Source organism: Coregonus clupeaformis, unplaced genomic scaffold (genome assembly GCF_020615455.1).
Source record: "Coregonus clupeaformis isolate EN_2021a unplaced genomic scaffold, ASM2061545v1 scaf0716, whole genome shotgun sequence".
Classification (NCBI taxonomy): Eukaryota; Metazoa; Chordata; class Actinopteri; order Salmoniformes; family Salmonidae; genus Coregonus; species Coregonus clupeaformis.
Window position 1 is genome coordinate 175818 of NW_025534171.1, and position 72089 is coordinate 247906.

Sequence of the window (72089 nt, forward strand, 5' to 3'; positions counted from 1 at the left end):
TTTCAGTTTTTTAGGACTACAAGCTGGCGAGCTCTATAGGATAGAATATAATATCTAAAGAGCTGATGGTCTCATCATGTCCTGTAGGGGGACCTCTATCTTTAATAATGTGAACGTCTCTACAGTCTGAACCAGTCATTTGCATGATGTATTCAGATCATCAGTGTCCCTCCCCACTTCACTGACATGTTCAATATGGTGAAACCTGCCGTGGTCTACTGATTGTCATCTATTCATCTATGACACTCCTCTTTTATTCTGTACATTGATACCAGACTCTTTCCAGCACTCTCACATATAACGTGATCAAACATGTTCACATTTCTCTTCACTGTTACTGTCTTAGTGCTTTGTGCTGCAGGTACAGTTTCATAATGTTTCATTTATTTAACCAGGAAAGTTGAGAACAAAATTCTTATTTACAATGACGGCCTTCTATAGTTATAGATATTGATGTTTCCAAGCATACGTTCACTTCACCTGAGTCTTGATGTATTCAGGTCTAACTGTATCTAACTCTATTGATTTTGTTCTCACTGTATCCTTACAGGTCTTGTTGAGGGGAGTGAAGTCACTCAGACACCCACCATACTCTGGGGACTGAAAGACAGTGATGCTCAGATGAACTGCAGTCACACTAAGGGAGCTGGCTACTACCAGATGTACTGGTACAGACAGCGTCCAGGAGAGGGAATTAAGCAGGTAGCCTTCACTTCTCCCAATTCCAAATCTGAGTATTCAGGGGATTTCGGTGAAGACAAATATCCAACTGTTAAGACTACAGCTGAGAGTGGATATTTCACAGTGAAGAAGGTGGAGGCAGGAGACAGCGGCATGTACTTCTGTGCTGTGAGTGAACACAGTGATACAGACGACAAGTACAGCTGCACAAAAACCCCAGAGTTGATATAATATAACAAGTACAGCTGCACTAAACCCCCAGTGTTGATATAATATAACAAGTACAGCTGCACTAAACCCCCAGTGTTGATATAATATAACAAGTACAGCTGCACCTAAACCCCCAGTGTTGATATAATATAACAAGTACAGCTGCACTAAACCCCCAGTGTTGATATAATATAACAAGTACAGCTGCACCTAAACCCCCAGTGTTGATATAATATAACAAGTACAGCTGCACTAAACCCCCAGTGTTGATATAATATAACAAGTACAGCTGCACTAAACCCCCAGTGTTGATATAATATAACAAGTACAGCTGCACTAAACCCCCAGTGTTGATATAATATAACAAGTACAGCTGCACTAAAACCCTTGTGTTGATATAATATAACAAGTACAGCTGCACTAATCCCCCAGTGTTGATATAATATAACAAGTATAGCTGCACTAAACCCCCAGTGTTGATATAATATAACAAGTACAGCTGCACTAAACCCCCAGTGTTGATATAATATAACAAGTACAGCTGCACTAAACCCCCAGTGTTGATATAATATAACAAGTACAGCTGCACTAAACCCACAGTGTTGATATAATATAACAAGTACAGCTGCACTAAACCCCCACAGTTGATATAATATAACAAGTACAGCTGCACTAACCCCCCAGTGTTGATATAATATAACAAGTACAGCTGCACTAAACCCTTGTGTTGATATAATATAACAAGTACAGCTGCACTAAACCCTTGTGTTGATATAATATAACAAGTAGAGCTGCACTAAACCCCCAGTGTTGATATAATATAACAGGTACAGCTGCACTAAACCCCCAGTGTTGATATAACAAGTACAGCTGCACTAAACCCCCAGTGTTGATATAACAAGTACAGCTGCACTAAACCCCCAGTGTTGATACAATATAACAAGTACAGCTGTACTAAACCCCAGTGTTGATATAATATAACAAGTACAGCTGCACTAAACCATTGTGTTGATATAATATAACAAGTACAGCTGCACTAAACCCCCAGTGTTGATATAATATAACAAGAACAGCTGCACTAAACCCCCAGTGTTGATATAATATAACAAGTACAGCTGCACTAAACCCCCAGTGTTGATATAATATAACAAGTACAGCTGTACTAAACCTTTGTGTTATTATAATATAACAAGTACAGCTGCACTAAACCCCCAGTGTTGATATAATATAACAAGTACAGCAGCACTAAACCCTTGTGTTGATATAATATAACAAGCAAAGCTGCACTAAACCCCCAGTGTTGATATAATATAACATTTACAGCTGCACTAAACCCCCAGTGTTGATATAACATAACAAGTTCAGCTGCACTAAACCCACAGTGTTGATATAATATAACAAGTACAGCTGCACTAAACCCTCGTGTTGATATAATATAACAAGTACAGCTGCACTAAACCCCCAGTGTTGATATAATATAACAAGTACAGCTGCACTAAACCCCCAGTGTTGATATAATATAACAAGTACAGCTGTACTAAACCCCCAGATTTGATATGACAATTACAGCTGCACTAAACCCCCAGTGTTGATATAATATAACAAGTACAGCTGCACTAAACCCCCACTGTTGATATAATATAACAAGTACAGCTGCACTAAACCCCCAGTGTTGATATAATATAACAAGTACAGCTGCACTAAACCCTTGTGTTGATATAATATAACAAGTACAGCTGCACTAAACCCCCAGTGTTGATATAATATAACAAGTACAGCTGCACTAAACCCCAGTGTTGATATAATACAACAAGTACAGCTGCACTAAACCCCCAGTGTTGATATAATATAACAAAACCCCAGTTTTATCGTTCGGAACCAATAAAACGAGCACATTCCCTCTGAAGAGAAATGGTTGCTACCTGGAGCAAAACAATACATCAACCTTGCGTTTTCATTTGAGCTGGTAAGCAAAAAGCTAACTAAGGTAACTAGCTTTTTGGTGGACTGTAGAAGACTAGTTATCGTGGTCAGCGGGGTGACGTCAAGATATTGTGACTAATGTGGTAGTTCCATTTCTCTGACAGTTAGCGATTCGTTAGCAACAGACTTATTTTGAGCACATTGTCACGAATTCAGCCGAGGCTGCCCCTCCTCCTTGCTCGGGTAGGTTTCGGCGTTCGTCGTCACCGGCTTACTGGCCACTACCGCTCCATTTATCATCACTCCATTTGTCTTGTCTTGTCTTGTCAATCACACACACCTGGTACTCATTCCCTCATTAGTCTAGTGTTCTCTTTGTCCTTTGAGAGTGATTGTTCATTGTGAGAGTGAGTAGCTCGGTTGAGCTACTCTTTCCTTGTATGTAGCCAAGGTGGATTTTTCCCTTGTGCTAGTTTCGTTTTGTCGCTTGCTGCGCTTTATTCGTGTACACTGAATAAACTCTGGATTTCTGTGTTTTACCTCCTGCGCCATTCAAACCTCATCACACACATAAAGGCTTCATAATTCATAAAGGTCATGTTTAACTGACTGATATTATCTCACAGAACAAAACCTATAAGTTCTCCAAAGCCTGTGTTAACCTATCCCAAAACCCCATTATTTCCCCCCTTCATTTCTCCCATAGCAACGGCCAACGAACCAGAGGTAGAAAATGCTTCCTCCTTTCAGTTTTTTAGGACTACAAGCTGGCGAGCTCTATAGGACAGAATATAATATCTAAAGAGCTGATGGTCTCATCATGTCCTGTAGGGGGACCTCTATCTTTAATAATGTGAACGTCTCTACAGTCTGAACCAGTCATTTGCATGATGTATTCAGATCATCAGTGTCCCTCCCACTTCACTGACATGTTCAATATGGTGAAACCTGCCGTGGTCTACTGATTGTCATCTATTCATCTATGTGACACTCCTCTTTTATTCTGTACATTGATACCAGACTCTTTCCAGCACTCTCACATATAACGTGATCAAACATGTTCACATTTCTTTTCACTGTTACTGTCTTAGTGCTTTGTGCTGCAGGTACAGTTTCATAATGTTTCATTTATTTAACCAGGAAAGTTAAGAACTAAATTCTTATTTACAATGACGGCCTTCTATAGTTATAGATATTGATGTTTCCCAAGCATACGTTCACTTCACCTGAGTCTTGATGTATTCAGGTCTAACTGTATCTAACTCTATTGATGTCATTCTCACTGTATCCTTACAGGTCTTGTTGAGGGGGAGTGAAGTCACTCAGACACCCACCATACTCTGGGGACTGAAAGACAGTGATGCTCAGATGAACTGCAGTCACACTAAGGGAGCTACCTACAACCAGATGTACTGGTACAGACAGCGTCCAGGAGAGGGAATGAAGCAGGTAGTCTTCACAAGTAGTTATAGCAAACCAGACTATGGAGCCTTCGGTGAAGACAAATATCCAACTGTTAAGACTGCAGCTGAGAGTGGATCTTTCACAGTGAAGAAGGTGGAGGCAGGAGACAGCGGCATGTACTTCTGTGCTGTGAGTGAACACAGTGATACAGACGACAAGCACAGCTGCACAAAAACCCCAGAGTGTCAATAGGATGGAATATAATATGTAAAGAGATGGTCTCATCACGTACTGTAGGGGGACCTCTAACACTAGTTCTTCTAATGTCTGATGGTTTCATTGTCATGATCATGTAATCAGTCTATGTTCACAGTGAGGTCCTATGAGCAAGCTTTACAGTACAGGCTTCCTGACACTCCCTCTAACACTCTCACTATCCACCACCCTAAAGGAAACAGGATACTACAACATCAGCCCCTCTCCTTTCACCTCAGAGCTTCATCCAGGAGACACTCATATCACTCCTCCACTGAGGCTTCCTCATCATCATCGTCTTCCTCAGCATCCTGATCATCATCATCTTCTCCTTCATCATCATGTTCAGAGTTCTGATTCACCTGGCAGCTCTACCACTCTTGGTGACAGGTATTAAATCACTTACGATGAGAAGCCTAACAAATCTACGAATGTCATCAAACTGAATGAAATATCCTCTCTCTCTCTCCTTTCTTTCTCTCTCTCTCTCTCTCTCTCTCTCTCTCTCTCTCTCTCTCTCTCTCTCTCTCTCTCTCTCCACAGGAGAGTCGTTTAGTAGCATGGTTAATCAGAGCCCTGTTGCACTAATAGAAGGACCTGGAAGAAACGTTCAACTCACCTGCAGCCATAATATTCCTAACTACCAAATTATACTATGGTACCAACAGTCAGCAGGAGACACTGCTATGAAACTCATTGGTTATGTATATGTCCAGTCAGTAACCTTGGAGTCACCACTTGAAAAGCACTTCAATGTGAGTGGAGACGGTAGGAAAGAGGCTTCCCTTCATCTCCTGAGTCTGAGAGGACCTGAAGACAGTGCAGTTTATTACTGTGCAGCCAGCCAACACGGTGATGTAGAGCACCCACTCTCCTCTACAAAAACCCCTTCTGATCATTTAACTATATGTCCCCAACTGCAGTGTACATCAACACCCAGCACACCTGCTATCCACCGCTGTAGATGTCTGAGCACATGGAGGAAGTTGATATCAAACCTCTATACCAAATAATGTGGTTGATGTTTTTGCTTTGAAGAAACGGTTGAGGTATTTCTTCAAATTACAGCCTATTTGGTAGTGTGATTACTGCAGAATCTAAAACATAGGTAAACTCTAAAGACTAAAAAAGACAAATACTTTCAATGATGTAGATACGGGTATGTTCCACAATACACCCTTAAGTTGAACATGAGACCTGTAGGTGAACAAGGTATCTGCTTGAATATCAACATAAATTCTGACGTCAAAGTGATGTCATTTCCTTCCCCTCCGGCAGCTCAGTTCAGCTCACCGTCTCTATTGACTTATTCCCTCTCACCCCTATGGACTCTGGTCTAAAGTAGTGCACTATAAAGGGAATAGGGTGCCATTTGGGATGCAGTATACATTTGACACTCCCACTAGCTGACAACACATCTCTGACTATCTGAAAACCCTTTCTCCTTGTCCATGTGACACTTCTCTCCAGAACCATCAACATGATCACGCTCCTCATACAAGTAGCAACTCTACCACTATGGGTGACAGGTACTAAGTCCCTCATGAAAGATATATTTTCTACTGAAGTATATTGCTACTGTATATTTCATATTGTCTGTTTTCATCCACAGGGCTGTCACAAACAGACAAAGTTCACCAGACTCCTACTGAAATACTAAAAAGACCTGAAGATAAAGTTCAGCTCAGCTGCAGCCACAATGTTCCAAACTACTACATGATACTGTGGTACCAACAGTCAGCCCAAAACACTGCTCTGAAACTCATTGGGTATGTGAGACTCACCAGTCCAACGGTGGAAGATTCCTTTAAAGAGCGTTTTAATGTGAGTGGAGATGGTGCAGCTGACAAAATGGCGTATCTACATATTCCCAAACTGAGAGAAGCTGAAGACAGTGCAGTGTATTTCTGTGCTGCTAGTTATGCACAGTGTTTCACTATACCCTCTCTCCTCTACAAAAACCCTCTCTGATCCTCTCATATAATACTGACTACAGCTCTATACACCTGCACCTGTCTTCAACCACTTCAACAACACTTTGCTATGAACCATTTGATATCAAACAGATGGTAATGATACTGTTATAAGTGGCTAGTTTAGATGGTTTAGGTGCACTTCCTCAGTTCTCCAGCAGGAGGAGGTGTTTCTCCACACATATTTAGAAGCGGCTGTATAGTGGCACTCTATGGGCCCTGGTCAAAGGTAGTGCCCTATATAGGGAATAGGGTGTCACTTGGGATGTAAACGCTTTCTAAATGTGTGTGTGGGTCTGGCTCGCCCTACCATGCCTCCTCGCCCTTCCAAATAAAATATTGAAATATTGATAATTATTTGACCAAGAAGCACACCAGAAAGACGTACCTCCCCTAGGGGGCCTGGCTCACCCTACCGTACCACACCAACAGAAGGACGCATCAATCTCAGATAAAGCATCTTATCGAGCGAAACAGCGCCCCTCTGTCTCCGTATGTGTAGACCATGTATCTGATGCTGTCTGGACAAAAGGAGTATGGCATGTCATACTTTATCTGGCCAGACAGCATCAGATACAAGGGCTACATACTGTATTTAGGGTGTGAGCATGAGTGCATTAGTGTGTGTGTATGTGTGTATGTGAAGAATGTCAGGGTCAGTGTGTGGCTGAGTGGTAGAGACCTGAGGATGGCTGAGTGGTAGAGACCTGAGGATGGCTGAGTGGTGGAGACCTGAGGATGGCTGAGTGGTAGAGACCTGAGGATGGCTGAGTGGTAGAGACCTGAGGATGGCTGAGTGGTAGAGACCTGAGGATGGCTCAGTGGTAGAGACCTGAGGATGGCTGAGTGGTAGAGACCTGAGGATGGCTGAGTGGTAGAGACCTGAGGATGGCTGAGTGGTAGAGACCTGGGGATGGCTGAGTGGTAGAGACCTGAGGATGGCTGAGTGGTAGAGACCAGAGGATGGCTGAGTGGTAGAGACCAGAGGATGGCTGAGTGGTAGAGACCTGAGGATGGCTGAGTGGAGGAGACCGGAGGATGGCTGAGTGGTAGAGACCTGAGGATGGCTGAGTGGTAGAGACCTGAGGATGGCTGAGTGGTAGAGACCAGAGGATGGCTGAGTGGTAGAGACCTGAGGATGGCTGAGTGGTAGAGACCTGAGGATGGCTGAGTGGTAGAGACCTGAGGATGGCTGAGTGGTAGAGACCTGAGGATGGCTGAGTGGTAGAGACCTGAGGATGGCTGAGTGGTAGAGACCTGAGGATGGCTGAGTGGTTTGTCATTATGGATTAATGTGTGTAGATTGATGAGGGGAAAAAACAACTTATTCAATTTTAAAACAAGGCTGTAACGTAACAAAATGTGGAAAAAGTCAAGGGATCTGAATACTTTCCGAATACAGTACTTCCATTTATTTTTCAACTGGTACCCTTCAGACAAGTCTTGTGAGGCCTGTGGGCATCCTAGAGCAAAACCAATAGGCTGTACTGACTTCAGTCGAGTCCAAAGACGCTTGTGGGTCTCATCTTTCCATACAGGGCTCATAATAGTTTCTAACCGTTCGGAAGCTACAGATTATTTTATGAGAAGGCCAATTTTCAGGATGTCTCATGGTCTGACAAACACCGGTCTAGCTCGGTGGATTGAAACGCATCCAATGGAAAGATACCTCTAGCTTAAATTGACAGATTTTTATGGGGATTTATTTATTCTGCTTATTAGATTTCCGTGGGGCGCGGACTTCGACTCTAGGGGGTTAAGTAAAAATACTTTCAAGTACTACTTAAGTCGTTTTTTGGGGCATCTGTACATTACTTTACTATTTATATATTTTTAAACTTTTACTTTTACTTCACTACATTCCTAAAGAAAATTATGTAATTTTTACTCCATACATTTTCCCTGACACCCAAAAGTACATTTTGAATGCTTAGCAGGACAGGAAAATGTTTCAATTCACGCATTTACCAAGAGAACATCCCTGGTCCTCCCTGCTGCATCTGACCTGGCGGACTCAATAAACACACATGCTTCGTTTGTAAATTATTTCTGAGTGTTTGAGCGTGCCCCTGGCTAGCCATGAATTTAAAAAACAAGAAAATGGTGCAGTCTGTTTGGCTTAATATAAGTATTTGAAATTATTTATACTTGTACTTTTACTTTTGATACACAAGTATATTTAAAACCAAAAACGTTTAGACTTTTACTAGAAAACATTGAACCGCTGTAGTTTACAACATTTATAGTTTCTGAGGTGGAAGTTGGGAGAGTTATATTTGGGTGTTTCAGTGTAACGTAAGTGAGGGAGGCCCCGCTCTCTCGCTTTCTGTCAGTAGTTCCGATGTGGATGTGGTGGAGGAGTCAGGTGCAGGACACAGAGGATACGTCCAAAAAAAGACTTTAATAGTCCAAAGAGCAACAAACAAAACACGACCTCGAAAACAGACGGAGGCGAGGCAATTACGCAAACACGCGTAAACAATAATCCCAAACATAGACAGAGTGCTGACACGCAGCTCTGCACGACAGGCAGAAAAATAACAACACACAATCAGACTAATGCAAAACACGGAACTTATAAGACAAGTAATCAACACACAAATGGACACAGGTGTAAAAGACAGACAAAAGCAATCACACTACGAAACATAGAGCGGTGGCAGCTAGTACTCCGGGGACGGCGAACGCCGAAGCCTGCCCGAACCAGGAGGAGGAGCAGTCTCGGCAGAATCCGTGACAGTACCCCCCTTGACGCGCGGCACCAGCCGTGCGCCGACCCGGCCTCGGGGACGGCCAGGAGGACGCGGACCCGGGCGCGTGGGATGCCCACGGTGGAACTCAGTCAGGAGGGGATGGATCGAGGATGTCCCTCCTGGGCACCCAGCACCGTTCCTCCAGACCGTACCCCTCCCACTCCACCGAGATACTGGAGACCACTCATCCGGCGCCTCGAGTCCAAGATGGTCCGGACCCTGTACGCCGGGGCCCCCTCGATGTCCAAAGGGGGGGCGGAGGGGTCTCTCCTATCTCATCTTCTTGGAGTGGGCCAGCTACCACCGGCCTGAGAAGAGACACATGGAACGAGGGGTTAATATTTTTGTACTCTATAGGCAGTTGTAACCTGTAACACACCTCGTTCAATCTTCTCAGGACTTTGAAGGGCCCCACAAACCGCCGACCCAGCTTCCGGCAGGGCAGGCGGAGGGGCAGGTTTCGAGTCGAGAGCCAGACTCGATCTCCCGGTGCGTACACCGGTCCCTCACTGCGGTGGCGATCGGCGCTCGCCTTTTGTTGACGGATGGCACGCTGCAGATGGACATGGGCAGCGTCCCCACGTCTCCTCCGAGCGCCGAATCCACTCGTCCACCGCAGGGGCCTCGATCTGGCTCTCGTGCCATGGTGCCAGGACCGGCTGATAACCTAAAACACACTGGAAAGGTGTTAAATTGGTGGAGGAGTGGCGGAGAGAGTTCTGGGCCATCTCTGCCCAGGGATGAACCTAGACCACTCCTCCGGCCGGTCCCGGCAATAGGACCTCAAAAACCTACCCACATCCTGGTTGTCACGTTCCACCTGCCCATTGCTCTCTGGGTGGTACCCCGAGGTAAGGCTTACCGAGACCCCCAATCGTTCCATGAACGCCCCCCAAACTCTGGAGGTGAACTGGGGACCTCGGTCAGACACAATATCCTCGGGGACCCCATAGTGCCAGAACACATGGGTAAATAGGGCCTCAGCGGTTTGTAGGGCAGTAGGGAGACCCGGCATTGGAAGGAGACGACAGGCCTTGGAAAACCGATCCACAACGACCAAAATGGTGGTATTCCCCTGGGAGGGGGGTAGGTCAGTTACAAAATCCACCAATAGGTGGGACCATGGTCGTTGTGGAACGGGCAGGGGATGTAACTTACCCCTGGGCAAATGTCTAGGCGCCTTACACTGGGCACACACCGAGCAGGAGGAGACATAAACCCTCACATCCTTAGCTAACGTGGGCCACCAGTATTTCATGCTAAGACAGTGCACGGTCCAGCCAATACCTGGATGTCCAGAGGAGGGTGATGTATGAGCCCAATAAATAAGACGATCACGAACCTCGAGCGAACGTACGTCCGCCCCACAGGACACTCGGGGGAGTAGGGTCGGTACGCAGTGCCCGCTTGATTTCGCATCGACCTCCCATACCACCGGAGCCACCAAACAAGACTCTGGCAGTATGGAAGCAGGCTCGTTGGACCTCTCCTCTGTGTCATACCGCCGGGACAGGGCGTCTGCCTTACCATTCTGGGACCCTGGGATGTATGTGATCTTAAAAACAAACCGGGTTAGGAACATGTTCCACCTAGCCTGACGAGGGTTCAATCTCCTAGCTGCCCGGATGTACTCCAGGTTACGGTGATCAGTCAGAATGAGGAAAGGGTGTTGAGCCCCCTCAAGCCAATGCCTCCACACCTTTAGGGCCTGGACTACGGCTAACAGCTCCCTGTCCCCAACGTCATAGTTGCGCTCCGCCGAGCTGAGCTTCTTAGAGTAGAACACACAGGGGCGGAGTTTAAGTGGCGTGCCGGACCGTTGTGACAGGACTGCCCCAATACCGGTCTCGGACGCGTCTACCTCTACTTGGAATGGAAAAGAGGGTTCCGGATGCGCCAGCACCGGGGCCGAGGTGAACAGGTTCTTCAGTTTGACAAATGCCCTGTCCGCCTCAGCCGACCACTGCAAACGAACCGGACCCCCCTTTAGCAGGGACGTAATGGGAGCTGCAACTTGTCCAAAACCCCAGAATAAACCTCCGGTAGTAATTAGCAAAACCCAAGAACTGCTGCACCTCTTTTACAGTGGTTGGAGTTTGACAATTACGCACGGCCGATACACGGTCTACCTCTATCTCCACACCAGACGCGGACAACCGATAACCCAAAAAAGGAGACGGACTCCTGGAAGAACAGGCATTTCTCTGCCTTGACATACAAGTCATGCTCCAACAGTCTTCTCAACACTCGGCGCACCAGGGCTACATGCTCGGCTCGTGTAGAAGAGTACACTAGGATGTCGTCGATGTACACTACTACACCCTGCCCATGCATGTCCCGGAAAATCTCGTCCACAAAGGATTGGAAGACTGAAGGAGCATTCATTAACCCGTATGGCATGACGAGATACTCGTAATGACCCGAGGTGGTGCTAAATGCTGTTTTCCATTCATCCCCCTCCCTAATGCGCACCAGATTGTACGCGCTCCTGAGATCCAACTTTGTGAAGAACTGCGCTCCGCGTAACGATTCCGTCATAGTCGCAATCAGTGGAAGTGGGTAACTGTACTTAACCGTGATTTGATTGAGACTACGGTAATCAATACAAGGGCGCAATCCCCCGTCCTTCTTCTTCACAAAGAAGAAACTCGAGGAAACCGGGGAAGTGGAGGACCGTATGTATCCCTGTGCCAAGGACTCGGCTATGTAAGTCTCCATAGCCGCTGTCTCCTCTTGAGACAGGGGATACACACGACTCCGTGGAAGAGCCGCTCCTGTTTGGAGATTTATCGCACAGTCCCCCTGTCTATGAGGAGGTAGCCGTGTTGCCCTCGATTTGCTGAACACCAGTGCTAAGTCCTCATACTCAGGGGGGAATGCGCAGTGCGGGCACTTGGTTCGGACTCTCTACCGAGGTCGCCCCTACGGGAAACACCTAGACATCTCCCTACACACTGGGCAGACCACTCCATAAGAGCCCTCTGTTGCCACGCAATGGTAGGATCATGGGTGCTTAACCAGGGAAGCCCCAACACCACGGGGTACGCAGGAGAGTCAATCAGATAAAACTGAATGATCTCCTCATGACCCCCCTGCGTCGTCATCGTCAGTGGTGCTGTGACCTCCCTGATCAGGCCCGACCCCAACGGCCGGCTGTCTAAGGCGTGGACAGGAAATGGAGCTTCTACCGGCCGAAGGGGAATTCCCTAACCTACAACAAAATGCCCGATCAATAAAGTTCCCAGCTGCGCCTGAATCTACTAGCGCCTTATGCTGGGAATGAGGTGCCACCTGTGGAAATCTCACAGGAATACTCATGTGACCAACAGAAAGCTCTGGGTAAGTGGGGCACCTACTCACCTGAAATGACTCCCCAGTGCGTGACCTGTTGTCCCCTCTCCCCAGGAGACCCTCCCCAGCACCTGGCCGCGGTGTGTCCTCCACGACCACAGTTGGTGCAGGGGATGTCCCCCCCTCGGGTTCTCTCTCCTCCTCTCTCTAGCGCCAGCACCCCGAGCTCCATGGGAATCGGCTCGGAGGTGCTGGAGGGTGGAATGGACGACCCCCACTGGGACGTCCGCGGGTAGCCAGCAGGGTGTCTAGACGGATGGAAATGTCCACCAACTGGTCGAACGACAGGTTGGTGTCCCTGCAGGCCAGCTCACGACTGAACGTCCTCTCGTAGGCTACACCGGTAGTGGTCGGCGAGGGCCCTCTCATTCCACCCCGCATCTGCCGCTAGCGTCCGGAACTCCAGTGCGAACTCCTGTGCGCTCCTCTTCCCCTGTCGGAGGTGGAACAGACGCTCTCCCGCCGCTTTCCCCTCAGGTGGATGATCGAAGACAGCCCTGAAGCGGCGGGAGAACTCCGCGTAGGTGATGGTAGCGGCGTCTATTCCCCTCCATTCGGCGTTGGCCCACTCCAACGCCTTGCCGGATAGACAGGAGATGAGGGCGGAGACGCTCTCGTATCCCGAGGGCGCCGGGTGTATGGTGGCCAGGTAGAGTTTCACCTGCATTAGGAATCCCTGACACCCGGCTGCAGAACCGTCATATGCCCTCGGGAGCGAGAGCCGAATGACACTGGGTTCCGGTGCTGAGAGAGGAGGACTGGCCGTTGGTGATGGGATGGTGTAAGAGTGCGTAGGCACCTCTCGAGTCACCAACCGGCGTAGAGTGTTGGACACCTCGTCCATGGCGGCCCCAAGTTGCCGGATCATGGTGTCTTGGTAGCTGATCCGGTCTTCCAGGGATTCGGGTGCCGCCGCTGTTCCTGCTGACTCCATAGTTGGTGTGTTGCTCTGTCAGTAGTTCCGATGTGGATGTGGTGGAGGAGTCAGGCGCAGGACACAGAGGATACGTCCAAAAAGACTTTAATAGTCCAAAGAGCAACAAACAAAACACGACCTCGAAAACAGACGGAGGCGAGGCAATTACGCAAACACGCGTAAACAATAATCCCAAACATAGACAGAGTGCTGACACGCAGCTCTGCACGACAGGCAGAAAAATAACAACACACAATCAGACTAATGCAAAACACGGAACTTATAAGACAAGTAATCAACACACAAATGGACACAGGTGTAAAAGACAGACAAAAGCAATCACACTACGAAACATAGAGCGGTGGCAGCTAGTACTCCGGGGACGGCGAACGCCGAAGCCTGCCCGAACCAGGAGGAGGAGCAGTCTCGGCAGAATCCGTGACACTTTCCCAGATGTTTAGTTCAATTCATTCCGATCTCCTTTGCATTATTGTAGCCATTTTCTGTAGCCTGTCAACTATGCGTCTGTCTATCCCTGTTCTCTCCTCTCCGCACAGGCCATACAAACGCCTCACACCGCGTGGCTGCTGCCACTCTAACCTGGTGGTCCCTGCACGCACAACCCACGTGGAGTTCCAGGTCTCAGGCAGCCTCTGGAACTGCCGTTCTGCTGCCAACAAGGCAGAGTTCATCTCAGCCTATGCTACCCTCCAGTCCCTCGACTTCTTGGCGCTGACAGAAACATGGATTACCACTGAAAACACTGCTACTCCTACTGCTCTCTCCTCGTCTGACCATGTGTTCTCGCATACCCCGAGAGCATCTGGTCAGCGGGGTGGTGGCACAGGAATCCTCATCTCTCCCAAGTGGACATTCTCTCTTTTCCCCCTGACCCATCTGTCTATCTCCTCATTTGAATTGCATGCTGTCACAGCCACTAGCCCATTCAAGCTTAACATCCTTATCATTTATCGCCCTCCACGTTCCCTTGGAGAGTTCATCAATGAGCTTGACGCCTTGATAAGTTCCTTTCCTGAGGATGGCTCACCCCTCACAGTTCTGGGTGACTTTAACCTCCCTACGTCTACCTTTGACTCATTTCTCTCTGCCTCCTTCTTTCCACTCCTCTCCTCTTTTGACCTCACCCTCTCACCGTCCCCCCCTACTCACAAGGCAGGCAATACGCTTGACCTCATCTTTACTAGATGCTGTTCTTCTACTAATCTCACTGCAACTCCCCTCCAAGTCTCCAACCACTACTTTGTATCCTTTTCTCTCTCGCTCTCCTCCAACACTACTCACTCTGCCCCTACTCAGATGGTAATGCGCCGTTGCAACCTTCGCTCTCTCTCTCCCGCTACTCTCTCTCAATCCTTCTCCCTCCAATCTCCTGATTCTGCCTCCTCAACCCTCCTCTCCTCCCTTTCTGCATCCTTTGACTCTCTATGTCCCCTATCCTCCCGGCCGGCTCGGTCCTCCCCTCCTGCTCCGTGGCTTGACGACTCATTGCGAGCTCAGGGCTCCGGGCAGCTGAGCGGAAATGGAGGAAAAATAGACTCCCTGCGGACCTGGCATCTTTTCACTCCCTCCTCTCTACATTTTCTTCCTCTGTTTCTGCTGCTAAAGCCACTTTCTACCACTCTATATTCCAAGTATCTGCCTCTAACCCTAGGAAGCTCTTTGCCACCTTCTCCTCCCTGCTGAATCATCCCCCCTCCCTCTCTGTAGATGACTTTGTCAACCATTTTGAAAAGAAGGTTTACGACATCCGATCCTCGTTTGTTAAATCAAATGACACTGCTGGTCCTGCTCACACTGCCCTACCCTATGCTTTGACTTCTTTCTCCCCTCTCTCTCCAGATGAAATCTTGCGACTTGTGACGGCCGGCCGCCCAACAACCTGCCCGCTTGACCCTATCCCCTCCTCTCTTCTCCAGACCATTTCCGGAGACCTTCTCCCTTACCTCACCTCGCTCATCAACTCATCCTTGACCGCTGGCTATGTCCCTTCCGTCTTCAAGAGAGCGAGAGTTGCACCCCTTCTCAAAAAACCTACACTCGATCCCTCCGATGTCAACAACTACAGACCAGTATCCCTTCTTTCTTTTCTCTCCAAAACTCTTGAGCGTGCCGTCTTTAGCCAACTCTCTTGCTATCTCTCTAAGAATGACCTTCTTGATCCAAACCAGTCAGGTTTCAAGACTGGTCATTCAACTGAGACTGCTCTTCTCTGTGTCACGGAGGCTCTCCGCACTGCTAAAGCTAACTCTATCTCCTCTGCTCTTGTCCTTCTAGACCTGAAGGTACGGAGGTGCGGTTCCCCTCTCAGCTCCGTAGGCAAGCACCATGGTCTTGTAGCAGATGCGAGCTTCGTAAATGTAAATGTAAAATAACATCTCTGACAGCCAGGCACTTACAGTATATTTGCAATATAAGTAGTTAGGCTTTGATAAGGTTTTATGAGCCAATAGTCAACTATTAGGCATGTATTCAGTCATCTTTCTACCTTTCTTCTTTATCTAATAAATGTCTTTATTCATACACAACTAGGATGTTGCTGGTCCCAGTACAGGCAGTGTGGTCCCCTGGTCTTCTGGTACCAGTGCTGAGGGAAAGGATGATAGGCTTAGCAGAGACAGCTCAGAGGGGAGTGCTGCACTAAACCCCCAGTGTTGATATAATATAACAAGTACAGCTGCACTAAACCCCCAGTGTTGATATAATATAACAAGTACAGCTGCACTTAACCCCCAGTGTTGATATAATATAACAAGTACAGCTGCACTAAACCCCCAGTGTTGATATAATATAACAAGTACAGCTGCACTAAACCCCCAGTGTTGATATAATATAACAAGTACAGCTGCACTAAACCCCCAGTGTTGATATAATATAACAAGTACAGCTGCACTAAACCCCCAGTGTTGATATAATATAACAAGTTCAGCTGCACTAAACCCCCAGTGTTGATATAATATAACAAGTACAGCTGCACTAAACCCCCAGTGTTGATATAATATAACAAGTACAGCTGCACTAAACCCCCAGTGTTGATATAATATAACAAGTACAGCTGCACTAAACCCCCAGTGTTGATATAATATAACAAGTACAGCTGCACTAAACCCCCAGTGTTGATATAATATAACAAGTACTTCTGTACTAAATCCCCAGAGTTGATATAACAAGTACAGCTGCACTAAACCCCCAGTGTTGATATAATATAACAAGTACAGCTGTACTAAACCCCCAGTGTTGATATAAAAAGTACAGCTACACTAAACCCCCAGTGTTGATATAATATAACAAGTACAGCTGTACTAAACCCCCAGAGATGATATTACAAGTACAGTGCACTAAACCCCCAGTGTTGATATAATATAACAAGTACAGCTGCACTAAACCCCCAGTGTTGATATAATATAACAGAGTTGATATAACAAGTACAGCTGCACTAAACCCCCAGTGATGATATAATATAACAAATACAGCTGCACTAAACCCCCAGTGTTGATATAATATAACAAGTACAGCTGCACTAAACCCCCAGTGTTGATATAATATAACAAGTACAGCTGTACTAAACCCCCAGAGTTGATATAACAAGTACAGCTGCACTAAACCCCCAGTGTTGATATAATATAACAACTACAGCTGCACTAAACCCCCAGTGTTGATATAATATAACAAGTACAGCTGCACTAAACCCCCAGTGTTGATATAATATAACAAGTACAGCTGCACTAAACACCCCGTGTTGATATAATATACAGAGTTGATATAACAAGTACAGCTGCACTAAACCCCCAGTGTTGATATAATATGACAAATACAGCTGCACTAAACCCCCAGTGTTGATATAATATAACAAGTACAGCTGCACTAAACCCCCAGTGTTGATATAATATAACAAGTACAGCTGTACTAAACCCCCAGAGTTGACATAACAAGTACAGCTGCACTAAACCCCCAGTGTTTATATAATATAACAACTACAGCTGCACTAAACCCCCAGTGTTGATATAATATAACAAGTACATCTGCACTAAACCCCCAGTGTTGATATAATATAACAACTACAGCTGCACTAAACCCCCAGTGTTGATATAATATAACAAGTACAACTGCACTAAACCCTGAGTGTTGATATAATATAACAAGTACAGCTGCACTAAACCCCCAGTGTTGATATAATATAACAAGTACAGCTGCACTAAACCCCCAGTGGTGATATAATATAACAAGTACAGCTGCACTAAACCCCCAGTGTTGATATAATATAACAAGTACAGCTGCACTATACCCCCAGTGTTGATATAATATAACAAGTACAGCTGCACTAAACCCCCAGGGTTGATATAATATAACAAAACCCCAGTTTTATCGTTCGGGAACCAATAAAACGAGCATCTTCCCGCTGAAGAGATTTGCATTTTCGTTCGAGCTGGTGATCAAAAAGCTAACTAAGCTAACTAGCTTTTTAGCCAGACTGTAGAAGACTAGTTTGCGTGGACAGCGTAGTGACGTGAAAAATGCTGCGACTAATGTGGTAGTTCCATTTCTCTGACAGTTAGCGACTCGTTAGCAACAGACTTATTTTAAGCACATAAAGGCTTCATAATTCATAAAGGTCATGTTAACTGACTGATATTATCTCACAGAACAAAACCTATAAGTTCTCCAAAGCCTGTGTTAACCTATCCCAAAACCCCATTATTTTCCCCCTTCATTTCTCCCATAGCAACGGCCAACGAACCAGAGGTAGAAAATGCTGACTCCTTTCAGTTTTTTAGGACTACAAGCTGGCGAGCTCTATAGGATAGAATATAATATCTAAAGAGCTGATGGTCTCATCATGTCCTGTAGGGGGACCTCTATCTTTAATAATGTGAACGTCTCTACAGTCTGAACCAGTCATTTGCATGATGTATTCAGATCATCAGTGTCCCTCCCACTTCACTGACATGTTCAATATGGTGAAACCTGCCGTGGTCTACTGATTGTCATCTATTCATCTATGTGACACTCCTCTTTTATTCTGTACATTGATACCAGACTCTTTCCAGCACTCACATATAACGTGATCAAACATGTTCACATTTCTCTTCACTGTTACTGTCTTAGTGCTCTGTGCTGCAGGTACAGTTTCATAATGTTTCATTTATTTAACCAGGAAAGTTAAGATCAAATTCTTATTTACAATGACGGTCAACTATAGTTATAGATATTGATGTTTCCAAACATACGTTCACTTCACCTGAGTCTTGATGTATTCAGGTCTAACTATATCTAACTCTATAGATTTCATTCTCACTGTATCCTTACAGGTCTTGTTGAGGGGAGTGAAGTCACTCAGACACCCACCATACTCTGGGGACTGAAAGACAGTGATGCTCAGATGAACTGCAGTCACACTAAGGGAGCTGCCTACTTCCAGATGTACTGGTACAGACAGCGTCCAGGAGAGGGAATGAAGCAGGTTGCCCTCACTACTCCCAATTCCAAATCTGAGTATTCAGAGGATTTCAGTGAAGACAAATATCCAACTGTTAAGACAGATGCTGAGAGTGGATCTTTCACAGTGAAGAAGGTGGAGGCAGGAGACAGCGGCATGTACTTCTGTGCTGTGAGTGAACACAGTGATACAGACGACAAGCACAGCTGCACAAAAACCCCAGAGTTTCAATAGGATGGAATATAATATGTAAAGAGATGGTCTCATCACGTACTGTAGGGGGACCTCTAACTCTAGTTCTTCTAATGTCTGATGGTTTCATTGTCATGATCATGTAATCAGTCATGTTCACAGTGAGGTCCTATGAGCAAGCTTTACAGTACAGGCTTCCTGACAGCTCCCTCTAACACTCTCACTATCCACCACCCTAAAGGAAACAGGATACTACAACATCAGCCCCTCTCCTTTCACCTCAGAGCTTCATCCAGGAGACACTCATATCACTCCTCCACTGAGGCATCCTCATCATCATCGTCTTCCTCAGCATCTTCATCATCATAATCTTCTCCTTCATCATCATGTTCAGAGTTCTGATTCACCTGGCAGCTCTACCACTCTGGGTGACAGGTATTAAATCACTTACGATGAGAACCCTAACAAATCTACGAATGTCATCAAACTGAATAAAATATCCTCTCTCTCACTCCTTCTCTCCCTCCCTCTCTCTCTCTCTCTCTCTCTCTCTCTCTCTCTCTCTCTCTCTCTCTCTCTCTCTCTCTCTCTCTCTCTCTCTCTCTCTCTCTCTCTCTCTCTCTCTCTCCACAGGACAGTCGTTTAGTGGCATGGTTAATCAGAGGCCTGTTGCACTAATAGAAGGACCTGGAGGAAACGTTCAACTCACCTGCAGACATACTGTTCCTAACTACTACAGTCGTGGTCAAAAGTTTTGAGAATGACACAAGTATTGGTCTTCACAAAGTTTGCTGCTTCATTGTTATGAGATATTTTTGTCAGATGTTACTATGGTATACTGAAGTATAATTACAAGCATTCCATAAGTGTCAAAGGCTTTTATTGACAATTACATTAAGTTTATGCAAAGAGTCAATATTTGCAGTGTTGACCCTTCTTTTTCAAGACCTCTGCAATCCGCCCTGGCATGCTGTCAATTAACTTCTGGGCCACATCCTGACTGATGGCAGCCCATTCTTGCATAATCAATGCTTGGCGTTTGTCAGAATTTGTGGGGTTTTGGTTGTCCACCCGCCTCTTGAGGATCGACCACAAGTTCTCAATGGGATTATGGTCTGGGGAGTTTCCTGGCCATGGACCCAAAATGTTGATGTTTTGTTCCCCGAGCCACTTAGTTATCACTTTCGCCTCATGGCAAGGTGCTCCATCATGCTGGAAAAGTTATTGGTCGTCACCAAACTGTTCTTGGATGGTTGGGAGAAGTGGCTCTCGGAGGATGTGTTGGTACCATTCTTTATTCATGGCTGTGTTCTTAGGCAAAATTGTGAGTGAGCCCACTCCCTTGGCTGAGAAGCAACCCCCACACATGAATGGTCTCAGGATGCTTTACTGTTGGCATGACACAGGACTGATGGTAGTGCTCACCTTGTCTTCTCGGACAAGCTTTTTTCCCGGATGCCCCAAACAATCGGAAAGGGGATTCATCAGAGAAAATGACTTTACCCCAGTCCTCAGCAGTCCAATCCCTGTACCCTTTGCAGAATATCAGTCTGTCCCTGATGTTTTGCCTGGAGAGAAGTGGCTTCCTCGCTGCCCTTCTTGACACCAGGCCATCCTCCAAAAGTATTCGCCTCACTGTGCGTGCAGATGCACTCACACCTGCCTGCTGCCATTCCTGAGCAAGCTCTGCACTGGTGGTGCCCCGATCCCGCAGCTGAATCAACTTTAGGAGACGGTCCTGGTGCTTGCTGGACTTTCTTCGTCGCCCTGATGCCTTCTTTACAACAATTGAACCTCTCTCCTTGAAGTTCTTGATGATCCGATAAATGGTTGATTTAGGTACAATCTTACTAGCAGCAATATCCTTGCCTGTGAAGCCCTTTTTGTGCAAAGCAATGATGACGGCACGTGTTTCCTTGCAGGTAACCATGGTTAACAGAGGAAGAACAATGATTTCAAGCACCACCCTCCTTTTAAAGCTTCCAGTCTGTTATTCTAACTCAATCAGCATGACAGAGTGATCTCCAGCCTTGTCCTCGTCAACACTCTCACCTGTGTTAACGAGAGAATCACTGACATGATGTCAGCTGGTCCTTTTGTGGCAGGGCTGAAATGCAGTGGAAATGTTTTTTGGGGATTAAGTTCATTTTCATGGCAAAGAGGGACTTTGCAATTAATTGCAATTCATCTGATCACTCTTCATAACATTATGGAGTATATGCAAATTGCCATCATAAAAACTGAGGCAGCAGACTTTGTGAAAATTAATATTTGTGTAATTCTCAAAACTTTTGACCACGACTGTACAAGCTGGCGAGCTCTATAGGACAGAATATAATATCTAAAGAGCTGATGGTCTCATCATGTCCTGTAGGGGGACCTCTATCTTTAATAATGTGAACGTCTCTACAGTCTGAACCACTCATTTGCATGATGTATTCTGATCATCAGTGTCCCTCCCACTTCACTGACATGTTCAATATGGTGAAACCTGCCGTGGTCTACTGATTGTCATCTATTCATCTATGTGACACTCCTCTTTTATTCTGTACATTGATACCAGACTCTTTCCAGCACTCTCACATATAACGTGATCAAACATGTTCACATTTCTCTTCACTGTTACTGTCTTACTGCTCTGTGCTGCAGGTACAGTTTCATAATGTTTCATTTATTTAACCAGGAAAGTTGAGAAGTAAATTGTTATTTACAATGACGGCCTTCTATAGTTATTGATATTGATGTTTCTAAGCATACGTTCACTTCACCTGAGTCTTGATGTATTCAGGTCTAACTGTATCTAACTCTATTGATTTCATTCTCACTGTATCCTTACAGGTCTTGTTGAGGGGAGTGAAGTCACTCAGACACCCACCATACTCTGGGGACTGAAAGACAGTGATGCTCAGATGAACTGCAGTCACACTAAGGGAGCTGGCTACTACCAGATGTACTGGTACAGACAGCGTCCAGGAGAGGGAATGAAGCAGGTAGTCTTCACAAGTAGTTATAGCAAACCAGACTATGGAGCCTTCGGTGAAGACAAATATCCAACTGTTAAGACAGATGCTGAGAGTGGATCTTTCACAGTGAAGAAGGTGGAGGCAGGAGACAGCGGCATGTACTTCTGTGCTGTGAGTGAACACAGTGATACAGACGACAAGCACAGCTGCACAAAAACCCCAGAGTTTCAATAGGATGGAATATAATATGTAAAGAGATGGTCTCATCACGTACTGTAGGGGGACCTCTAACTCTAGTTCTTCTAATGTCTGATGGTTTCATTGTCATGATCATGTAATCAGTCATGTTCACAGTGAGGTCCTATGAGCAAGCTTTACAGTACAGGCTTCCTGACACTCCCTCTAACACTCTCACTATCCACCACCCTAAAGGAAACAGGATACTACAACATCAGCCCCTCTCCTTTCACCTCAGAGCTTCATCCAGGAGACACTCATATCACTCCTCCACTGAGGCTTCCTCATCATCATCGTCTTCCTCAGCATCTTCATCATCATAATCTTCTCCTTCATCATCATGTTCAGAGTTCTGATTCACCTGGCAGCTCTACCACTCTGGGTGACAGGTATTAAATCACTTACGATGAGAAGCCTAACAAATCTACGAATGTCATCAAACTGAATAAAATATCATCTCTCTCACTCCTTCTCTCCCTCTCTCCTCTCTCTCTCTCTCTCTCTCTCTCTCTCTCTCTCTCCATCTCTCCTCTCTCTCTCTCTCTCTCCACAGGAGAGTCGTTTAGTAGCATGGTTAATCAGAGCCCTGTTGCACTAATAGAAGGACCTGGAAGAAGCGTTCAACTCACCTGCAGCCATACTATTCCTAACTACCTAATGATACTATGGTACCAACAGTCAGCAGGAGACCCTGCTATGAAACTCATTGGTTATGTAAATGTCCAGTCAGTATCCTTGGAGTCACCACTTGAAAAGCACTTCAATGTGAGTGGAGATGGTAGGAGAGAGGCTTATCTTCATCTCCTGAGTCTGAGAGGACCTGAAGACAGTGCAGTTTATTACTGTGCAGCCAGCCAACACAGTGATGTAGAGTACCTTCTCTCCTCTACATAAACCCTATCTGATAGTAGTATTAGCACACTGCTCAGAACACCTGCATCTGAGGTGTGACTTTGATTCAGTGCCAATGAATAACCACAGATGGATTATGACATAAGCAAGGTGATATCTGTCCTAGTACAGTACACTGGTATTACAGTTTAGTGTCAACACTCATTAACATAAATTATGCAATGTTACAATGTCATATTCCATTACTCCTCCCCTGCATAGATGTGATTCGCATGACTACTTTCCCCCCTCTCTCTCTCATACCCACCCCCGTCTCTCTCTCTCTCTCTCTCTCTCTCTCTCTCTCTCTCTCTCTCTCTCTCTCTCTCTCTCTCTCTCTCTCCCCCCCCCCCGTCTCTCTCTCACTCTCTCTCTCTCTCTCTCCCCCCACCCCCCGTCTCTCTCTCTCTAACTCTCTCTCTCTTCCCCCCCACCCCCCGTCTCTCTCTCTCTAACTCTTTCTCTCTCTCTCTCTCTCTCTCTCCCTCACCCACAGTCTCTCTCTCTCTCTCTCTCTCCCCCCCCCCCTCTCTCTCTCTCTCTCTCTCTCTCTCTCTCTCTCTCTCTCTCTCTCTCTCTCTCCCCCCACCCCCGTCTCTCTCCCTCTCTCTAACTCTATCTCCCCCCCCCCCCCCCGTCTCTCTGTCTCTCTCTCCCCCACCCCGTCTCTCTCGCTCCCCTCTCTCTCTCTCCCCAGCCTCCTCTCTTTTTGACTTTGTTGCCAATCAAATGAAATGAAATGAAATTGTATTTGTCATCATGCGCGAAATCACAACAGGTGTAGACCTTACCGTGACATGCATACCTACAGGCCCTTAACCAACATTGCAGTTCAAGAAATAGAGTTAAGAAAATAATTAAACAAAAAGTAAAACATTTAATAAAAGTAACACAGTAAAATAACAATAACGAGGCCATATACAGGGGTACCGGTACCGAGTCAATAATGCGGTACAGGTTAGTCGAGATAATTTGTACATGTAGGTAGGGGGTTTAGTGATTATGCATAGATAATAAAAGCGAGGGTCAATGTAAATACTCTGGGTGGCCATTTGATTAATTGTTCAGGAGTCTTATGGCTTGGGGGTAGAAGTTGTTAAGGAGCCTTTTGGACCTAGACTTGGCGCTCCGGTACCGCTTGCCGTGCGGTAGCAGAGAGAACAGTCTCTGACTTGGGTGACTGGAGTCGTTGACCATTTTGTGGGCTTTCCTCTGACACCGCCTGGTATAGAGGTCCTGGATGGCAGGAAGCTTGGCCCCAGTGATGTACTGGGCCGTACGTAATACCCTCTGTAGCGCCTTACGGTCGGATGCCAGAAGACAGTGCAGTTTATTACTGTTCTGACCTGAAGACAGTGCAGTGTATTACTGTTCTGACCTGAAGACAGTGCAGTGTGTTACTGTTCTGACCTGGGAAGACAGTGCAGTGTATTACTGTTCTGACCTGAAGACAGTGCAGTGTATTACTGTTCTGACCTGAAGACAGTGCAGTGTATTACTGTTCTGACCTGAAGACAGTGCAGTGTATTACTGTTCTGACCTGAAGACAGTGCAGTGTATTACTGTTCTGACCTGAAGACAGTGCAGTGTATTACTGTTCTGACCTGAAGACAGTGCAGTGTATTACTGCTCTGACCTGAAGACAGTGCAGTGTATTACTGTTCTGACCTGAAGACAGTGCAGTGTATTACTGTTCTGACCTGAAGACAGTGCAGTGTGTTACTGTTCTGACCTGAAGACAGTGCAGTGTATTACTGTTCTGACCTGAAGACAGTGCAGTGTGTTACTGTTCTGACCTGAAGACAGTGCAGTGTGTTACTGTGCTGACCTGAAGACAGTGCAGTGTATTACTGTTCTGACCTGAAGACAGTGCAGTGTATTACTGTTCTGACCTGAAGACAGTGCAGTGTATTACTGCTCTGACCTGAAGACAGTGCAGTGTATTACTGTTCTGACCTGTAGACAGTGCAGTGTATTACTGTTCTGACCTGAAGACAGTGCAGTGTGTTACTGTTCTGACCTGAAGACAGTGCAGTGTATTACTGTTCTGACCTGAAGACAGTGCAGTGTGTTACTGTTCTGACCTGAAGACAGTGCAGTGTGTTACTGTGCTGACCTGAAGACAGTGCAGTGTATTACTGTTCTGACCTGAAGACAGTGCAGTGTATTACTGTTCTGACCTAAAGACAGTGCAGTGTATTACTGTTCTGACCTGAAGACAGTGCAGTGTATTACTGTTCTGACCTGAAGACAGTGCAGTGTATTACTGTTCTGACCTGAAGACAGTGCAGTGTGTTACTGTTCTGACCTGAAGACAGTGCAGTGTATTACTGTTCTGACCTGAAGTCAACCCAGTGATGTAGATACCCTTCTCTCTTCTACAAAAACCCCTTCTGATCCGTTACTCCATAACTGCAGTGTACATCAACACCCAGCAGACCTGCTATCCATCGCTGTAGATGTCTGAGCACATGGAGGAAGATGCTATCAAACCTCTATACCAAATAATATGGTTTATGTTGTTGCTTTGAAGAAACGGTTTGGGTATTTCTTCAAATTACAGCCTATTTCTAGTGTGATTACTGCATAATCTATAACAAAGATCAAATCTAAAGACTAAAAAAGACAAATACTTTCAATGATGTAGATACGGGTATGTTCCACAATACACCTTTAAGGTGAACAGGAGACCTGTAGGTGAACAAGGTATCTGCTTGAATATCAACATAAGTTCTGACGTCAAAGTGATGTCATTTCCTTCCCCTCCAGCAGCTCAGTTCAGCTCACCGTCTCTATTGACTTATTTCCTCTCACCCCTATGGACTCTGGTCTAAAGTAGTGCACTATAAAGGGAATAGGGTGCCATTTGGGATGCAGTATACATTTGACACTCCCACTAGCTGACAACACATCTCTGACTATCTGAAAACCCTTTCTCCTTGTCCATGTGACACTTCTCTCCAGAACCATCAACATGATCACGCTCCTCATACAAGTAGCAACTCTACTACTATGGGTGACAGGTACTAAGTCCCTCATGAAAGATATATTTACTACTGAAGTATGTTGCTAATTAAATAAAAAATATTCAGCAATCTACACAATTCCCCATAATGACAAAGTGAAAACAGGCTTTTAGAAATTGTTGTAAAATGTATTACAAATTAAAAACAGAAATACATAGAACACTATGTAAAATCTGGGAAACCAGGCCTGCTATTCATAGCAGACTTGAAAAGAGCATTTGATAAAGTCGACTGGGGTTTATATATAAATGCCTGGAGCATTTCAATTTAGGAGAATCTCTTATAAAAGGGGTCAAAATCATGTATAGTAACCTAGGTGTAAAATAGTAAATAATGGCTATTTCTCAGAGAGTTTTAAACTGTCAAGAGGATGAAACAAGGTTGTCCACTATCGGCATATCTATTTATTGTGGCCATCGAGATGTTAGCTTATTAAAATCAGATCCAACAATAATATCAGGGGATTAGAAATCCAGGGCTTAAAAACAAAGGTGTCATTGTACACTGATGATTCATGTTTTCTGTTAAATCCACAACTAGAATCCCTCCACAGCCTCATAGAGGATCTAGATACATTTTCTAACCTCTCTGGATTACAACAAAATTATGACAAATGTACTATATTACGTATTGGATCACTAAAAAATAAAAAATTTACATTACCATGTAGTTTACCAATAAAATGGTCTGATGGTGATGTGGATATACTCGGAATACATATCCCAAAGGAAATAAATGATCTCACTTCAATACATTTTAATAGAAATTTAGCAAAAATAGACAAGATCTTGCTACCATGGAAAGGTAAATACCTGTCAATTTGTGGAAAAATCACCCTGATTAACTCTTTAGTATTATCCCAGTTTACCTATTTGCTTATGGTCTTGCCTACGCCTAGCGAACAGTTTTTTAAATTATATGAGAAAAAAATATTCCATTTTATTTGGAACGGCAAGCCAGACAAAATTAAACAGACCTATTTATATAATGAATATGAATTCGGAGGACAGAAAGGATTAAATATTAAAGCATTAGACCTATCACTAAAAGCTTCAGTCATACAAAAGTTATACTTAAAACCGAACTGGTTCTCTAGCAAATTAGTAAGATTGTCTCACCCAATGTCCAAGAATGGCCTTTTTCCCTTTATTCAGATTACAACCACTCACTTTCAGTTATTTGAAAAGGAAACCATCTCCCAAATATCACTATTTCTAAAACAAGCCATAGAAAGTTGGTTGCAATTTCAATTTAATCCTCCAGAAACGACAGAACAAATAATGCAACAAATATTGTTGTTAAACTCAAATATACTAATTGACAAAATAATACAATCTTCCCAGCTCTGCAGATTTTGCTGCGAAGAGACAGAATCATTAGATCATTTGTTTTGGTACTGTCCATTTGTAGCTTGTTTTTGGACACAGGTCCAGGAATGGCTAAAGGATTGCAATATTTACCCGGAGCTAACCTTGCAGATAGCATTACTGGGTGATCTGAAAAGTCCTAGTCAATCGATCAATAACATAATAATACTTTTAGCAACACATTTTTTTTTCCATTCACAATCTGTAGAAACAATGAGAATAGAAAGGTTCAGAACTTTTGTAAGACATCACAGTACAGTTGAAATATATATGGCAAATAGAAATCCTATATGGATGGTGTTAAAAGATAGATGGGAGGTGTTGAATGGAATTGAAGGATGGGACTAATAACAACTAACAACAAATAATAACAAGATAACTAATAATGTAAGCATACTGTGTCCATAATAAGTATATAGGTTGTATGTTTGGAGCTTTTGGGAAAGAGCACAGTTAGAAAGATATGGCATATAGAAGCAAACCGGATGGACATCATGAAAACGATCGGAGGGGTTGAGAGTAGAAGAAGTTCAGGAGAAAAAACAAACAAAATATAATTATTGTAAAATTGACTGTGTCCATAAAATGTAGATAGTAGGTATAAGCTGGAAGTAGAGGCCTGGGCATTGTTGTTCACTAGTTTACTCCAAGTAGGGAAAGGGTGGTGGGGTTGGAAAGTAATAAAGGGGAGTATATATATATATATATATTTAAGCATATGTATGTGTATGTATGTATATATAAAAAAATAAAAAAAATAAAAAAAACGTATTTACATACAGTGATGATGAATTACCATAATCTACAGTGGGGAGAACAAGTATTTGATACACTGCCAATTTTGCAGGTTTTCCTACTTACAAAGCATGTAGAGGTCTGTAATTTTGATCAAAGGTACACTTCAACTGTGAGAGACGGAATCTAAAACAAAAATCCAGAAAATCACATTGTATGATTTTTAAGTAATTAATTTGCATTTTCTTTCATTGTCATAATCATGTAATCAGTCATGTTCACAGTGAGGTCCTATGAGCAAGCTTTACAGTACAGGCTTCCTGACACTCCCTCTAACACTCTCACTATCCACCACCCTAAAGGAAACAGGATACTACAACATCAGCCCCTCTCCTTTCACCTCAGAGCTTCATCCAGGAGACACTCATATCACTCCTCCACTGAGGCATCCTCATCATCATCGTCTTCCTCAGCATCTTTTTGAGGATCGACCACAAGTTCTCAATGGGATTAAGGTGTGGGGAGTTTCCTGGCCATGGACCCAAAATGTTGATGTTTTGTTCCCCGAGCCACTTAGTTATCACTTTCGCCTCATGGCAAGGTGCTCCCTCATGCTGGAAAAGGCATTGGTCGTCACCAAACTGTTCTTGGATGGTTGGGAGAAGTTGCTCTCGGAGGATGTGTTGGTACCATTCTTTATTCATGGCTGTGTTCTTAGGCAAAATTGTGAGTGAGCCCACCCCTTGGCTGAGAAGCAACCCCACACATGAATGGTCTCAGGGTGCTTTACTGTTGGCATGACACAGGACTGATGGTAGTGCTCACCTTGTCTTCTCCGGACAAGCTTTTTCCCGGATGCCCCCAAACAATCGGAAAGGGGATTCATCAGAGAAAATGACTTTACCCCAGTCCTCAGCAGTCCAATTGCCCTGTACCTTTTGCAGAATATCAGTCTGTCCCTGATGTTTTTCCTGGAGAGAAGTGGCTTCCTCGCTGCCCTTCTTGACACCAGGCCATCCTCCAAAAGTCTTCGCCTCACTGTGCGTGCAGATGCACTCACACCTGCCTGCTGCCATTCCTGAGCAAGCTCTGCACTGGTGGTGCCCCGATCCCACAGCTGAATCAACTTTAGGAGACGGTCCTGGTGCTTGCTGGACTTTCTTGGTCGCCCTGATGCCTTCTTTACAACAATTGAACCTCTCTCCTTGAAGTTCTTGATGATCCGATAAATGGTTGATTTAGGTACAATCTTACTAGTAGCAATATCCTTGCCTGTGAAGCCCTTTTTGTGCAAAGCAATGATGACGGCACGTGTTTCCTTGCAGGTAACCATGGTTAACAGAGGAAGAACAATGATTACAAGCACCACCCTCCTTTTAAAGCTTCCAGTCTGTTATTCTAACTCAATCAGCATGACAGAGTGATCTCCAGCCTTGTCCTCGTCAACACTCTCACCTGTGTTAAACGAGAGAATCACTGACATGATGTCAGCTGGTCCTTTTGTGGCAGGGCTGAAATGCAGTGGAAATGTTTTTGGGGGATTAAGTTCATTTTCATGGCAAGAGGGACTTTGCAATTCATTGCATTCATCTGATCACTCTTCATAACATTATGGAGTATATGCAAATTGCCATCATAAAAACTGAGGCAGCAGACTTTGTGAAAATTAATATATGTGTAATTCTCAAAACTTTTGACCACGACTGTACAAGCTGGCGAGCTCTATAGGATAGAATATAATATCTAAAGAGCTGATGGCCTCATCATGTCCTGTAGGGGGACCTCTATCTTTAATAATGGGAACGTCTCTACAGTCTGAACCAGTCATTTGCATGATGTATTCAGATCATCAGTGTCCCTCCCACCACTGACATGTTCAATATGGTGAAACCTGCCGTGGTCTACTGATTGTCATCTATTCATCTATGTGACACTCCTCTTTTATTCTGTACATTGATACCAGACTCTTTCCAGCACTCTCACATATAACGTGATCAAACATGTTCACATTTCTCTTCACTGTTACTGTCTTAGTGCTCTGTGCTGCAGGTACAGTTTCATAATGTTTCATTTATTTAACCAGGAAAGTTGAGAAGTAAATTGTTATTTACAATGATGGCCTTCTATAGTTATAGATATTGATGTTTCCAAGCATACGTTCACTTCACCTGAGTCTTGATGTATTCAGGTCTAACTGTATCTAACTCTATTGATTTCATTCTCACTGTATCCTTACAGGTCTTGTTGAGGGGAGTGAAGTCACTCAGACACCCACCATACTCTGGGGACTGAAAGACAGTGATGCTCAGATGAACTGCAGTCACACTAAGGGACTAAGCTACTTCCGGATGTACTGGTACAGACAGCGTCCAGGAGAAGGAATTAAGCAGGTTGCCCTCACTTCTCCCAATTCCAAATCTGAGTATTCAGGGGATTTCAGTGAAGACAAATATCCAACTGTTAAGACAGATGCTGAGAGTGGATCTTTCACAGTGAAGAAGGTGGAGGCAGGAGACAGCGGCATGTACTTCTGTGCTGTGAGTGAACACAGTGATACAGACGACAAGCACAGCTGCACAAAAACCCCAGAGTTTCAATAGGATGGAATATAATATGTAAAGAGATGGTCTCATCACGTACTGTAGGGGGACCTCTAACTCTAGTTCTTCTAATGTCTGATGGTTTCATTGTCATGATCATGTAATCAGTCATGTTCACAGTGAGGTCCTATGAGCAAGCTTTACAGTACAGGCTTCCTGACACTCCCTCTAACACTCTCACTATCCACCACCCTAAAGGAAACAGGATACTACAACATCAGCCCCTCTCCTTTACCTCAGAGCTTCATCCAGGAGACACTCATATCACTCCTCCACTGAGGCTTCTCATCATCATCGTCTTCCTCAGCATCTTCATCATCATAATCTTCTCCTTCATCATCATGTTCAGAGTTCTGATTCACCTGGCAGCTCTACCACTCTGGGTGACAGGTATTAAATCCCTTACGATGAGAAGCCCAACAAATCTACTAATGTCATCAAACTGAATAAAATATCCTCTCTCTCTCTCTCCTCTCTCTCTCTCTCTCTCTCTCTCTCTCTCTCTCTCTCTCTCTCTCTCTCTCTCTCTCTCTCTCTCTCTCTCTCTCTCTCTCCACAGGAGAGTCGTTTAGTAGCATGGTTGATCAGAGCCCTGTTGCACTAATAGAAGGACCTGGAGGAAACTTTCAACTCACCTGCAGACATACTATTCCTAACTACCGAATGATACTATGGTACCAACAGTCAGCAGGAGACACTGCTATGAAACTCATTGGTTATGTAAATGTCCAGTCAGTATCCTTGGAGTCACCACTTGAAAAGCACTTCAATGTGAGTGGAGATGGTAGGATAGAGGCTTATCTTCATCTCCTGAGTCTGAGAGGACCTGAAGACAGTGCAGTTTATTACTGTGCAGCCAGCCAACACAGTGATGTAGAGCACCCACTCTCCTCTACAAAAAACCCTTCTGATCATTTAACTATATGTCCCCAACTGCAGTGTACATCAACACCCAGCACACCTGATATCCACCGCTGTAGATGTCTGAGCACATGGATACCTCTATACCAAATAATGTGGTTGATGTTGTTGCTTTGAAGAAACGGTTGAGGTATTTCTTCAAATTACAGCCTATTTGGTAGTGTGATTACTGCAGAATCTAAAACATAGGTAAACTCTAAAGACTAAAAAATACAAATACTTTCAATGATGTAGATACGGGTATGTTCCACAATACACCTTTAAGTTGAACAGGAGACCTGTAGGTGAACAGGGTATCTGCTTGAATATCAACATAAGTTCTGACGTCAAAGTGATGTCATTTCCTTCCCCTCCGGCAGCTCAGTTCAGGTCACCGTCTCTATTGACTTATTTCCTCTCACCCCTATGGACTCTGGTCTAAAGTAGTGCACTATAAAGGGAATAGGGTGCCATTTGGGATGCAGTATACATTTGACACTCCCACTAGCTGACAACACATCTCTGACTATCTGAAAACCCTTTCTCCTTGTCCATGTGACACTTCTCTCCAGAACCATCAACATGATCACGCTCCTCATACAAGTAGCAACTCTACTACTATGGGTGACAGGTATTAAGTCCCTCATGAAATATATATTTACTACTGAAGTATATTGCTACTGTATATTTCATATTGTCTGTTTTCATCCACAGGGCTGTCACAAACAGACAAAGTTCACCAGACTCCTACTGAAATACTAAAAAGACCTGAAGATAAAGTTCAGCTCAGCTGCAGCCACAATGTTCCAAACTACTACATGATACTGTGGTACCAACAGTCAGCCCAAAACACTGCTCTGAAACTCATTGGGTATGTGAGATACACCAGTCCAATGGTGGAAGATTCCTTTAAAGAGCGTTTTAATGTGAGTGGAGATGGTGCAGCTAACAAAATGGCGTATCTACATATTCCCAAACTGAGAGAAGCTGAAGACAGTGCAGTGTATTTCTGTGCTGCTAGTTCAGCACAGTGTTTCACTATACCCTCTCTCCTCTACAAAAACCCTCTCTGATCCTCTCATATAATACTGACTACAGCTCTATCCACCTGCACCTGTCTTCAACCACTTCAACAGCACTTTGCTATGAACCATTTGATATCAAACAGATGGTAATGATACTGTTATAAGTGGCTGGTTTAGATGGTTTAGGTGCACTTCCTCAGTTCTCCAGCAGGAGGAGGTGTTTCTCCACACATATTTAGAAGCGGCTGTATAGTGGCACTCTATGGGCCCTGGTCAAAGGTAGTGCCCTATATAGGGAATAGGGGGTCACTTGGGATGTAAACAGAGACAGTGAATCAGTAAGTATCCTGACTTGACTGACTTTTACATTCCATTCATACATTCACTTGGGATGGAAACGCTTTCTAAATGTGTGTGTTGATATAATATAACAAGTACAGCTGCACTAAACCCCCAGTGTTGATATAATATAACAAGTACAGCTGCACTAAACCCCCAGTGTTGATATAATATAACAAGTACAGCTGCACTAAACCCCCAGTGTTGATATAATATAACAAGTACAGCTGCACTAAACCCCCCAGTGTTGATATAATATAACAAGTACAGCTGCACTAAACCCCCAGAGTTGATATAATATAACAAGTACAGCTGCACTAAACCCCCAGTGTTGATATAATATAACAAGTACAGCTGCACTAAACCTTTGTGTTGATATAATATAACAAGTACAGCTGCACTAAACCCCCAGAGTTGATATAATATAACAAGTACAGCTGCACTAAACCCCCAGTGTTGATATAATATAACAAGTACAGCTGCACTAAACCTTTGTGTTGATATAATATAACAAGTACAGCTGCACTAAACCCCCAGTGTTGATATAATTTAACAAGTACAGCTGCACTAAACCTTTGTGTTGATATAATATAACAAGTACAGCTGCACTAAACCCCCAGTGTTGATATAATATAACAAGTACAGCTGCACTAAACCCCCAGTGTTGATATAATATAACAAGTACAGCTGCACTAAACCCCCAGTGTTGATATAATATAACAAAAACCCAGTTTTATCGTTCTGAACCAATAAAACGAGCACCTTCCCTCTGAAGAGAAATGGTTGCTACCTGGAGCAAAACAATACATCAACCTTGCGTTTTCATTTGAGCTGGTAAGCAAAAAGCTAACTAAGGTAACTAGCTTTTTGATGGACTGTAGAAGACTAGTTTGCGTGGTCAGCGTGGTGACGTGAAGATATTGTGACTAATGTGGTAGTTCCATTTCTCTGAAAGTTAGCGATTCGTTAGCAAGAGACTTATTTTGAGCACATTGTCACGAATTCAGCCGAGGCTGCCCCTCCTCCTTGCTCGGGCAGGTTTCGGCGTTCGTCGTCACCGGCTTACTGGCCACTACCGCTCCATTTATCATCACTCCATTTGTCTTGTCTTGTCGTGTCTTGTCAATCACACACACCTGGTACTCATTCCCTCATTAGTCTAGTGTTCTCTTTGTCCTTTGAGAGTGATTGTTCATTGTGAGAGTGGGTAGCTCGGTTGAGCTACTCTTTCCTTGTATGTAGCCAAGGTGGATTTTTCCCTTGTGCTAGTTTCGTTTTGACGCTTGCTGTGCTTTATTCGTGTACACTGAATAAACTCTGATTTTCGGTGTTTTACCTCCTGCGCCATTCAAACCTCATCACACACATAAAGGCTTCATAATTCATAAAGGTCATGTTAACTGACTGATATTATCTCACAGAACAAAACCTATAAGATCTCCAAAGCCTGTGTTAACCTATCCCAAAACCCCATTATTTCCCCGCTTCATTTCTCCCATAGCAACGGCCAACGAACCAGAGGTAGAAAATGCTGCCTCCTTTCAGTTTTTTAGGACTACAATCTGGCGAGCTCTATAGGATAGAATATAATATCTAAAGAGCTGATGGTCTCATCATGTCCTGTAGGGGGACCTCTATCTTTAATAATGTGAACATCTCTACAGTCTGAACCAGTCATTTGCATGATGTATTCAGATCATCAGTGTCCCTCCCACTTCACTGACATGTTCAATATGGTGAAACCTGCCGTGGTCTACTGATTGTCATCTATTCATCTATGTGACACTCCTCTTTTATTCTGTACATTGATACCAGACTCTTTCCAGCACTCTCACATATAACGTGATCAAACATGTTCACATTTCTCTTCACTGTTACTGTCTTAGTGCTTTGTGTTGCAGGTACAGTTTCATAATGTTTCATTTATTTAACCAGGAAAGTTGAGAAGTAAATTGTTATTTACAATGATGGCCTTCTATAGTTATAGAAATTGATGTTTCCAAGCATACGTTCACTTCACCTGAGTCTTGATGTATTCAGGTCTAACTGTATCTAACTCTATTGATTTCATTCTCACTGTATCCTTACAGGTCTTGTTGAGGGGAGTGAAGTCACTCAGACACCCACCATACTCTGGGGACTGAAAGACAGTGATGCTCAGATGAACTGCAGTCACACTAAGGGAGCTGGCTACAACCAGATGTACTGGTATAGACAGCGTCCAGGAGAGGGAATGAAGCAGGTTGCCTTCACAAGTAGTTATAGCAAACCAGACTATGGAGCCTTCGGTGAAGACAAATATCCAACTGTTAAGACAGATGCTGAGAGTGGATCTTTCACAGTGAAGAAGGTGGAGGCAGGAGACAGCGGCATGTACTTCTGTGCTGTGAGTGAACACAGTGATACAGACGACAAGTACAGCTGCACAAAAACCCCAGAGTTGATATAATATAACAAGTACAGCTGCACAAAAACCCCAGAGTTGATATAATATAACAAATACAGCTGCACTAAACCCCCAGTGTTGATATAATATAACAAGTACACTGCACTAAACCCCCAGTGTTGATATAATATAACAAGTACAGCTGCACTAAACCCCCAGTGTTGATATAATATAACAAGTACAGCTGCACTAAACCCCCAGTGTTGATATAATATAACAAGTACAGCTGCACTAAACCCCCAGTGTTGATATAATATAACAAGTACAGCTGCACTAAACCCCCAGAGTTGATATAATATAACAAGTACAGCTGCACTAAACCCCAGTGTTGATATAATATAACAAGTACAGCTGTACTAAACCCCCAGTGTTGATATAATATAACAAGTACAGCTGCACTAAACCCCCAGAGTTGATATAATATAACAAGTACAGCTGCACTAAACCTCCAGTGTTGATATAATATAACAAGTACAGCTGCACTAAACCCCCAGTGTTGATATAATATAACAAGTACAGCTGCACTAAACCCCCAGTGTTGATATAATATAACAAGTACAGCTGCACTAAACCCCCAGTGTTGATATAATATAACAAGTACAGCTGCACTAAACCCCCAGTGTTGATATAATATAACAAGTACAGCTGCACGAAACCCCCAGTGTTGATGTAATATAACAAGTACAGCTGCACCAAACCCCCAGTGTTGATATAATATAACAAGTACAGCTGCACTAAACCCCCAGTGTTGATATAATATAACAAGTACAGCTGCACTAAACCCCCAGTGTTGATATAATACAACAAGTACAGCTGCACTAAACCCCCAGTGTTGATATAATACAACAAGTACAGCTGCACTAAACCCCCAGTGTTGATATAATACAACAAGTACAGCTGCACTAAACCCCCAGTGTTGATATAATATAACAAGTACAGCTGCACTAAACCCCCAGTGTTGATATAATATAACAAGTACAGCTGCACTAAACCCCCAGTGTTGATATAATATAACAAGTACAGCTGCACTAAACCCCCAGTGTTGATATAACAAGTACAGCTGCACGAAACCCCCAGTGTTGATATAATATAACAAGTACAGCTGCACTAAACCCCCAGTGTTGATATAATATAACAAGTACAGCTGCACTAACCCCCCAGTGTTGATATAATATAACAAGTACAGCTGCACTAAACCCCCAGTGTTGATATAATATAACAAGTACAGCTGCACTAAACCCCCAGTGTTGATATAATACAACAAAAACCCAGTTTTATCGTTCGGAACCAATAAAACGAGCACCTTCCCTCTGAAGAGAAATGGTTGCTACCTGGACCAAAACAATACATCAACCTTGCGTTTTCATTTGAGCTGGTAAGCAAAAAGCTAACTAAGGTAACTAGCTTTTTGGTGGACTGTAGAAGACTAGTTTGCGTGGTCAGCGTGGTGACGTGAAGATATTGTGACTAATGTGGTAGTTCCATTTCTCTGAAAGTTAGCGACACGTTAGCAACAGACTTATTTTGAGCACATTGTCACGAATTCAGCCGAGGCTGCCCCTCCTCCTTGCTCGGGCAGGTTTCGGCGTTCGTCGTCACCGGCTTACTGGCCACTACCGCTCCATTTATCATCACTCCATTTGTCTTGTCTTGTCGTGTCTTGTCAATCACACACACCTGGTACTCATTCCCTCATTAGTCTAGTGTTCTCTTTGTCCTTTGAGAGTGATTGTTCATTGTGAGAGTGAGTAGCTCGGTTGAGCTACTCTTTCCTTGTATGTAGCCAAGGTGGATTTTTCCCTTGTGCTAGTTTCGTTTTGACGCTTGCTGCGCTTTATTCGTGTACACTGAATAAACTCTGGATTTCGGTGTTTTACCTCCTGCGCCATTCAAACCTCATCACACACATAAAGGCTTCATAATTCATAAAGGTCATGTTAACTGACTGATATTATCTCACAGAACAAAACCTATAAGATCTCCAAAGCCTGTGTTAACCTATCCCAAAACCCCATTATTTCCCCGCTTCATTTCTCCCTTAGCAACGGCCAACGAACCAGAGGTAGAAAATGCTGACTCCTTTCAGTTTTTTAGGACTACAAGCTGGCGAGCTCTATAGGACAGAATATAATATCTAAAGAGCTGATGGTCTCATCATGTCCTGTAGGGGGACCTCTATCTTTAATAATGGGAACGTCTCTACAGTCTGAACCAGTCATTTGCATGATGTATTCAGATCATCAGTGTCCCTCCCACTTCACTGACATGTTCAATATGGTGAAACCTGCCGTGGTCTACTGATTGTCATCTATTCATCTATGTGACACTCCTCTTTTATTCTGTACATTGATACCAGACTCTTTCCAGCACTCTCACATATAACGTGATCAAACATGTTCACATTTCTCTTCACTGTTACTGTCTTACTGCTCTGTGCTGCAGGTACAGTTTCATAATGTTTCATTTATTTAACCAGGAAAGTTAAGAACAAAATACTTCTTTACAATGACGGCCTTCTATAGTTATAGATATTGATGTTTCCAAGCATACGTTCACTTCACCTGAGTCTTGATGTGTTCAGGTCTAACTGTATCTAACTCTATTGATTTCATTCTCACTGTATCCTTACAGGTCTTGTTGAGGGGAGTGAAGTCACTCAGACACCCACCATACTCTGGGGACTGAAAGACAGTGATGCTCAGATGAACTGCAGTCACACTAAGGGATCTACCTACTACCAGATGTACTGGTACAGACAGCGTCCAGGAGAGGGAATGAAGCAGGTAGTCTTCACAAGTAGTTTTAGCAAACCAGACTATGGAGCCTTCGGTGAAGACAAATATCCAACTGTTAAGACAGATGCTGAGAGTGGATCTTTCACAGTGAAGAAGGTGGAGGCAGGAGACAGCGGCATGTACTTCTGTGCTGTGAGTGAACACAGTGATACAGACGACAAGTACAGCTGCACAAAAACCCCAGTGTTGATATAATATAACAAGTACAGCTGCACTAAACCCCCAGAGTTTTTTCTCTCTCTCTCTCTCTCTTTCTCTCTCTCTCTCTCTCTCTCATCTTCTCTCCACCTCTCCTCTCTCTCTCTCTCTCTCTCTCTCTCTCTCTCTCTCTCTCTCTCTCTCTCTCTCTCTCTCTCTCCTTTCTCGCTCTCTCCTTTCTCTCTCTCTCTCTCTCTCTCTCTCTCTCTCTCTCTCTCTCTCTCTCTCTCTCTCTCTCTCTCTCTCTCTCTCTCTCTCTCTCTCTCTCTCTCTCTCTCTCTCTCTCCCTCTCCTCTCTCTCTCTCTCTCTACAGGAGAGTCATTTAGTAGCATGGTTAATCAGAGCCCTGTTGCACTAATAGAAGGACCTGGAGGAAACGTTCAACTCACCTGCAGACAGACTGTTCCTAACTACTACAGTCGTGGTCAAAAGTTTTGAGAATGACACAAGTATTGGTCTTCACAAAGTTTGCTGCTTCATTGTTATGAGATATTTTTGTCAGATGTTACTATGGTATACTGAAGAATAATTACAAGCATTCCATAAGTGTCAAAGGCTTTTATTGGCAATTACATTAAGTTTATGCAAAGAGTCAATATTTGCAGTGTTGACCCTTCTTTTTCAAGACCTCTGCAATCCGCCCTGGCATGCTGTCAATTAACTTCTGGGCCACATCTGACTGATGGCAGCCCATTCTTGCATAATCAATGCTTGGAGTTTGTCAGAATTTGTGGGGTTTTGGTTGTCCACCCGCCTCTTGAGGATCGACCACAAGTTCTCAATGGGATTAACGTCTGGGGAGTTTCCTGGCCATGGACCCAAAATGTTGATGTTTTGTTCCCGAGCCACTTAGTTATCACTTTCGCCTCATGGCAAGGTGCTCCATCATGCTGGAAAAGGCATTGGTCGTCACCAAACTGTTCTTGGATGGTTGGGAGAAGTTGCTCTCGGAGGATGTGTTGGTACCATTCTTTATTCATGGCTGTGTTCTTAGGCAAAATTGTGAGTGAGCCCACTCCCTTGGCTGAGAAGCAACCCCACACATGAATGGTCTCAGGGTGCTTTACTGTTGGCATGACACAGGACTGATGGTAGTGCTCACCTTGTCTTCTCCGGACAAGCTTTTTTCCCGGATGCCCCAAACAATCGGAAAGGGGATTCATCAGAGAAAATGACTTTACCCCAGTCCTCAGCAGTCCAATCCCTGTACCTTTTGCAGAATATCAGTCTGTCCCTGATGTTTTTCCTGGAGAGAAGTGGCTTCCTCGCTGCCCTTCTTGACACCAGGCCATCCTCCAAAATTCTTCGCCTCACTGTGCGTTCAGATGCACTCACACCAGCCTGCTGCCATTTCTGAGCAAGCTCTGCACTGGTGGTGCCCCGATCCCACAGCTGAATCAACTTTAGGAGACAGTCCTGGTGCTTGCTGGACTTTCTTGGGCGCCCTGACGCCTTCTTTACAACAATTGAACCTCTCTCCTTGAAGTTCTTGATGATCCGATAAATGGTTGATTTAGGTACAATCTTACTAGCAGCAATATCCTTGCCTGTGAAGCCCTTTTTGTGCAAAGCAATGATGACGGCACGTGTTTCCTTGCAGGTAACCATGGTTAACAGAGGAAGAACAATGATTTCAAGCACCACCCTCCTTTTAAAGCTTCCAGTCTGTTATTCTAACTCAATCAGCATGACAGAGTGATCTCCAGCCTTGTCCTCATCAACACTCTCACCTGTGTTAACGAGAGAATCACTGACATGATGGCAGCTAGTCCTTTTGTGGCAGGGCTGAAATGCAGAGGAAATGTTTTTTGGGGATTAAGTTCATTTTCATGGCAAATAGGGACTTTGCAATTAATTGCAATTCATTTGATCACTCTTCATAACATTCTGGAGTATACAGTGGGGAAAAAAAGTATTTAGTCAGCCACCAATTGTGCAAGTTCTCCCACTTAAAAAGATGAGAGAGGCCTGTAATTTTCATCATAGGTACACGTCAACTATGACAGACAAAAGGAGGAAAAAAAATCCAGAAAATCACATTGTAGGATTTTTAATGAATTTATTTGCAAATTATGGTGGAAAATAAGTATTTGGTCAATAACAAAAGTTTCTCAATACTTTGTTATATACCCTTTGTTGGCAATGACACAGGTCAAACGTTTTCTGTAAGTCTTCACAAGGTTTTCACACACTGTTGCTGGTATTTTGGCCCATTCCTCCATGCAGATCTCCTCTAGAGCAGTGATGTTTTGGGGCTGTCGCTGGGCAACACAGACTTTCAACTCCCTCCAAAGATTTTCTATGGGGTTGAGATCTGGAGACTGGCTAGGCCACTCCAGGACCTTGAAATGCTTCTTACGAAGCCACTCCTTCGTTGCCCGGGCGGTGTGTTTGGGATCATTGTCATGCTGAAAGACCCAGCCATGTTTCATCTTCAATGCCCTTGCTGATGGAAGGAGGTTTTCACTCTAAATCTCACGATACATGGCCCCATTCATTCTTTCCTTTACACGGATCAGTCGTCCTGGTCCCTTTGCAGAAAAACAGCCCCAAAGCATGATGTTTCCACCACCATGCTTCACAGTAGGTATGGTGTTCTTTGGATGCAACTCAGCATTCTTGTCCTCCAAACACGACGAGTTGAGTTTTTACCAAAAAAGTTCTATTTTGGTTTCATCTGACCATATGACATTCTCCCAATCCTCTTCTGGATCATCCAAATGCACTCTAGCAAACTTCAGACGGGCCTGGATATGTACTGACTTAAGCAGGGGGACTGCAGGATTTGAGTCCCTGGCGGCGTAGTGTGTTACTGATGGTAGGCTTTGTTACTTTGGTCCCAGCTCTCTGCAGGTCATTCACTAGGTCCCCCCATGTAGTTCTGGGATTTTTGCTCACCGTTCTTGTGATCATTTTGACCCCCACAGGGTGAGCTCTTGCGTGGAGCCCCAGATCGAGGGAGATTATCAGTGGTCTTGTATGTCTTCCATTTCCTAATAATTGCTCCCAGAGTTGATTTCTTCAAACCAAGCTGCTTACCTATTGCAGATTCAGTCTTCCCCAGCCTGGTGCAGGTCTACAATTTTGTTTCTGGTGTCCTTTGACAGCTCTTTGGTCTTGGCCATAGTGGAGTTTGGAGTGTGACTGTTTGAGGTTGTGGACAGGTGTCTTTTATACGGATAACAAGTTCAAACAGGTGCCATTAATACAGGTAACGAGTGGAGGACAGAGGAGCCTCTTAAAGAAGAAGTTACAGGTCTGTGAGAGCCAGAAATCTTGCTTGTTTGTAGGTGACCAAATACTTATTTTCCACCATAATTTGCAAATAAATTCATAAAAATCCTACAATATGATTTTCTGGATTTTTTTTTCTCAATTTGTCTGTCATAGTTGACGTGTACCTATGATGAAAATTACAGGCCTCTCTCATCTTTTTAAGTGGGAGAACTTGCACAATTGGTGGCTGACTAAATACTTTTTTTCCCCACTGTATGCAAATTGCCATCATAAAAACTGAGGCAGCAGACTTTGTGAAAATTAATATTTGTGTAATTCTCAAAACTTTTGACCACGACTGTACAAGCTGGCGAGCTCTATAGGATAGAATATAATATCTAAAGAGCTGATGGTCTCATCATGTCCTGTAGGGGGACCTCTATCTTTAATAATGGGAACGTCTCTACAGTCTGAACCAGTCATTTGCATGATGTATTCAGATCATCAGTGTCCCTCCCACTTCACTGACATGTTCAATATGGTGAAACCTGCCGTGGTCTACTGATTGTCATCTATTCATCTATGTGACACTCCTCTTTTATTCTGTACATTGATACCAGACTCTTTCCAGCACTCTCACATATAACGTGATCAAACATGTTCACATTTCTCTTCACTGTTACTGTCTTACTGCTCTGTGCTGCAGGTACAGTTTCATAATGTTTCATTTATTTAACCAGGAAAGTTAAGATCAAAATTCTTATTTACAATGACGGTCAACTATAGTTATAGATATTGATGTTTCCAAACATACGTTCACTTCACCTGAGTCTTGATGTATTCAGGTCTAACTGTATCTAACTCTATTGATTTCATTCTCACTGTATCCTTACAGGTCTTGTTGAGGGGAGTGAAGTCACTCAGACACCCACCATACTCTGGGGACTGAAAGACAGTGATGCTCAGATGAACTGCAGTCACACTAAGGGACTAAGCTACTTCCAGATGTACTGGTACAGACAGCGTCCAGGAGAGGGAATGAAGCAGGTAGCCTTCACTTCTCCCAATTCCAAATCTGAGTATTCAGGGGATTTCAGTGAAGACAAATATCCAACTGTTAAGACTGCAGCTGAGAGTGGATCTTTCACAGTGAAGAAGGTGGAGGCAGGAGACAGCGGCATGTACTTCTGTGCCGTGTATGAACACAGTGATACAGACGACAAGCACAGCTGCACAAAAACCCCAGAGTTCACATAATATATCAGGCTATGATCGCATCCTCTGGTACAAGCAATCCAACTACAGAGAATTAGTCCTTTTAGGATACCTGTTTGGGAAAACTGGATATCCTGAGGCTGGATTTGATATTGAAGGAGATGCTAATGCAGGTGGTACCAGCACCTTAACCATCAATCAACTAACTCCAGATAGCAGTGCTGTGTATTACTGTGCCGCTAGTTTACACAGTGCATCAGATCTCCCTCTCTGCTCTACGACAACCTGCTTCCTGTCCCACATAGACTCCTCCTGTAGGGTTCATCTCAGGTCTCTGATGCTTTAGATGTTCTCATAAGGAGGCAGCATCCCTCTCTGTAAGATCACTGAGATGAGTTGATGAGAAGCCCCCTCTAATTCATGAGGAGTGGTTTGTCTGTCTCTTTCTTTCTGACTCCTTAACAGAGAGTCAACATGATCATAATTCTTATCTCCATAACCATTGGTTACACAGCCTGGGCTGCAGGTATTCAGATCATTGATTTAATCAACTACTAATATCCTCATTTGATTGGGTTTTATGTTTCAGGTGAATATGTTTCTTTATCTGTTGTTTCTCTCTCTCTCTCTCTCTGTCTCTCTGTCTCTCTGTCTCTCTGTCTCTCTGTCTCTCTGTCTCTCTCTGTCTCTCTCTCTCTGTCTCTCTCCAGGTTCTTCTCCCAGTAACCAGGTTCACCAGAGTCCTGCAGCCCTGTACAAGAAACAGGGAAAATTGGCTAAGATGGAGTGTTCACATTCCATATCAGACTATGATCGCATCCTCTGGTACAAGCAATCCAACTACAGAGAATTTGTGTTTTTAGGAAACATGGTTGGGAATACTGGATTTCCTGAGGCTGGATTTGATATAGAAGGAGATGCTAATGCAGGTGGTACCAGCACCTTAACCATCAAACAACTAACTCCAGATAGCAGTGCTGTGTATTACTGTGCCGCTAGTTTACACAGTGCATCAGATCTCCCTCTCTGCTCTACCAAAACCTCATCCCTGGTGTACTGTAGACTAATCACACCTGCATTAACATCACACTGTAACTGACTCTGATTCAATGCCAAAACACTCACCAGCTTGCCTAACAGGAAGGGAAGGTTCCCTCTGATATACAGGAGAACATGATACAGTGTGGTATGATATCATGTCTTTCCTGTAGGTGGAGTTACAGCTCAACAAAACCATGTGGACTCACTAGACACAGTACCACAGTAAACTTTGGTGTGTAGGAAGGAGGCTGAAAGCTCAAGATCCATGTGTCCTTTGAATGTTCATCTTGAGTCAGTGTTGTACTAAGAATCTTTCACTGTTGGATATTTTTCACCTATGAACGTGAATCTATTGATTATTCTTGATCAAAGGTTAGAGACCGTCTAAAATAATCTATAATTCCATATATTTCACTACAGTAGCTATAAGTAACAGGTCTCTCTCTCCTCTTCTGTAACAGGTGACTCCTGTCCCAGGGTTCTTCAGTCTCCACCTTCATTATTTCAGAGTTCTGGAGAAACTGATGTCCTGTTCACACGCTCTCCCCAGCTACAACACCATACTGTGGTATCGGCAGGTAGAACACGCTCTCCCCAGCTACAACACCATGCTGTGGTATCAGCAGGTAGAACACGCTCTCCCCGCTACAACACCATGCTGTGGTATCAGCAGGGTAGAACACGCTCTCCCCAGCTACAACACCATACTATGGTATCAGCAGGTAGAACACGCTCTCCCCAGCTACAACACCATACTGTGGTATCAGTAGGTAGAACACGCTCTCCCAGCTACAACACCATGCTGTGGTATCGGCAGGTAGAACACGCTCTCCCCAGCCTACAACACCATGCTGTGGTATCAGCAGGTAGAACACACTCTCCCAGCTACAACACCATGTCTGTGGTATCGGGCAGGTAGAACACGCTCTCCCCAGCTACAACACCATGCTGTGGTATCAGGCAGGTAGAACACGCTCTCCTCTAGCTACAACACCATGCTGTGGTATCAGCAGGTAGAACACGCTCTCCCCAGCTACAACACCATACTGTGGTATCAGCAGGTAGAACACGCTCTCCCCAGATACAACACCATACTGTGGTATCAGCAGGTAGAACACACTCTCCCCAGCTACAACACCATGCTGTGGTATCGGCAGGTAGAACACGCTCTCCCCAGCTACAACACCATGCTGTGGTATCAGCAGGTAGAACACGCTCTCCCCAGCTACAACACCATACTGTGGTATCAGCAGGTAGAACACGCTCTCCCAGCTACAACACCATACTGTGGTATCGGCAGGTAGAACACGCTCTCCCCAGCTACAACACCATACTGTGGTATCGGGCAGGTAGAACACGCTCTCCCCCAGCTACAACACCATGCTGTGGTACCGGCAGGTAGAACACGCTCTCCCCCAGCTACAACACCATGCTGTGGTATCAGCAGGTAGAACACGCTCTCCCCAGCTACAACACCGTGCTGTGGTATCAGCAGGTAGAACACGCTCTCCCCAGCTACAACACCATGCTGTGGTATCAGCAGGTAGAACACGCTCTCCCCAGCTACAACACCATGCTGTGGTATTGGCAGGTAGAACACGCTCTCCCCAGCTACAACACCGTGCTGTGGTATTTGCAGGTAGAACACGCTCTCCCCAGCTACAACACCATGCTGTGGTATCAGCAGGTAGAACACGCTCTCCCCAGCTACAACACCATTCTGTGGTATCGGCAGGTAGAACACGCTCTCCCCAGCTACAACACCATACTGTGGTATCGGCAGGTAGAACACGCTCTCCCCAGCTACAACACCATGCTGTGGTATCGGCAGGTAGAACACGCTCTCCCCAGCACAACACCATGCTGTGGTATCGGGCAGGTAGAACAATCTCTCCCCAACTACAACACCATACTGTGGTATCGGCAGGTAGAACACGCTCTTCCAGCTACAACACCATGCTGTGGTATCAGCAGGTAGAACACGCTCTCCCCAGCTACAACACCATACTGTGGTATCAGCAGGTAGAACACGCTCTCTCAGCTACAACACCATACTGTGGTATCAGCAGGTAGAACACACTCTCCCCAGCTACAACACCATGCTGTGGTATCGGCAGGTAGAACACGCTCTCCCCAGCTACAACACCATGCTGTGGTATTGGCGGTAGAACACGCTCTCCCCAGCTACAACACCATGCTGTGGTACCGGCAGGTAGAACACGCTCCTCTCCCCAGCTACAACACCATGCTGTGGTATCGGCAGGTAGAACACGCTCTCCCCCAGCTACAACACCATATTGTGGTATCAGCAGGTAGAACACGCTCTCCCCAGCTACAACACCATACTGTGGTATCAGCAGGTAGAACACGCTCTCCCAGCTACAACACCATGCTGTGGTATCGGCAGGTAGAACACGCTCTCCCCAGCTACAACACCATATTGTGGTATCAGCAGGTAGAACACGCTCTCCCCAGCTACAACACCATGCTGTGGTATCAGCAGGTGGAACACGGCTCTCCCCAGCTACAACACCATGCTGTGGTATTGGCAGGTAGAACACGCTCTCCCCAGCTACAACACCATATTGTGGTATCAGCAGGTAGAACACGCTCTCCCCAGCTACAACACCATACTGTGGTATCAGCAGGTAGAACACACTCTCCCCAGCTACAACACCATGCTGTGGTATCGGGCAGGTAGAACACGCTCTCCCCAGCTACAACACCATGCTGTGGTATTGGCAGGTAGAACACGCTCTCCCCAGCTACAACACCATGCTGTGGTACCGGCAGGTAGAACACGCTCTCCCCAGCTAAGCACACCATGCTGTGGTATCGGGCAGGTAGAACACGCTCTCCCCAGCTACAACACCATATTGTGGTATCAGCAGGTAGAACACGCTCTCCCCAGCTACAAACACCATACTGTGGTATCAGCAGGTGAAGACGCTCTCCCCAGCTACAACACCATACTGTGGTATCGGCGGTAGAACACACTCTCTCAGCTACAACACCATGCTGTGGTATCAGCAGGTAGAACACGCTCTCCCCCAGCTACAACAGCATACTGTGGTATCAGCAGGTAGAACACGCTCTCCCCAGCTACAACACCATACTGTGGTATCAGCAGGTAGAACACGCTCTCCCCAGCTACAACACCATGCTGTGGTACCGGCAGGTAGAACACGCTCTCCCCAGCTACAACACCTCATGCTGTGGTACCTGCAGGTGGAACACGCTCTCCCCAGCTACAACACCATGCTGTGGTATCGGCAGGTAGAACACGCTCTCCCCAGCTACAACACCATGCTGTGGTACCAGCAGGTGAGACACGCTCTCCCCAGCTACAACACCATGCTGTGGTATCTCGGCAGGTAAGAACACGCTCTCCCCAGCTACAACACCATGCTGTGGTACCGCAGGCAGAACACGCTCTCCCCAGCTACAACACCATGCTGTGGTATCGGCAGGTAGAACACGCTCTCCCCCAGCTACAACACCATGCTGTGGTATCGGCAGGTAGAACACGCTCTCCCCAGCTACAACACCATACTGTGGTATCGGCAGTTAGAACACGCTCTCCCCAGGGCTACAACACCATGCTGTGGTATCAGCAGGTAGAACACGCTCTCCCCAGCTACAACACCATACTGTGGTATCAGCAGGTAGAACACGCTCTCCCCCAGCTACAACACCATACTGTGGTATCGGCAGGTAGAACACGCTCTCCCCAGCTACAACACCATGCTGTGGTATCGGCAGGTAGAACACGCTCTCCCCAGCTACAACACCATGCTGTGGTATCGGCAGGTAGAACACGCTCTCCCCAGCTACAACACCATGCTGTAGTATCGGCAGGTAGAACACGCTCTCTCCAGCTACAACACCATGCTGTGGTATCAGCAGGTAGAACACGCTCTCCCAGCTACAACACCATACTGTGGTATCAGCAGGTAGAACACGCTCTCCCAGCTACAACACCATACTGTGGTATCAGCAGGTAGAACACACTCTCCCCAGCTACAACACCATGCTGTGGTATCGGCAGGTAGAACCACGCTCTCCCCAGCTACAACACCATACTGTGGTATCAGCAGGTAGAACACGCTCTCCCCAGCTACAACACCATACTGTGGTATCGGCAGGTAGAACACACTCTCCCCAGCTACAACACCATGCTGTGGTATCAGCAGGTAGAACACGCTCTCCCCAGCTACAACAGCATACTGTGGTATCAGCAGGTAGAACACGCTCTCCCCAGCTACAACACCATACTGTGGTATCAGCAGGTAGAACACGCTCTCCCCAGCTACAACACCATGCTGTGGTACCGGCAGGTAGAACACGCTCTCCCCAGCTACAACACCATGCTGTGGTACCTGCAGGTAGAACACGCTCTCCCCAGCTACAACACCATGCTGTGGTATCGGCAGGTAGAACACGTCTCTCCCCAGCTACAACACCATGCTGTGGTACCAGCAGGTAGAACACGCTCTCCCCAGCTACAACACCATGCTGTGGTATCGGCAGGTAGAACACGCTCTCCCCAGCTACAACACCATGCTGTGGTACCGGCAGGTAGAACACGCTCTCCCCAGCTACAACACCATGCTGTGGTATCGGCAGGTAGAACACGCTCTCCCCAGCTACAACACCATGCTGTGGTATCGGCGGGTAGAACACGCTCTCCCCAGCTACAACACCATACTGTGGTATCGGCAAGTTAGAACACGCTCTCCCCCCAGCTACAACACCATGCTGTGGTATCAGCAGGTAGAACACGCTCTCCCCAGCTACAACACCATACTGTGGTATCAGCAGGTAGAACACGCTCTCCCCAGCTACAACACCATACTGTGGTATCGGCAGGTAGAACACGCTCTCCCCAGCTACAACACCATATTGTGGTATCAGCAGGTAGAACACGCTCTCTCCCCAGCTACAACACCATGCTGTGGTATCAGCAGGTAGAACACGCTCTCCCCAGCTACAACACCATGCTGTGGTATTGGCAGGTAGAACACGCTCTCCCCAGCTACAACACCATATTGTGGTATCAGCAGGTGAGAACACGCTCTCCCCAGCTACAACACCATACTGTGGTATCAGCAGGGTAGAACACACTCTCCCCAGCTACAACACCATGCTGTGGTATCGGCAGGTAGAACACGCTCTCCCCCAGCTACAACACCATGGCTGTGGTATTGGCAGGTAGAACACGCTCTCCCCAGCTACAACACCATGCTGTGGTACCGGCAGGTAGAACACGCTCTCCCCAGCTACAACACCATGCTGTGGTATCGGCAGGTAGAACACGCTCCTCCCCAGCTACAACACCATATTGTGGTATCAGCAGGTAGAACACGCTCTCCCCAGCTACAACACCATACTGTGGTATCAGCAGGTAGAACACGCTCTCCCCAGCTACAACACCATACTGTGGTATCGGCAGGGTAGAACACACTTCTCCCCAGCTACAACACCATGCTGTGGTATCAGCAGGTAGAACACGCTCTCCCCAGCTACAACAGCATACTGTGGTATCAGCAGGTAGAACACGCTCTCCCCAGCTACAACACCATACTGTGGTATCAGCAGGTAGAACACGCTCTCCCCAGCTACAACACCATGCTGTGGTACCGGCAGGTAGAACACGCTCTCCCCAGCTACAACACCATGCTGTGGTACCTGCAGGTAGAACACGCTCTCCCCAGCTACAACACCATGCTGTGGTATCGGCAGGTAGAACACGCTCTCCCCCAGCTACAACACCATGCTGTGGTACCAGCAGGTAGAACACGCTCTCCCCAGCTACAACACCATGCTGTGGTATCGGCAGGTAGAACACGCTCTCCCCAGCTACAACACCATGCTGTGGTACCGGCAGGTAGAACACGCTCTCCCCAGCTACAACACCATGCTGTGGGTATCGGCAGGTAGAACACGCTCTCCCCAGCTACAACACCATGCTGTGGTATCGGCGGGTAGAACACGCTCTCCCAGCTACAACACCATACTGTGGTATCGGCAGTTAGAACACGCTCTCCCCAGCTACAACACCATGCTGTGGTATCAGCAGGTAGAACACGCTCTCCCCAGCTACAACACCATACTGTGGTATCAGCAGGTAGAACACGCTCTCCCCAGCTACAACACCATACTGTGGTATCGGCAGGTAGAACACGCTCTCCCCAGCTACAACACCATGCTGTGGTATCGGCAGGTAGAACACGCTTCCCCAGCTACAACACCATGCTGTGGTATCGGCAGGTAGAACACGCTCTCCCCAGCTACAACACCATGCTGTAGTATCGGCAGGTAGAACACGCTCTCTCCAGCTACAACACCATGCTGTGGTATCAGCAGGTAGAACACGCTCTCCCCAGCTACAACACCATACTGTGGTATCAGCAGGTAGAACACGCTCTCCCCAGCTACAACACCATACTGTGGTATCAGCAGGTAGAACACACTCTCCCCAGCTACAACACCATGCTGTGGTATCGGCAGGTAGAACACGCTCTCCCCAGCTACAACACCATGCTGTGGTATTGGCAGGTAGAACACGCTCTCCCCAGCTACAACACCATGCTGTGGTACCGGCAGGTAGAACACGCTCTCCCCAGCTACAACACCATGCTGTGGTATCGGCAGGTAGAACACGCTCTCCCCAGCTACAACACCATATTGTGGTATCAGCAGGTAGAACACGCTCTCCCCAGCTACAACACCATACTGTGGTATCAGCAGGTAGAACACGCTCTCCCCAGCTACAACACCATGCTGTGGTATCGGCAGGTAGAACACGCTCTCCCCAGCTACAACACCATATTGTGGTATCAGCAGGTAGAACACGCTCTCCCCAGCTACAACACCATGCTGTGGTATCAGCAGGTAGAACACGCTCTCCCCAGCTACAACACCATGCTGTGGTATTGGCAGGTAGAACACGCTCTCCCCAGCTACAACACCATATTGTGGTATCAGCAGGTAGAACACGCTCTCCCCAGCTACAACACCATACTGTGGTATCAGCAGGTAGAACACACTCTCCCCAGCTACAACACCATGCTGTGGTATCGGCAGGTAGAACACGCTCTCCCCAGCTACAACACCATGTTGTGGTATTGGCAGGTAGAACACGCTCTCCCCAGCTACAACACCATGCTGTGGTACCGTTAGGTAGAACACGCTCTCCCCAGCTACAACACCATGCTGTGGTATCGGCAGGTAGAACACGCTCTCCCCAGCTACAACACCATATTGTGGTATCAGCAGGTAGAACACGCCTCCCCTAGCTACAACACCATACTGTGGTATCAGCAGGTAGAACACGCTCTCCCCAGCTACAACACCATACTGTGGTATCGGCAGGTAGAACACGCTCTCCCCAGCTACAACACCATGCTGTGGTATCAGCAGGTAGAACACGCTCTCCCCAGCTACAACAGCATACTGTGGTATTGGCAGGTAGAACACGCTCTCCCCCAGCTACAACACCATACTGTGGTATCAGCAGGTGGGAACACGCTCTCCCCAGCTACAAAACCATGCTGTGGTACCGGCAGGTAGAACACGCTCTCCCCAGCTACAACACCATGCTGTGGTACCTGCAGGTAGAACACGCTCTCCCCAGCTACAACACCATGCTGTGGTATCGGCAGGTAGAACACGCTCTCCCCAGCTACAACACCATGCTGTGGTACCAGCAGGTAGAACACGCTCTCCCCAGCTACAACACCATGCTGTGGTATCGGCAGGTAGAACACGCTCTCCCCAGCTACAACACCATGCTGTGGTACCGGCAGGTAGAACACGCTCTCCCCAGCTACAACACCATGCTTTGGTATCGGCAGGTAGAACACGCTCTCCCCAGCTACAACACCATGCTGTGGTATCGGCAGGTAGAACACGCTCTCCCCAGCTACAACACCATACTGTGGTATCGGCAGTTAGAACACGCTCTCCCCAGCTACAACACCATGCTGTGGTATCAGCAGGTAGAACACGCTCTCCCCAGCTACAACACCATACTGTGGTATCAGCAGGTAGAACACGCTCTCCCCAGCTACAACACCATACTGTGGTATCGGCAGGTAGAACACGCTCTCCCCAGCTACAACACCATGCTGTGGTATCGGCAGGTAGAACACGCTCTCCCCAGCTACAACACCATGCTGTAGTATCGGCAGGTAGAACACGCTCTCCCCAGCTACAACACCATGCTTTGGTATCGGCAGGTAGAACACGCTCTCCCCAGCTACAACACCATGCTGTGGTATCGGCAGGTAGAACACGCTCTCCCCAGCTACAACACGATGCTGTGGTATCAGCAGGTAGAACACGCTCTCCCCAGCTACAACACCATGCTGTGGTATCAGTAGGTAGAACACGCTCTCCCCAGCTACAACACCATGCTGTGGTATCGGCAGGTAGAACACGCTCTCCCCAGCTACAACACCATGCTGCGGTATCGGCAGGTAGAACACGCTCTCCCCAGCTACAACACGATGCTGTGGTATCAGCAGGTAGAACACGCTCTCCCAGCTACAACACCATGCTGTGGTATCAGTAGGTAGAACACGCTCTCCCCAGCTACAACACCATGCTGTGGTATCAGCAGGTAGAACACGCTCTCCCCAGCTACAACACCATGCTGTGGTATCAGCAGGTAGAACACGCTCTCCCCAGCTACAACACCATGCTGTGGTATCGGCAGGTAGAACACGCTCTCCCCAGCTTCAACACCATGCTGTGGTATCAGCAGGTAGAACACGCTCTCCCCAGCTACAACACCATGCTGTAGTATCGGCAGGTAGAACACGCTCTCCCCAGCTACAACACCATGCTGTGGTATCAGCAGGTAGAACATGCTCTCCCCAGCTACAACACCATGCTGTAGTATCGGCAGGTAGAACACGCTCTCCCCAGCTTCAACACCATGCTGTGGTATCAGCAGGTAGAACACGCTCTCCCCAGCTACAACACCATGCTGTAGTATCGGCAGGTAGAACACGCTCTCCCCAGCTACAACACCATGCTGTGGTATCAGCAGGTAGAACACGCTCTCCCCAGCTACAACACCATGCTGTGGTATCAGCAGGTAGAACATGCTCTCCCCAGCTACAACACCATACTGTGGTATCAGCAGGTAGAACACGCTCTCCCCAGCTACAACACCATGCTGTGGTATCAGCAGGGTAGAACACGCTCTCCCCAGCTACAACACCATACTGTGGTATCGGCAGGTAGAACACGCTCTCCCCAGCTACAACACCATGCTGTGGTATCAGCAGGTAGAACACGCTCTCCCCAGATACAACACCATACTGTGGTATCAGCAGGTAGAACACGCTCTCCCCCAGCTACAACACCATGCTGTGGTATCAGCAGGTAGAACACGCTCTCCCCAGCTACAACACCATGCTGTGGTATCAGCAGGTAGAACACGCTCTCCCCAGCTACAACACCATGCTGTGGTATCAGCAGGTAGAACACGCTCTCCCCAGCTACAACACCATGCTGTGGGTCAGCAGGTAGAACATGCTCTCCCCAGCTACAACACCATGCTGTGGTATCGGCAGGTAGAACACGCTCTCCCCAGCTACAACACCATGCTGTGGGTCAGCAGGTAGAACATGCTCTCCCCAGCTACAACACCATGCTGTGGTATCAGCAGGTAGAACACACTCTCCCCAGCTACAACACCATGCTGTGGTATCAGCAGGTAGAACACACTCTCCTCAGCTACAACACCACGCTGTGGTATCGGCAGGTAAAACACGCTCTCCCCAGCTACAACACCATGCTGTGGTATCAGCAGGTAGAACACGCTCTCCCCAGCTACAACACCATGCTGTGGTATCAGCAGGTAGAACACGCTCTCACCAGCTACAACCCCATACTGTGGTATCAGCAGGTAGAACACGCTCTCCCCAGCTACAACACCATGCTATGGTATCAGCAGGTAGAACACGCTCTCCCCAGCTACAACACCATGCTGTGGTATCAGCAGGTAGAACACGCTCTCCCCAGCTACAACACCATGCTGTGGTATCAGCAGGTAGAACACGCTCTCCCCAGCTACAACACCATACTGTGGTATCGGCAGGTAGAACACGCTCTCCCCAGCTACAACACCATGCTGTGGTACCGGCAGGTAGAACACGCTCTCCCCAGCTACAACACCATGCTGTGGTACCTTGCTATGATTCAGTCTCACCACTGTACTGTACTGATGCCAATCAAACCACCGCTGCATAAGACCATTGTAAATGCCTGTACTGTAGGGTGGTGTGTGGCAGGGATGCGAATTGGGTCAATTCGAATTGAAGTCACTCAATTCAGGAAGTGATTTTAATAAGAAAATACCCTTTTCAATAAATAGCTTCTCCTTTAAAGTTTATTGTGAAATCATTTAAATTAAAATGCAATTTTCTAATAAAAACTTAATTTGAATTTCACTTTGCTTCCTGAATTGACCGTCTTCCATTAACATTGACCTGGTGTGGGGCTTCTTGTGAACAGCTGAATTCATTTGTAGTACAGAGTCCCAAATGCTACCCAATCCCCTATACCCCTTAGGTTTCTGGTCAAAAGTAGTGCACTATATAGGAAACAGGGTGCTATTTGGGATGCACAATTTTGTATTTATGTTTCACATGGGAGGATCATTACTGTAACGGCAATATTTGGAGTGTGATGTCATATCCTGTTTTATATATTCTTCCCATGTGAGTTCAGAATGACTCAGTTCCTCTGATGCTGTTCTCGTTGACTGGGAGTCAAAATGTCCCAATTTCTCATCCGTTCTCTGTCTTACTTATTTGCCTTACAGGTAATAAGCGTAATATACATTTTTTGAAATCACCAATTATTTTGATGTCCAGTATGTCAATTTCTGTGTATGTGTCCAGCCATTGGGGTTTAGGCCTATGTGGATATATTTTCATCCATCACTTGAAGTAAATGTCTTCTCTCCACCTCTCTCCAGGTCTCTCTCTCAGCCTTGAGGTTTATCAGACTCCCTCTGAAGTCTTACTCAAACATGGAGAGAATGTTCAGATCTTCTGCAACCATGACAGAACTAACTACAGACTGATGCAGTGGTTCCAGCAGTCACCAGGAGAAAAACAACTAAAACTTATAGCCTATTTTTTATTTAAGTCTCAAACATCATACATTGAGGAACATCTAAACGCGTGAGTGGGGATTTGAGTCAGAACGACCCGAAGAATGCTTCTCTGAACATGTTCAACCTTAAAGGTCCCGATCACAATGCAGTTTATTTCTGTGCTGCAAGCGAAGGCCACAGTGTTGTAGATTCCCTCTCTGCACTACAAAAACCCTGTGTGGCACAGTCTGTCACGCTGTAGTAAACTATTTAGCAGAACACCTCCTTCACACCTGTATTGAGGTCTGGATTTGATTTGATATACCGTAACCACAACTAGAATGAGTTGAACGGGCCTCCTCATTCAAGTCGATGATGCCATAACGGGTGGACTGGCAGCCATCCTTTCTAGAAATTCTATTTCTGTGACTGTGACAGCGTTCTGTCATTACATCACTGATGAGGTCACTTCCTGTCCCTCCTGCTCCTCTTCAGTCAGTTCAGATGAGATGTCAGTTAGCTGTTGATGTTCAGCTCAAGACTCAACATGATCAGACCCCTCTTACTCAGTTGGCTCTCAGGTAATAACAGTCATCTGATTTAGATATGATCACTTGTTTAGATGTGCAGTATGGGAATTATGTATCTTCATCTCTTATCTATGAAAATGAAAGATAATGTCTTCTCTCCATCTCTCCACTTCCTGTTCCTCCTCCTCTCCAGGCAGTAGAGATGGTTTGATGGTTGATTCAGATTAGTTGGTTGTTGATGATCATCGGTGATGATGTCACTTCCTGTTCCTCCTCCTCTCCAGGCAGTAGAGATGGTTTGATGGTTGATTCAGATTAGTTGGTTGTTGATGATCATCACTGATGATGTCACTTCCTGTTCCTCCTCCGCTCCAGGCAGTAGAGATGGTTTGATGGTTGATCCAGATTAGTTGGTTGTTGATGATCATCACTGACAGTCAACATGTACAACCCTCTCATCATCTACACACTATTTTGGCTCACAGGTAATAATCTAGGAAATTATCATTTGTTGTAGATTCATAATATGGTATGATGTATATTCATCCTTTATGTATGCCTATGCTAGTGAAAGTCTTCTCTCCATCTCTCCTCAGGTCTCTCTCTCAGTGTTGAGGTTCACCAGACTCCCTCTACAGTCTTCAGCAGACCAGGAGAGAATGTTCAACTCTTCTGCCACCATCAGAAATCAGACTACACACTAATGTTTTGGTACCAGAAATCACAAGGAGAAACAGCAATGAAACTCATTGGATATTTGAATTATGAGTCTCAAACCATTGAGAGTTCATATGACAAACATTTCAATATGAGTGGGGATTTGAGTGGCGATGGCCCAAAGAATGCCTCTCTGAACATGTTCAACTTAAAACGACCCCAACACAGTGCAGTGTATTTCTGTGCTGCTAGTTATGCACAGTGTTGCAGATTCCCCTGTCTACACTACAAAAACCTCCTCTCATTCACTGTCTCAGTAGATTATACCGAAGCAACACCTCCCTCACACCTGCACTGAGCTCTGGATTTGATTCAGTGCCAATATAATATCACAGTAAAGCTGTCTGGATTCTGTCATTACATCACTGATGAGGTCACTTCCTGTTCCTCCTCTCCAGTCAGTTCAGATGAGATGTCAGTTGGTTGTCAACGATCACTAAGTCAACATGATCAGACCTCTTCTCATTGTCACTGTCCCACTATTCTGGATCACAGGTAATTTAAGCAACAGTTATTTAGTAGTTCCCTACAATACGTATTAAACATGAAAGTGTAGCGATTTGCATTAATGTATACAAATAATTACTAATCAAAGGTTGTCTGTAAACTTGAGAAATGGTGGTACAATCCTTTGTTATGTACTGTAAAATAAAAGTAATGTTCTCTCTCTCCCCACAGGTGTCTCTCTCAGTAAATCAGTGTCCCAGTCTCCCTCCGCGTTGCTGGTAAAGCCTAATACTTCTGTCACACTCAACTGCAGTCATAAAATCCCCAGCTATGACACTGTCCTCTGGTACCAGCGTTCTGTGGGAGACACGGCCCTAAACCTCATAGCGTATACAAACTATAAAACCCCTACAGTTGAACCCCCATATAAAGGTTATTTTGATGTGAAAGGAGATGGAGAGAATGATGCCTACCTTCATCTCCTCAAACTGAGACAAGCTGAAGACAGTGGGGAGTATTTCTGTGCAGCCAGTCTACACAGTGGTGCAGAGACCAAGTCTACTCTACAAAAACCTCTACCTTTCAGATCCATCTGACACTATATCAACACACCTGCATTAATCCACATGAACTAACAGACGTCTGTTCAGAGAGAGAGAGAGAGAGAGAGAGAGAGAGAGAGAGAGAGAGAGAGAGAGAGAGAGAGAGAGAGAGAGAGAGAGAGAGAGAGAGAGAGAGAGAGAGAGAGAGAGAGAGAGAGAGAGAGAGAGATGGAGCAGAGCATTAGTATCTGCCAATCAAAGTCACTGTGATAATGTACTTTCCCCTGTCTGTCTCTGTGTGAATCTTTACACAGATGATCTGCTCTTTTCTCTCTGTAGTTCAGACAGACTGTCACCATGATCCTCACTGTCTGTTCGGTATCACTATGTCTCACAGGTAAGACTAAGACCATAATAATATTTTAAGGTACCAGACATTTCATTGTCATGGAGGAAATCTGTGTTTGCTAGCAATTGTGTCTCATTTGGATACATAGAAATCTGTTGACAATCAATTCAAAGGTCAACTTAGATTCACAAACATTTGATCATCTCCTCCTCCTCTTCCTCTTCTCTTCCTCCTCCTCTTCCTCCTCCTCCTCCTCCCCTCTTCTTGTCCTCTGCTTTTCCTCTCTTCCTCTCCTCCTCTCCTCCTCTTCCTCCTCCTCCCCTCTTCTTGTCCTCTCCTCTTCCTCCCCTCTTCCTCCTCCTCCTCTCCTCCTCTCTTCCTCTTCCTCATCTTCCTGCTCCTCCTCCTCCCCTCCTCCTCTTCATCCTCTTCCTCCTCCTCTTCCTCCTTCCAGGGTTGGGTCTAGGTACCAGAGTTGTCCAGACTCCTGCTACCTTGGTAACGACCCCAGGAGACTCCGCTGAGCTCAGCTGTTCTCCCAGTACAAAAGACTATGATGTTAGCTGTTTTCTCTAGCAGGAGGTAAGCTTGGCTTCTTATATGGTGTTGAGTAAAGCTTAAACCATGTATTTAGATTGTAGGTAGGTATTGTAGTTAGGTATTATAGGTAGTTTACTTAGGTAGTTATTGTAGGTTATTGTAGGTTATTGTAGGTTATTGTAGGTAATTATTGTAGGTAAGTATTGTATTTGGCGAACCCCGGCGAAGCACGAGGCTAGCTAACCCACTACTTGGACCAACAAAGCTAGCTAGCTAGCGGGTAGCTACTGGTAACTTTTAGCAACTGTGGTTAGTTGTTTCCAATGTTATTTCACGCTTAAGAGTACCTGTAATTGAGCCAGCTAGCTACCTACCATTCAGCTGTTTTTCTAACCTCATTATCCGAGGCATTAACGTTAGGTGGTTGGTAGCTGCTGTACTTAATTACAGCTACTGATTGCAGTCTGCCACCCAGACAGCTGGCGTCGGGTAAGTTTGGCTTTATACATAGCTTGGGCTTTGTCGAGTAAGGCTTAAACTATGTATTTAGATTGTAGTTAGGTATTATAGGTAGGCATCGTGGGCTGTATATTACTAGGTATTATAGGTAGGCATCGTGGGCTGTTGTGGGTAGTTGTTGTATGTAGTTATTGTAGGTTACTTTTGTATTCGGTAGCGGCGGTGCCGGTGTAGCACGAAGCTAGCTAGCTAACTCACCTCCTGGACTAGTTGGAGTAGCTATTAGCAACGGTAGCAACTAAATACAATATCCTTTTAGCCAGCTACATTCGTTCGCAGCGACGCCGCGTTTTTCAAACAAAGTCAACACAGCAGCCATTGCTAGCTAGCCAACACTACCAGCTAGCTGTACTGTGGTAGCTAAATACAATATCTTTGTGCTAGCTAGCCAACGTTTAATTATTGCTGCGTTATGAAAGAACTAGACACGGACACGAATTATCTGTTTAGTGTGTTAACACACTATTGGTAGTTTGTTGTAACCAAGTATTGGTGCTAAACTGTGTGTTATTGGATGCTAGCATGCTAGTTAGCTATGGCGTCATAGTTAGCTAGCTGAATAAAGTAAGTTGAGTCTATTCCTTGAAACATTGAACCGCTGTAGTTTACAACAATTCTAATTTCTAAAGTGGAAGTTGGGAGAGTTTTATTCGGTGGTTCAGTGAAACAATTATAGTTTCTGAGGTGGAAGTTGGGAGAGTTATATTTTTTTGGTAAGGGAGGCCCTGCTCTCTCCTTTCCCAGATGTTTAGTTCATTTCATTCCGATCTCCTCTGCATTATTGTAGCCATCTGCTACAGCCTGTCAACTATGCCTCTGCCTATCCCTGTTCTCTCCTCTCCGCACAGGCTACACAAACGCCTCACACCGCGTGGCTGCTGCCTCTCTAACCTGGTGGTCCCTGCACGCACCACACACCTGGAGTTCCAGGTCTCAGACAGCCTCTGGAACTGCCGCCTGCTGCCAACAAGGCTGACTTCATCCCAGCCTATGCTACCCTCCAGTCCCTCTCGACTTCCTGGCGCTGACGGAAACATGGATTACCACTGAAAACACTGCTACTCCTACTGCTCTCTCCTCGTCTGACCATGTGTTCTCGCATACCCCGAGAGCATCTGGTCAGAGGGGTGGTGGCACAGGAATCCTCATCTCTCCCAAGTGGACATTCTCAATTTTTCCCCTAACCCATCTGTCTATCTCCTCATTTGAATTCCATGCTGTCACAGTCACTAGCCCATTTAAGCTTAATATCCTTGTCATCTATCGCCCTCCAGGTTCCCTTGGAGAGTTCATCAATGAGCTTGACGCCTTGATAAGTTCCTTTCCTGAGGATGGCTCACCTTCACAGTTTTTGGGGGATTTCAACCTCCCTACGTCTACATTTGACTCATTTTCTCTGCCTCCTTCTTTACACTCCTCTCCTCTTTTGACCTCACCCTCTCACCGTCCCCCCTACTCACAAGGCAGGCAATACGCTTGACTTCATCTTTACTAGATGTTGCTCTTCTACTAATCTCACTGCAACTCCTCCATGTCTCCGACCACTACTTTGTATCCTTTTCTCTCGCTCTCCTCCAACACTACTCACTCTGCCCCTACACAGATGGTAACGCGCCGCCGCAACCCTCGCTCTCTCTCTCCCACTACTCTCTCCTCTTCCATCCTATCATCTCTTCCCCTCTGTTCAATCCTTCTCCCTCCTATCTCCTGATTCTGCCTCCTCAACCCTCCTCTCCTCCCTTTCTGCATCCTTTGACTCCCTGTGTCCCCCTATCCTCCGGCCGGCTCGGTCCTCCCTCCAGCTCCGTGGCTTGATGACTCATTGCGAGCTCACAGAACAGAGCTCCGGGCAGCTGAGCGGAAATGGAAGAAAACTAAACTCCCTGCCGACCTGGCATCTTTTCACTCCCTCCTCTCTACATTTTCTTCATCTGTTTCTGCTGCTAAGGCCACTTTCTACCACTCTAAATTCCAAGCATCTGCCTCTAACCCTAGGGAAGCTCTTTGCCACATTCTCCTCCCTGCTGAATCCTCCCCCCCGATCCTCGTTTGTTAAGTCTAATGACACTGCTGGTCCTGCTCACACTGCCCTACCCTATGCTTTGACTTCTTTCTCCCCTCTCTCTCCAGATAAAATCTTGCGACTTGTGACTGCAGGCCGCCCAACAACCTGCCCGCTTGACCCCATCCCCTCCTCTCTTCTCCAGACCATCTCCGGTGACCTTCCCCTACCTCACCTCGCTGATCAACTCATCCTTGACCGCTGGCTATGTCCCTTCCGTCTTCAAGAGAGCGAGAGTTGCACCCTTCTCAAAAAAACCAACACTCGATCCCACTGATGTCAACAACTACAGACCAGTATCCCTTCTTTCTTTTCTTTCCAAAACTATTGCGCGTGCCGTCTTTAGCCAACCTCTTGCTATCTCTCTCAGAATGACCTTCTGATCCAAACCAGTCAGGTTTCAGGACTGGTCATTCAACTGAGACTGTTCTTCTCTGTGTCACGGAGGCTCTCCGCACTGCTAAAGCTAACTCTCTCTCCTCTGCTCTTGTCCTTCTAGACCTGTCTGCTGCCTTTGATACCGTGAACCATCAGATCCTCCTCTCCACCCTCTCCGAGCTGGGCATCAACATTCGGAGAGTACGACCCTGCCTTAACAGGAAGCGGCACAGGTCCTAATCCAGGCACTTGTCATCTCCCGTCTGGATTACTGCAACTCGCTGTTGGCTGGGCCCTGCCTGTGCCATTAAACCCCTACAACTCATCCAGAATGCCGCAGCCCGTCTGGTGTTCAACCTTCCCAAGTTCTCTCACGTCACCCCCTCCCCCGCACACTCCACTGGCTTCCAGTTGAAGCTCGCATCCGTTACAAGACCATGGGGCTTTGCCTATGGAGCAGTGAGGGGAACGGCACCTCCGTACCTTCAGGCTCTGATCAGTCCCTACACCCAAACGAGGGCATTGCGTTCATCCACCTCTGGCCTGCTGGCTCCCCTTCCTCTGCGGAAGCATAGTTCCCGCTCAGCCCAGTCAAAACTGTTCGCTGCTCTGGCACCCCAATGGTGGAACAAGCTCCCTCACGACGCCCGGACAGCGGAGTCACTCACCACCTTCCGGAGACATTTGAAATCCCACCTCTTTAAGGAATACCTGGGATAGGATAAAGTAATCCTTCTACTTTTTTTTTAAAGTGGTTATCCCACTGGCTATAGGGTGAATGCACCAATTTGTAAGTCGCTCTGGATAAGAGCATCTGCTAAATGACGTAAATGTAAATGTAAATGTAATGTTATCCTCTGGGACAGACTGTCTCATTCTCAGGACCGACAGCTACAACTGCTGGGGAACCTTTACACAACCCACCAAACCCCAGAATCCAGTTTCAAGGACCAAATTAAATTGAGAGGAACCTGACACAAGAGGACAGTGCAGTGTATTTCTGTGCTGCCAGAGAGCACAGGGCAGCATATCCTATTTCAGCCCTACAAAACCCACATCTCAAATACACAGTCACACCTCACACCTTCACTACAGTGTTCTGAACCACATCCTCAATACTAAACATCCTCAATACTAAACATCCTCAATACTAAACATCCACAATACTAAACATCCACAATACTAAACATCCACAATACTAAACATCCTCAATACTAAACATCCACAATACTAAACACCCACAATACTAAACATCCTCAATACTAAACATCCTCAATACTAAACATCCTCAATACTAAACATCCACAATACTAAACATCCACAATACTAAACATCCACAATACTAAACATCCTCAATACTAAACATCCTCAATACTAAACATCCACAATACTAAAAGCATCCTCAATACTAAACATCCTCAATACTAAACATCAACATAAATAAACATCCACAATAATACAAATCCCCAAAAATTATAACATTTAGGGTTTATTTCCTTCAAAATAAAGAGAGCCTTTCTTTCTTACAAACTCCATGTTTTGTTTTATGTTACTGTAGCAACGCCTTCCAGCCGATCCAGCAGAGAGCAGTGATGTCACACTGTACTGTAGGGCGATACATCAGCTATAAGCTCCTCCCACCTCAGAACAAACACTCAGAACACTCAGAATGTGTGTTGGTGTTCTACATTCTACTCATAGAGATGGAGGTATCACTGATTCTGCTGCAACACCCAGAGCAGGGCTCTCCAAGCTTGTCTAGCATGACAGATACTTTTAAACAATTTAACATGTCGCGAGTGACTCTTTTTTTTTTTATAGCTTTCAAATGTGTTTTCTGTCAATATACCTGGTAAAAATGATCGTTAATAAACAGCATTGGGCATGACAGGCCTCATAAAATAATATTTTGTATTTTCCCGAATTCTGTGTCTCGATTTTATTTTTCCTGGTTTTGGATTTGTTTCTGTTTTTTTACCCTAAATATTACAATTATTCATAGAGAAACAACAAAAAATGGATGTTCTCCGTCTGTCAAAGCTTAAATCACATCAGAAGACCATTTTTGAGGTCTCGATTATTTTGTGAAACTCCCCTTTAATTGTGCATCTAGCAAGAGAGGAAAGTGTCAGTCTAGAGATGTTGCCGCTGTTTGGGGTACTGCTGCAGCACATGTCATGGCAGAGTTTGTAAAGCAATGGCCACCTAATTGATACAAATCATTATGATAGAGTTCTGCCAGGGAAGCCTACTTTGCGCTTAACATATATTAATTGAGAAGGTTGTTGGGGAAAGTATTTCTGTCTACTGTAGTGTCGAGTACAAGAGTACATTCTGCGCTCCGAAATAAGCAAAAACACCTCAGGAATATTATAAGTACCTCAATAACATTTTATTTTATTTATTTTAATCCGTCATTTTATTTTATTTATTTTAATCCGTCAACATATCTCTAATTTATCAATTCAATAGGTCTCAAGAAAACAGTTTCATCTTCAAACAACAGCCGATGTAACAACCAGAATACACCATTAGACTCTAAATCTCTATGTCCTTTGTTCCTTCGTTCGTCTGAGCCTCCCCACAGCACAGTGTAGCAGAGGAGTGACCTATTTACCCCTACGTCACTCTAGTGTCGTAAAATCACACGCATGCGCAATACATTCATCACTACGATTTCACAGTGGAAGGAGTTCTCTCTCAGCTCTCTTCACTCCAGACAACAGAACGTTAGCATTGCCGCTATAGCTCCTCTCCTTTACCCTTATAGACAAACAATAACACTTAACAGAGCTCAAAAAACATCAGGCACCAAGCCCAAACTATCTAAACACAATATTGGTGGCTCGTCCCATTCCAATGGACCACCAAGGAAAAAATATCGAACATAACCCGCATCAAAATTGGCATGTAGCAAGAATTAGCATTTAGCATTAGCATTAGCATGTAGCATGAAGCATCATTAGCAGGCCACGTTTAGCATTTCTCCCTCCGCCGTGCCGTAAAATTCTTTATGAGTGCTAAATTTGTGCTACCACGAGGTCCCTGTGGAATTGAAATGAGTGGTCACATCAATCAAACAATTAGTCAACTATCAGCTGAGTGGTAACATACAATATCAATATACCACGGCCTCCAGTCCTCAGGACTCACCTAATTACACCTAACGCGGTATAGGATTTTTGGCCCACCTTAGAGGTCGCCTTTATAAAAGGGGCTTACCGTTGATTCACAGCAGTTCTAAGTTACATACATATGCCTAGGCCTTATTCCTCTCAATCGATTGTTCTTGAACTCTTATTCAAGCAAAATATCTCTATAGACACTCTATAGACACTCCCCCTTTTGCGCTGTTTACCAGTGCAAAGAAATTTAGAATGGTTAGGCCAGACCCCTAGTCCACAGCAATAAAAGCAACAGCAGCACACACCGGTCCTTACGGTACATCTCTCCAGCGCACACCCAAAAGCAGACGAAGGAAACACACACAAGACCGTGAGAAATCTCACTTTAAGCCGGCGTCTTGAGCGAGAGTCACGTCGTTGCTCATGAATATAACACTGAAGAGACGCAGACCCGCCTCATCACTCGTCGCCAAATTTTGTAGTGTCGAGTCAATGTTGCTAATTATGCTGTAACAAAGGAGTCCGCTTATACTGAGCTTTGATCATAAGTTTTATTCATATCACAAGATTTCAGCATAAGTTTACAGATGTCTAGAGCATCCGGAGAGCAGAGTCCCAAAATAATATGTCTGCTCTAATGTTCTTTGTTCAAACCCAGTGACTTATAATATTCCCCAAAATATGGGTGGCTCCTCTACTGTCCAATCCCCCTGTCTACAACACACACTCCCTCTGTTCTATGGGGTGTCACCCTAAAACGGCTCCCTCTGAAACTGAATAAACATCCTCTCAGGTTCCAATTGCATTGCTAAGTGGCTACATATGGCAGGGACAGACTGGGACAAAAATTCAACCCCGGCATTTTATCAGCACCTGCCCACATCACTGAGTTCCTCTGTCTGGAGATACAACTCACCACTATAACTGTTCCTCTGTCTGGAGATACAACTCACCACTATAACTGTTCTTCTGTCTGGAGACACAACTCACCACTATAACTGTTCCTCTGTCTGGAGATACAACTCACCACTATAACTGTTCCTCTGTCTGGAGATACAACTCACCACTATAACTGTTCCTCTGTCTGGAGATACAACTCACCACTATAACTGTTCCTCTGTCTGGAGATACAACTCACCACTATAACTGTTCCTCTGTCTGGAGATACAACTCACCACTATAACTAGTCTGTCTGGAGATACAACTCACCACTATAACTGTTCCTCTGTCTGGAGATTCAACTCACCACTATAACTGTTCCTCTGTCTGGAGATACAACTCACCACTATAACTGTTCCTCTGTCTGGAGATACAACTCACCACTATAACTGTTCCTCTGTCTGGAGATACAACTCATCACTATAACTGTTCCTCTGTCTGGAGATACAACTCACCACTATATCTGTTCCTCTGTCTGGAGATACAACTCACCGCTATAACTGTTCCTCTGTCTGGAGATACAACTCACCACTATAACTGTTCCTCTGTCTGGAGATACAACTCATCACTATAAAAAGACACGTCCCATCAAGTTCTCCGTGGGCCGCATGGTGTCCAACACCTTTGATGCACTCGGCTGCAACACCTCCTCCTGCAAGTTGCTCCATCTACGCCCGGGTTCTTCAATTCCGGTCCTGGAGGGCCGAAACACTTCTGTTTTTTAATTTTTTCCTGGTAGTTAATTGCACTCACCTGGTGACCCAGGTCTGAATTAGCCCCTGATTAGAAGGAGAGGATGAAAAACAGAGGTGTTTCGGCCCTCCAGGACCGGAATTGAAGAACCCTGATCTACGCCATGGCCCAAACCAGTGATACCAAATAAGATTTCATGATCGGCCCCCTCTCGTCACCAGCCTTCCCCATCTACAGGATCAGACCCCATAGGGATAGCAACACTAAGTACTCTGGAAAGAAACAACTAATTATTGACCTCTCTGCCCCCCGCAACAGCCACATCCCCAGTATCAACAGCCTCATTCCCAGTATCAACAGCCTCATTCCCAGTATCAACAGCCACATCCCCAGTATCAACAGCCTCATTCCCAGTATCAACAGCCACATCCCCAGTATCAATAGCCTCATTCCCAGCCAATACTTCTCTTTAGAGTATCTTTTCCAGAAATTCAGGATCGTGGCGCTAGCCTCCGACTCATATTCCTCCGTTTTCAGAAACCATCTTCACCTGAACCCTTCCCTCCGCCACCTGATCGCCCAATGAACCATCCGCATCAGTCTCGCCCCCCGGACCCTCTATTCCTATTGGACATCCTGGAGATGCTTCCACTCTTTCCGCACAACAACATCCCCTTCCTTTCCTTCGACCTCATCACCACCATCCAGGCCCATTCCTCTCTCTCCATCTGCACGTCCACCATCCAAGTTTACCTCACGTCATCAATTTCTTTGTGAAACTCCTCACTGGTGCCCCGTGCCCTGCCATCTCCAGTCCACAAACAACTCAACTCCTCAAAGGTCTTCAAAGAATAGAACCAGTCCTTTCTTCATGACACCGTCTTCCTCACCTCCTGCATCCAGACCCTCAGATCCAGATATCTTTCCCCTTCTGTCGACGCTGCCCTTGAATCCATGTTCCTCCTCGCCTTCTTCAGATTCCTGTGATGTTATGAATTTCCCTCTGCTTCCAACTCCTTCCATCCTGACCGTCACTCCTGCATCTCAGACATCACCATCCAATCTCAAGACTCCCTCATCTTCACCCTCAAAAGAACCAAGACAGATCAGCCTTTAAAAACCCTCTCCCATCTTCCTGTTCCACCTCCCATCCTTCATCAGCCCTTATGAACCTCTGGCCTACCTCACCAACCTCCGGCCATCCCTCACAACCCCCTCTTCATCACAGAAACCGGCCATGTTGCTTCCCGCCATTGGGTCCATCTCCATCTCATCATCTTCAAATCCGTTTTCCTCTTTCACTTCTCCGGACACTCCTTCCAGATCGGTGCCGCCACCTCTGCTTCTCACCAAGGGCTGCCTGACCACACAGTTCAACTTCTAGGCAGCTGGTCCTCCCAAGCCTACCACAGCTACATCCGATCCAACCCACAAGATCACATCTGAGCCCACAATAGCCTCTGTTCCTGAATCATTATCCTTCAGTCCTGACCTTTTGGGGTTTGCACTGCACAAGACACCTACCCCAAACAGGACTGCTTCCCCTACACCAAGAGCATGTCAGAATGCGTGGATGTGGTGTAGGAATCAATCGCAGGACACAGAGGCTTAGTCCAAAAGTCTTTAGTCAAGACAAAATGACACTGCTACAAAACAGAGCCGGAGGCACGAGAAAATTACGCACACTGCGTAAACGAGCAAAATGCAACAAACGCGCACAACAAGTGCGGACTCTCTATAAACAAAACAAATAGAGAAAAATGTACTGACTGCTCCAGCTGACAAAAGAACAACTACACACAAACACATGCCAGAAACAACGAGAACTTAAAGGACACATAATCAACACTAAACGGGAACAGGTGTACCAAACAGACCAAACCAAACAAACGTAGAAAACAAAGAACGGTGGCAGCTAGTACTCCGGAGACGACGACCGCCAAAGCCTGGCCGAACAAGGAGAAGGAGCAGCCTCGGCCGAAACCGTGACAGTACCCCCCTTGACGCGCAGCGTCCAGCCGTGCGCCGACCCCGGCCTCGGGGACGACCAGGAGGAGCGGAGCAGGGCGCGTGGGATGACCACGATGGAACTCAGTCAGAAGAGACGGGTCTAAGATGTCTCTCCTCGGCACCCAGCACCGCTCCTCCGGACCGTACCCCTCCCACTCCACGAGATATTGGAGACCCCCCATCCGACGTCTCGAATCCAGGATGGACCGAACTGTGTACGCCGGAGCCCCCTCGATGTCCAGCGGGGGCGGAGGAGTCTCTCCTATTACAGTCCTGGAGTGGACCAGCTACCACCGGCCTGAGGAGAGACACATGGAACGAGGGGTTAATATTCTTATAATCAACAGGTAGTTGTAACCTGTAACACACCTCGTTCAACCTCCTCAGGACTTTAAAAGGCCCCACAAACCGCCGACCCAGCTTCCGGCAGGGCAGGCGGAGGGGCATGTTTCTGGTCGAGAGCCAGAATCAATCTCCCGGTGCGTACACCGGTCCCTCACTGCGGTGGAGATCGGCGCTCGCCTTGTGTCGACGGATTGCCTGCTGCAGATGGACGTGTGCAGCGTTCCACGTCTCCTCCGAGCGCCGCACCCACTCATCCACCGCAGGGGCCTCGGTCTGGCTCTGATGCCAAGGTGCCAGAGCCGGTTGGTACCCTAATACACATTGGAAAGGAGTTAGTTTGGTGGATGAGTGGCGAAGAGAGTTCTGTGCCATCTCGGCCCAGGGAACATACCTCGCCCACTCCTCCGGCCGGCCCTGGCAATACGACCTCAGAAACCTACCCACATCCTGGTTTACCCGTTCGACCTGCCCATTGCTCTCCGGGTGGTACCCCGAGGTAAGGCTCACCGAGACCCCCAAGCGCTCCATGAACGCTCTCCAGACTCGAGAGGTAAACTGGGGGCCTCGATCAGACAATATATCCTCGGGTACCCCGTAATGCCGAAGACGTGAGTGAATAGAGCCTCAGCGGTCTGTAGGGCAGTAGGGAGCCCCGGCATGGGAAGGAGACGACAGGCCTTCGAGAACCGATCCACAACGACCAGGATGGTGGTATTCCCCTGGGAGGGGGGAAGGTCTGTAACAAAATCCACCGAGAGGTGAGACCAGGGTCGTTGTGGAACGGGCAGGGGTTGTAACTTACCCCGGGGCAGGTGTCTGGGTGCCTTACACTGGGCACACACCGAGCAGGAGGAAACATAAACCCTCACATCCCTGGCTAACGTTGGCCACCAGTATTTAGTGCTAAGGCAGTGCACTGTCCGGCCAATACCTGGATGTCCAGAGGAGGGTGACGTGTGAGCCCACGCGGGGATAAATAAGTCGATCCCGAACCTCGAACGGAACGTACGTCCGACCCACAGGACACTGGGGAGGACTAGGATCGGTACGCAACGCCCGCTCGATTTCGGAGTCGACTTCCCACACCACCGGTGCCACCAGACAAGACGGCGGTAGTATGGGTGTGGGCTCAACGGACCTCTCCTCCGTGTCATACCGCCGGGACAGGGCGTCTGCCTTACCGTTCTGGGACCCAGGGATGTACGTGATCTTAAATACGAACCGGGCCAGAGACATGTTCCACCGAGCCTGGCGAGGGTTCAATCTCCTAGCTGCCCGGATGTACTCCAGGTTCTGGTGGTCAGTCAAAATGAGGAAAGGGTGTTGAGCCCCCTCAAGCCAATGCCTCCACACCTTTAGGGCCTGTACCACGGCTAGCAGCTCCCTGTCCCCTACGTCATAATTTAGCTCCACCGGGCTGAGCTTTTTAGAGTAAAAAGCACAGGGACGGAGTTTAGGTGGCGTGCCAGACCGTTGCGAGAGCACGGCCCCTATACCGGCCTCAGACGCATCCACCTCGACCTGGAATGGTAGCGTGGGATCCGGATGCGCCAGCACCGGAGCCGAAGTAAACAGGTCCTTCAGTCTCCCAAAAGCCCTATCAGCCTCAGCAGACCACTGCAAGCGCACCGGACCCCCCTTAAGAAGGGACGTGATGGGAGCTGCCACTTGTCCAAAACCCCGGATAAACCTCCTGTAGTAATTCGCAAAGCCCAAGAACCGCTGCACCTCTTTAACGTTGGTTGGGGTTTGCCAATTACGCACGGCAGACACTCGGTCAACCTCCATCTTCACCCCTGACGCAGACAACTGATAACCCAAAAAGGAGACAGACTCCTGGAAAAACAGACATTTCTCTGCCTTGACATATATGTCATGCTCCAACAGCCTCCCCAACACTCGGCGCACCAGGGCTACATGCTCGGCTCGGGTAGAAGAGTACACCAGAATGTCGTCAATGTACACGACCACTCCTTGCCCCTGCATATCCCGGAAGATCTCATCTACGAAGGATTGGAAGACTGAAGGAGCATTCATTAACCCGTATGGCATGACAAGATACTCGTAATGACCCGAGGTGGTACTAAATGCTGTCTTCCATTCATCTCCCTCCCTAATGCGCACCAAGTTGTAGGCGCTCCTGAGGTCCAACTTTGTGAAGAACCGCGCTCCGTGTAATGACTCCGTCATAGTCGCAATCAGAGGGAGTGGATAACTGTATTTCACAGTAATCTGATTGAGGCTGCGGTAATCAATACACGGGCGCAAACCCCCATCTTTTTTCTTCACAAAAAAGAAGCTTGAGGACGCAGGGGAAGCGGAGGGCCGTATGTATCCCTGTCTCAGAGACTCGGCTATATAAGTCTCCATAGCTCTCTTCTCCTCTTGAGACAAAGGATACACATGGCTCCGCGAAGCGCAGCTCCTACCTGGAGGTCTATCGCACAATCCCCTGTCTATGTGGTGGCAATTGCGTCGCCCTCGCCTTGCTAAACACAAGTGCTAAATCCTCATACTCGGGGGAACGGCATTCGGGCACTTGGTTTGGACTCTCCACCGAGGTCGCCCCACGGAAACACCCAGACATCGCCCACACACTGGGCAGACCACTCCTTAAGAGCCCTCTGTTGCCACGAAATAGAGGGATTATGGGTCATCAAACAGGGAAGCCCCAGCACCACCGGATACGCAGGGAGAGTCGATAAGATATAGCTGAATAGTCTCCTCATGACCCTCCTGCATCCCCATCCTAAGTGGCGCTGTGACCTCCCTAATCAACCCCGATCCCAACGGACTGCTATCTAGAGCATGTACAGGGAAAGGATTGTTGACAGGAAGGAGAGGAATCCCTAACTCTACACAACATTTCCGATCTACAAAATTCCCGGCTGCGCCTGAATCTACTAGCGCCTTATGCTGGGAACGAGGTGCAACCTGTGGAAAACAAACAAGTATGGTTAGGTGCACAACAGAGAGCTCTGGGTAAGTGGGGCGCCTACTCACCTGGAAGGACTCTCCAGTGCGTGGCCTGCCGTGTCGTCCCCTTGGAGACCCCCCCCCAGCACCTAGGCACAGTGTGTCCTCCACGGCCACAGTAGGTACAGGGGGTGGCCCCCTTCGGACACCTTCTCCTCTCCTCTCTAGCGCCAGCACCCCCGAGCTCCATAGGACTCGCTCGGAGGTGCTGGAGGGTGGAATGGACGACCCCCCACTCAGGACGCCGCGGGTAGCCAGCAGGGTGTCGAGACGAATGGCCATGTCCACCAACTGGTCAAACGTAAGGGTGGTGTCCCTGCAAGCCAACTCACGACGGACGTCCTCCCGTAGGCTTCATTGGAAGTGGTCTATGAGGGCCCGCTCATTCCACCCTGCGTCTTGCCGCTAGAGTCCGGAACTCCAGGGCAAACTCCTGGGCGCTCCTCCTCCCCTGTCAGAGGTAGAATAGACGCTCTCCCGCCGCTTTCCCCTCAGGTGGATGGTCGAACACAGCCCTGAAGCGACGGGAGAACTCCGCATAGGTGATCGTCGCGGCGTCTATCCTCCTCCATTCGGCGTTGGCCCATTCCAACGCCTTGCCGGTGAGACAGGAGATGAGGGCGGAAACGCTCTCGTGTCCCGAGGGCGCCGGGTGTACGGTGGCTAGGTAGAGTTCTACTTGTAGGAGAAAACCCT

The 72089-nt window shown here is 46.4% G+C and overlaps 5 gene segments (V, D, J or C); all 5 read left to right on the forward strand.

Annotated features, from left to right (window-relative positions):
* The first annotated feature begins 18534 nt into the window (after window positions 1-18534).
* Window positions 18535-19155, forward strand: LOC123485518. The segment is given in 2 exon segments: window positions 18535-18605; window positions 18794-19155. Coding segments are annotated over 2 exon segments (411 nt in total).
* Window positions 19156-21622: 2467 nt separating this feature from the next.
* On the forward strand, window positions 21623-22310 carry LOC123485519. The segment is given in 2 exon segments: window positions 21623-21762; window positions 21952-22310. Coding segments are annotated over 2 exon segments (408 nt in total).
* A 12609-nt stretch (window positions 22311-34919) lies between these two features.
* On the forward strand, window positions 34920-35645 carry LOC123485520. The segment is given in 2 exon segments: window positions 34920-35097; window positions 35287-35645. Coding segments are annotated over 2 exon segments (408 nt in total).
* A 2260-nt stretch (window positions 35646-37905) lies between these two features.
* LOC123485521 lies at window positions 37906-38632 on the forward strand. The segment is given in 2 exon segments: window positions 37906-38084; window positions 38274-38632. Coding segments are annotated over 2 exon segments (408 nt in total).
* A 3747-nt stretch (window positions 38633-42379) lies between these two features.
* On the forward strand, window positions 42380-43109 carry LOC123485522. The segment is given in 2 exon segments: window positions 42380-42558; window positions 42748-43109. Coding segments are annotated over 2 exon segments (411 nt in total).
* Window positions 43110-72089: the final 28980 nt, after the last annotated feature.